We start from the raw sequence: 72,089 nt of genomic DNA on the forward strand, positions 1-72,089 counted from the left end.
CAGCAGTGTCTGCAGAGGCTGGCACCAACGATCACAGTGCAGAGCGCTCAGTGCATGAGACGCCACAGGAACACACGTGGGGGAGAATCTCTCCATTTCTAGGGCTGATGCTCAAAACCAGCACCAGAGCTCCTTTCTGAGCCCCCTGACTCCCCCTCCCACCACAGTCCCCACCCCCCAAAAAACCCCTCACACCCCGGCCAGGTCCCTCCCCCACTCCCCCCCACCTAGCCCCTCCCACCAGGGACCTCACACTGACCTTCTCCAGGAGGCCAGCCACCGCCTCTGTCTGAAGCGCTTCTCTGCTCCTGAAGCACCATCAGGGATGCCCTCCCCCCTCACTCTGCTTCGAGGTTCCTTCCTCCTGCCTCCCCTAAGGGGCAGGGACCCTCAGGTTCTCATCAGCTGGGAATTCTCGTCCCGGCTCCCACATATTCAATTGCCGTAATGTCTTGCTCATCTCGCCTCCTGGACTCCCAGGTCACATGAACAACGCTCTCGGTGTCCTGCACTAGGACCTTCAGTGGCCGAGCACTGTGCCTGGCTGGGCCGCCCTAAAACCACAGGCCCCTCCCCTCCCTGCAGAACGGCTCCCCCGCAGACATCCGAGACAACCTGAAGCTCATGTAATCAAATTACTCTCTCTCCATGGCTGTGGTCCTGGTGACCCCGCGTTCAGTTGCTGATGACTTTAGCATCTGGCGCAGTTTCCTCTCGCTCCTGCGTCCAGCTCCGTGGTCCCTTCCGTGCGCGTCTCTCAGTGCCTTGTCTTATTTCCACCGACCACGCTCTCCAGCTCGCTGACTCCATGTCACTGCCAACTGCAATGCCTCGGTCACCCAGCTTCAGTGTCCCTCTCTCCTGCCTCCTCAGCTCATCCTTCAGTCTCATCCCTCCCGTCTAACAGCTGCCCCCTCACTGCGGACTCCAGTCCCTCGGTCATCTCCATTATCCACCACACGTCTATGAGGAAATATGACACTCATTCACTGGCAAACGTTATTGCTTTCTTCATCCTCTTCTCACCCCTTAATCCTGGCATAACAAAATCCCACACAGGGACAAATCCAACCACATGTCCTAGCTGCCCCTCCCCCCTTCCACAAACCCCCAAACTCCCGCCTTCACCCGGCTCCTCCATCAACATTGTGCCTCATGCTGCTTTGAGGGAATAATGGGAACAAGAACGAAACAGCCTCATCTAATCGCGGCTGTGCCTGCCAATCCACCTTCCTGCCTGACCAGGCCCTGTCACCCCGTGTCCTGCTGTCTGGTCCCCTTATGATCAATCCACGTTCTGCACGGCAGCCAAGGAGAAGTCAGCGCATGTCACCTGCCTACTTACAGCCCCTCATTGTCCTCCATTCCTGTCACAATAAAATGGAAATTCCTCACTGATGCCTGCGAGTCCCTGCGAGCTGGGATCCCGGCCCGCCTGTGCCGTCTCGCTCCCTGCCCCTCCCGCCCTAACCACACGGCTCTCCTGTTTCGGGAACATGTCAGGTCCCGTCCCAGCTCAGGGCTCTGGCCTCGCTGGTCCCCCTGCCTGGGAGGCCATGCTCCCGGGGCTGCACGAGGCTAGTTTACCGCACCGCCCGGCCAAGGGCGCATCTCCTGGGGGAAGATGTCCTGCGTCCAGTCTTGATGCTGCCCTTCCTGCGATCTCTCCATCACACCCTGCTCTCCCTCCTTCTTATCCACCCCCCACTGGTCACTCCAACGCCGCTCCAGCAGGTGGCTGTTCTCTTGCTTCTGCTGCTGGAGGTCCGCGTCCTGTCTTGCTGCTCTTCCCGGTATCTCCGATGCCTAGAGGAGGTCAGGGCCCGGGCTCTCACTCAGCATCCTCCCAGGCCTGGGTTCTCGGGGCTCCTCCTCTCTGGGAGGAGGGCCCTCGCCGCACACCCGCCCGTTTTGGAAATCTCAGCAGGAACCTTTGCTCTCACTCAGTCCATGTACCCAAAGCCAAGCCCCATCAAGTCTGCCTCCACAATGTGCCTCCCACCCGCTCACCTGCTGCATCCCATTGGTTCCACCTGGGTTTAAGCCCCAGCAGCTCATCACTGTGTTACATGGTGGTAACAGCTGCTCACAGGTCTCTATCTTGTCCGACTTCCCCTCCAGGCACCACAAGGAAATAAGCTCTTCGTCAGGCAAACTCCTCCCGTCTCAAGCCCCGGGCCCTCAGGAGATGACAGAGAAGATATCTAACACGAAAACAGAATCTTGCATGGTTTGCCCTCTGCTCTGCTTGCTAGCATCATCTCAGGCCACTTTCCTCTGTGTGGAAGTCTCAGCTTGCTCTGAACGCTCTACAAACAGGGAATGCCGTCTCCAGGCTTTAGCCAAGCTGCTCTCCCACAGCCCCTCACCCTAGACCCGCAGCCCGGCCGCTGCAGGGCCGCTCCAGCTCCCGAGGCCAGGGCTGTACTCGCTCTTCACTGCGCACCTGGCACAGCGCATGCCTGGCACAGCACACGCCTGGCACAGCGCACGCCTGGCACAGCTCACGCCTGGCACAGCGCACGCCTGGCAGGGAAACGCGTGCTTGACCAGTCAGTGAGCAGCCATCACAAACGATGCAAGTAAGTCACCAGTGTGGACACTTGAGAGGAAAATGATGCTCGTTTTTATCTTGTGCCTGAAAGTGATGCGATGGCCAGCTCTCTAATAAAGAACTCTGAGCTGTGCGGATGGAGCGTGGGAAAGGGGCCCGTGAGGGCTGGACAGCTGCTGAGGCCAGTGGAAGCCACGGCCCTCACACGCTCACCTCCCTCGCACGCTCACCTCCCTCGCACGCTCACCCCCTCACACGCTCACCTCCCTCGCACGCTCACCCCCTCACACGCTCACCTCCCTCGCACGCTCACCCCCTCGCACGCTCACCCCCTTACACACTCAACCCCTCACACGCTCACCTCTGGGTCACTTCATTTCTGCAAGTGGAACACTTCCCCTTCCTTTTCTAAGAACAACTGACTTGAAGCCCGGCTTGCAGGAGGCCCTGGGTACCCCTGTCCTGGCAGGGGGCTTTCACTGCCGGTCAGAGATGCTGGTACTCCTGCACGTGTCGCTCTGTCCCCCTCCGAGTGGGTCCCCAGTGCCGCCTGCGTCAGGTACACCTGCCATCACCCAAAGGATGCGGCCAGGACGGCAGTGCAGCCCCTCTCCTTCAGCAGCTCTCAGGAAGAAGGACTTACTGGAGGACTACATTGCAAACGACATCATGAACTTTACCTTAAATGCTGGTCTAAAATATCTGCCTGACGCTGACAAAGGAGCTGAATTGCCAAGTGCGACCTGGTGTGGGGCCCTGACAGCTGCCGCCCAGGTCCGGTTCTCTGAGTAACCGGGACGCTGAGTCAGACCCCAGCAACGAGGCCGGCACTCAGAGCAAGAAGGTTGAATGGGATCACCATCATCAAGCATCTAAGAACTGAGTGAAGGAGGGAAAGAAAAGTAAAAAATGAGAAAATGCTATTTGCTGATCAAATTAGCTGCAGAGCTTTGAAAACAATGATTTCTAAAAGCATTTTCATATTTTAAATCCTATGAAACCATCTCCGGGCTTTGGTGGGAGATGAGACCATGGCTGCGATGAGCTCACCTTGCACTGTCCGGGCCAGTGCACCCACCTGGGAGCTGCAAGGTCGGGGACTTTGAAAATGGACAGAATTGGGATAAGCAGGGATTTACGTAAACTAGCAATCCCCGTTTAGTCTGTTTCTCCCATTCAAGTTCCCCATGTGCTGCCATCATGTTCACTGGTAAAGGCCCTGCACCCAATTCCAGAGTGTGTGCATGTGTGTGCACATGTGTGTGTGTGTGTGTGTGTGTGTGTGTACGGGTGGCAGATGTGCATGCATATGTGTGTGTATGTGTGCGTGCGGGTGGCAGGTGTGCGTGTGTATGCGTGTGTGTGTGTGTGTGTGTGTGTGTGTGTGTGGCGCAGGGCTCTCTCACACTACCAGCAAGCGGCTCTCAGCACCAGTTGGTGTCACACATGAACTCAATTCTGACACCACCTGCCTGAGGACAGATCAGACTCCACAGGGTGAGAGCTCAGCCCAACGAGCTGCCCCCACGCCCCTTCCACTCCCACCTCCGCTGCCCCCCAGCCCAGGTGCTCTGTGCTTCTGATTGACAGCTACAGCCTGGAGGTTCCAGGCCCCCACCTTGGGTATGATCAATTTGCTAGATTGGCCAGGTACAGCGCTGTGTCCAAATCCCCCCAAATCTCCACGTGTTCACAGCCTGGACGCACTCTGCACCCTGTCCTTTTGGGGTCCATGGAGGTTGTTACATGGGCGTGACTGACCTCCCTGAGGTCAGGGGGTGGGGCTGAGAAGTCCTGCCCTCTCTCAGGTTGGTTGTCCTGGTGACCAGCCCACATGCTTAGGCACTTTCCACAAGTCACCTCACTCACATAAAAAGACACCTTTGTTGCTCTCCTCACTTAAGAAAGTCCAAGGATTTTCTAAGCTCAGTGCCAGAAATGGGACAAAAATCAGATATAATTTTCTTATCACTGTAACCCACACAACCAGCTGACGAGATACTGAGCTGTTTCTCCAGAGGCAAAGACCAAACCGCAAAGAGCATGGAGACCTCGGGCCTTCAGCTGCCCCGAGCCAGGTGGCCCCTCCTGGTCCCAGAGGACCAGGACAGAGAGGACCTCAAAGGCCCACACCCTTCCGAAGCCCAGGCCTGCCCCCCAGCCCCCCCCCCCCCCCCCGTGACTCTGCGTGGTTCCAATGGGACCTCACCCACTGCACTGTGCTGGGGCCTCACAATGGAGACACTCAGGGACCAGGCCTGGGACACACTCCCGAGCCCTCCCCAGCCCGTTCTGTCACCGCCACTTACACAGGTCACCAAGGAGATTCTGATCGGACACATCTCATTCGTTAAGTCAGAGAGAAGCCACAGGCCCAGATGGCCTCCCTCGTGCTCAAGCCCATGACACCGAACCAGGATTTAACGCTGACCTGACAGCTGCACCCTCTCCCAGAAACACCCTCTCAGTCAGCGCACCCGAACTCGCTGGTCAGCCACCAGGACGGCCGTGTCACCTGTCCCTCCCTCGCCCTAGAGCAAACAGAGGCAATTCCCATGTCCAAACCCTTCTCGGTGTCCGAGCCCCCAGGCAATCCTGCCTTCATTTCCTCAGCAGCTCCCTCACCCCAACCTGCTTCCTACAAAGCCTCCCCTGTGTGCAGCCCTCGGAGTGCGAGGAGCTCACGGGGCCGCAGAAATGATGGCGTGGGCACCACCCGTGCGTCTCACCCCAAGTGAGAAGCCTGTTCTGGTTCCCCTGTTGCCACAAATCTGTTTAAAAAACACCAACAGCTAATGCCAGAGAGCAAATCAATCAATAAAACAAACGATGGGTTTAAGTCATCCATCCTTTGCACTGAACCTTCTGAGCTGCTGAATTTCTGTTTACATTTTCAAAGATGAAGAGAGAGATGCCTTCCCCCTGACGCAGCACCGTCCCAGGAGCAGAGGCCTTCCCGGCTTGGACACGCTCGGCCCCTCCAAAGGCCCCTCGGCCGCAGCGGGAAATGGCAGCGTGTCTTCCTGGGACTGAAGTCACGGCAGCCAGTGCCGTGTGCCGGTGACTGCTCACGGAGACCAGGCGTCCTCCTGAGCCATGGCCACTCCATCGCAGCAGAAGCAGTGAGAGGAGCTGCTGGCCAGCTCCGTTGCTGCTCCAGGTTCCAGCTGTGTCTATGCTGCTCTCCCATCCATCTGACGTCGGCCTAGTACCAGGTGGCTTCCGTCCCAGTTCCCACGCCTCTCAGAGGCCTGTGACTGGCTTATTGGTCAGCTATCCCAGCTCCTGCCCCCCAGCAGCAGATCTTAGGGGCCCCCATCCTTAGACAGGCTCTCAGGGAGGAAGGAAAGTGCCTGAGGTGCTCTGTTCCCCATTAATGAGTCCGGTCAGCCCTGGCCACTGTGGCTCAGTGGGTTGGACCATTGACCCGTATACCAAAAAGTTGCAGGTTCGATTCCCGGTCAGGGCACATACCTAGGTTGTGGATTTGGTCCTGGTTGGGGTATGTATGAAGGCAATCAATTTATGTTTCTCTCTCACATCAATGTTTCTCTCCTTCCTCTCTCTAAAATCAGTAAACATATGCTTCAGTGAGGACAAAAAAAATGATAACAACCAGGTCAGAAAACCTGGTGCACAGATTGTTTATTAGTAGAACCTCTTTGCTTATGACATAAACCCAAACTGTGTGTAGAAGGAAAACTTATCTGCATGTCTGATACCAGGTCATCAGAAGACTGAACAATAGAAGAAGACTCTACAGTTGGAACCACCTCATTCGTGAGCCTCACATGGAAATAACTGCAAACTGTTCTGAGATCTACAACAGCGTGAACGAGAAGTCACTACATGGACAATCTCCTGACCAAAGGGAGGACCCTTCCTATGGCAGCTTTTATTCCTCAGGTCTTTCTCTTCCTGGCCAGCAGTGGGCAGCATTTAAGGGCTACTTTTCACAGCAGGTGGACAAAAGTACATGGCCCCAGGCTCCAGGTGAGGCACGTCTAACAAGTCTCTGCAGAGGAGAACGGAAAGCTGGCCCACGCTCTGGGGAGCAGCGTTGTAAATCGGAATAAACTCCCTGCATGTGCAGACATGTAGCTCAGGAAGACTTTGGACCTTGGACACTGAACTCTGGCCAATGGCGGACACAGGAAAGAGGATCCGGGTCCTCAGACCACGCCCAGGACAGCGCGTGACGTGTCTAAGAGGCATGAGATGGAGACAAGGAGACCCGAGTGGACTGGCAAACAGCCGAGAAGCAGTCCACAGAGGGAAAAAGAAAGGGCGAGGACGTTTGTAAAATGACACTAGAGCCACATCATAGGCACACGAGTAAGTCAGTGACGGTTGGTTAAATACTCACTTTTATACTCTCCGTGTGAGAAACGATATCCAGCTCATTGAATGCTAGGCCTCCAATTCTCTTCAACTATTTTTCTGTGATCTGTGTATACAGTGTCCCCAGAAAGGCACACACTTGGGAATTGTGGAAGTTTTATGTCTTTGAAACAAGCAGACAAAACGGTCCACCAGGAGAGTCTGCAGCCCAGGTGGGGAGGCCCGAGAACCGTGTGGTGGCGAAGGAGCCGGAGCCGCCCTTGCTCGGGCCTCCTGAGTGTCACAGCAGGATCTGGAAGACGGAGACGCTCGGGGTGACAGCCAAAGCCCGCCTTTGCGCCTGAGTGGGGACGACTTGGTTCCCTGCCTCCCCTCCCCCACCTCAGCCATCCACCCTGTTTTCATCTCCCTTGCTTTGTTCAGAGTGCGCTGGAAATAGCCCATCTCAAGATACTTCCCTAAAAACCAGAAGCTATTGGACCAGTGACCAGGAGTCCATGATGCCCCATTCAGCTGACAAACATCCTGATCCAAATAGGATGATTCTACGGGAGAGCAGTCTTCCCTGGATAATATCAACTGGGAAGCTTTGGAGCGGGCCTCGGAGCTTCGCAAGGTCAGAATTTAGGGCTGGAAGACAATTAGAGCGGTCGGGTCCAAGCCCACATTGGTTACTTTCGGGAAAAAGAGGGTCTGGGTGGGTTCCGGCTCTCATCTTCAGCTCAGCCGCCTGCACGGGACCACACCTGCCAGACTCAGGCAGAGCCATGCCCAAACGGCCTGGCGTGTCTGTCCATCTCTCTCAATTTCTCTTTCATTTTCTTTTCCAGCAACTTTGCGTGTATTGATAACAAGAATGGGCTCAGGGTTCGAATTGTGACTCCATGGTTCATCCACCCTGGAGTGTTAACAGGTTTCTTCAAGCTGCAGTCCCTAAGGTATGGGTGTCCTGAGCAGTAAGTGGCATCATCCAGCTAAGACTCCAGCACAGCACCGCGCGAGCAGTGCTCACAAAGGGGCCGTCTTCACAGCCATTTTAAGTTGCACACTCACCATCAAGAATGTGAACCGGCCAGGAAAGATAAGGTAGACTATGAAAATGACCAAGAACCACTCAATTGAAAGGTAACCATTGTTAATACATACACCCACGCATATGCAGAGAACTGTATTCATCTACTCAAACATATATTTTATATAAACTAGTGTATTGCTATTTTATATCATTTAATTCACAAAACAGAACAAAATTTATCTGCTAATCACACATTTGTTTGCAAGTGGTTACCAGCTTGTTTCTAGTGCCACCTTCATCCCAAAGCATCTGAAACTGAGTCGGGAAGCTCAGTGTTGGGGGAGCTGTGACCAGCTAAAGGGGGACAATAAGGCAGGAGTAACACAGTGAGTAACCGTTCTTCCCTTTGAAGCTGTACTTCCTATAAAGATCCTGAGCTTCTATTAATGACAATGTCTCAGCGACCTTGGTCCAGTGAGGTGAATCTGATGTAATGCAAAGTCAGGCCAATCCCAGGAACCACAGAGAGTCAATGCGCCCCTAAATCCACCCTGCCCAAAGCGCAGCAAGCACCTGGGGCTTCACCACCCGGGGGTTTATGCAACCTCCAGTGGGTCTGGCTCCTTAATACAGTGACCTTGTCTTATTAATCTTTGCTCTACTCATTCATTTACTCATGCACTCATTCATTCACTCACTCATGCACCTACTTATTCATTCACTCATGCACCCACTCATTCATTCACTCATGCACTCATTCGTTCACTCATGCACCCACTCATTCATTCACTCATGCACTCACTCATTCATTCACTCATGCACACACTCATTCATTCACTCATGCACACACTCATTCATTCACTCATACACCCACTCATTCATTCACTCATGCTCTTATGCAGTGTTTGCTATGCTCCTACTAGAAGCCCAGCATTATGCTAAAGGGTCCGGGGCTACAAACATTAATAAGAGAAGCTCAGCACGGCTGGTGTGGCTCAGTGGTTGAGCACTGACCTATGAACCAGGCATCACTGTTCAATTCCTGGTCAAGGCATTGACCAGGAATTGAAGGCTTGATCCCCAGTGGGGGGCGTGCAGGAGGCAACAATTCTCTCTCATCATTAATGTTTCTCTCCCTCTCCCTTCCTCTCTGAAATCAATATATATATATATGTGTGTGTATATATATATATACACACACACACATATATATATATATATATATATATATATATATATATATATATATATTAATAAGAGAAGCTCATTATTTTAAGGGTTAGAATTCAACCAAGGACATGAAGTGCAGAGAAAGTCTGGGTTCACGGTGACCAGCGTGGGACTCCAGGGTAATGGGCAGGTGGATCCATGTTCAGTCTGGAAGGGGTCACAGAAGGGCCTTTTAGACGTGACATCAAACCTGAGTGAACCCTGTCACAGGCGCAGGACGGGTCCTTGGGCCGGCCTCGGTGGGTTACTCAAACCCTCTGAGCCTCCATGGGCGCCTGTGCGGGTGGAGTTACCAAGGTTGCCGCGCGCAGGCCCAGCACGTCGCTGCCAGCGGCAGCCATTCAGGAAAAGCTTGTTCTTCTGCTCTGCTGCCCCCGTCAAGGCCATGCCCACCGCCTGTTCCCTCCCTAGCCCGCGGTCACATCCCTTTCCGGAAACAAGTTGTCACTCAGGGCTGGAGCCTATCTTCAGATAAGACACAGATTTAATTATCCCCGAAAAAGACTGCCCTCCTTCGGGACAGCAGGAGACTCGTAAACACCCCGGAGAGCTGACAGGAAAGCAGACAGGAGCCTAGCGTGTCCCACCCACGACCCAGATGCTCGCGGTGGCTGCACAGTTGGCTGTCATTGGTCACCTCCTCAGCGTAACTCATCCCTAATTTAAGAGACAATTCTATGCAGAGTTATTTTTTAAAGGCCTTTCAGGCAGTTTGGTGTTTGAGAGCGGCGTGTCCACTAAAATAGAAATACTACCCGCATGGCTGGAAGAGTGAGCTGAGAAAGCCGCCCGGACTTAAGAGCCACAGGCTCCGTGGTATTCCAAACAGGAGAGCGTTTTAAGGTGAACAGTGCAGGGGAGGATGGGCGAGGCTCAGCTGCTCTCCGTCTTTGCAAATGGCTGCTCCACATCCCCTCGCCAATGGTGTCAGCTTCCCCCGCCGTCATCAGTCGCCATCGGCTGTGCCCTTAACTGACACAACCACTGATTGTTACAATTAGTGCCCATTAGGACGGACGGAAATTAGAGTCTCAGTCATAGAGAATTGCCCATTACGCCCACGGAATACAGAGTTCATCAGTTATGATTAACACAAGCAGAGGAATCTGAAAGGCGTTAGGGAAGGCAGTGTGGCCGGGGCGGATGGCAGAGGGGGTGTAGGAGCGGCAGAACACAGCGTCCTGCTGTGCTCCCTGGTTTGGGGGGTGAAAGCTGGGGAGCTGGGGGAACAGTGTTGGTGGACAAGAACGTCGAGGGGCCAGCAGACACGGCGACGCTTGCAGGAGAGCCACGTGTCTGAGCGGCCTCTAATGTGCTTGGGTTCCCTGTCAGCTCCTCTTCCCGCCCCTTTTTTGTTATTGTTGCCTTGTTTTTATTTCACTTTTATAAGCCAAAAAAGGTGTCTGAGCAACAGTGAGGAGTGACAATGTGAATGTAGATTTTAACCCCTGACATTATTTATGACAACAGCAAGTGGCCAGTGTGATTTCCTTGTGATAGTGACAATTGCACTCAAGTGTCAAGGTGCGCATTTTAAATCAGGGGCGGAGGCATTGCGGACAGACTGAGTGATGCCAGCAGCTCCAACCTCCAGCGGTCCAGGCAGTCGCCCAAGGCAGGATCTGCCAGGAGGCAGCCGGGCCAGCTGCCACCGGGGAGCTAGCACCAGCCTGGCACTGCCTGCCCACACTGCGTACTGTCCAGACACCTTAAGTGGGAAGAGAATAGGCAGACATCGACAGCTACGGCACATTGCTTGTTTAGACTACAGGGCACCAACCATTATGCATTTCAAACATTCGTATTAAATCTTTGCTAGAAAGGCTGCAAGCCTCTATGTACATGGAGTAACAAGGTGCCCATCCAGAGGCACTGTGAGCTGATCTGTGTGGTGCATGTGCTATGCAGATAGAAGCATTTGTATGCTCTTGCATATACTGTATTCAATGTATATTTCAAATGGCATTATACCATCCTATTGCAACTTGATTTTCTCACCATTTTTACATCATATTTTATATCTTTGCAGATCTTTCAATATATAATGGCTGCATATTTCAGTATAATTAATTCTATGAAAACATTAAGTATTTAGACTATACATTATTCATCAATATTTACAGGATGACACGCTGTCTATTTTTTTCACTATACCAAACAATAGAAAATCAATATCTTTGCATATGTACCTATTTGTAGGTATTTAGGATAAAGTTCAAGAAACAGAATTGCTGGGTTCATATATGTATGCATTTTCAAATGTTGAGATATTTTAATATCTAAACCTGTATCTATATCTTATTTATCTATGAAAATGGTATTCCAAAATGTTTGTTCCAATTTAAGTTCCTACTATTATATAACAGAACATTACCAAACTTTTAAATCCTTGAAAAAAATCAATTGAAAAAGGCACTTTATTTTCATTTTTAAAGTCATGAAGAGTTCATCATCTCTAGTACAGTTACTAGCAATTTCTCTCCGTCTGTGTCCATAGGATTTGACAAAAATGGTCCCTGTTGAGTTGATGGCACTTTTCATTTTCTAACAGCGTTATGGATCTTTGTTTTCCATACAGAAACTCCTCCCGTTAAACACACAGCCCAGTGGCTTTTGCTATCCTCAGAGCTGTGTCAGCTTCACAGAGCAATTTTAGGATATTGTCAGCACCCCCAGGAGATTGGCAGCCCAGTGCTCTCGCTCCCTGCTCCCCCTCCCCTGCCTGCCCCAGGCACAGGCTCACAGGAAGCTCCTTCCCGCATCCGAGGGTCGCCTGTTCTGCACCATTCACGGGAATGGAGTCACGCCACAGGCAGCCTGTGACTGCCTTTTTCACTCTGCGTGACATGTATCAGCAGGACTTCACTTCCTCTTCATGGCTGAGTAATAGTCCACTGTAGGGATTTCACTGCGTTTGGGTACCCATCCATCATGGGCATCCTTTGACAGGCATTTAGATTGCTGCCACTTGGGGGCTATTATGAATAATGTTGCTGTGAGCATTTGTTGCCAGTGTTTGTATGGACATACGTTTTCATTTCTCTTGACGATACCCACTAAGAATTCCTGGGTCACCTGGTGACACTGCTCGCAGCACTGTGGGGAGCTGCCAGCAGTTCTCCCAGGTGCCTGCACCTTTTTGCGAAGTGGAGGGCCTCCAGTTTCCTCCATTCACACCGAGACTTAACTGTCTGCTGTCATTGTGGCTGCTGTGGTGGCGTGGGGCGGTGTCTCTGCGGTTTCATCCCGTTTCCATGAAGATTCATGAGGGCGAGCACCTTTTCCTGTGCTTATTGGCCGCTTGCACCTTCAGTAGATAAACCTGTGCTCAAACCCTCAGCTGCTTCAGAGGGGATTGTCTTTTTAATGGTGAATTGTGTTTATATATTCTGGACACAAGTTCTTTGTCACATTCACGATTTGCAAATGTTTCCTCCCCCTCTGTGGGTGGTCTTTCACATTCTGATGGCATCCTTCAACAGGCAAGCGTTTTTAATTCCGTGGAAGGCCAACTTGCCTAAGTTCCCTTTTGCCAATTATGCGCGTGGTGTCCTGTCTGTGAGAACATCACCCCCCAAATGTCAGAGGTTTGCCCCTATGTTGTCCTTAAGGAGCTTGATCATTAAATCTGTGATCCAGTTGAGTTAAATACTGTGAGTGGTACGACACCCAATCTTTACCTACAGGTTCCCAGTTGTCTGAACACCATTTGTTATGAAGAATGTACTTCCCCATTCGAATTGTCTTGACACCCTTGTTGAAAGTCAATTGATATTAAATGTGAGGGCTGATTTCTACACTAGTTCTACACCATTGTTCATTACCGTTAATATGAGAGGGCCACACTGTATCGGTTACTCTGGCTTAAACTGGGCAAGCTCTGTAGTATGCTTGAAATGAAGAAACACAAATCTGAAGTGTCTCAGGATTGTTTTTGCTATACTCGGTCATTTGCATTTCCATATAAATTTTAGCATCAGCCTATTAATTTCTGCAAACAAACAAACAAAACCCACCAAAAACAAGCAGCTAGGATTTGGGGAAGAATTTTATTGAATTTGTAAATCAATTTTGGGAGTAGTGACACTTTAACAAAATCTGATAAACACGAGTTGCCTTTCCATTTATTTAAGTCCTTTTTAATTTATTTCAAAATGTTTTGTAGTTTTCAGTGTCCACATTGTATACTTTTGCTACATTTATTACTAATCATCTTATAGTTTCTGGTGCTGTTGCAAATGAAATTATTTCCTTGGTTTAACTCTGTACTGTTTACTACTCATGTTTAGAAATACAGTTTATTTTTGTGTATTGCTCTTCTATCCCACCATGTTGATGAACTCATTTATTAATTTTAATAGAGTTTTTTGAGGCATCCTTAATCCTTATCCTGTCATCTGCACATAACGATATCTTACTTCTTCTTTCCCAATATGCATGCCATGTAGACAGTTAGTCGTTAGTTAGCCTGTGCCCTGGAACCACCAGTACAATGCTGAGAAGTTTCAAAACAAACATCTTTTTGGGTCCTTAATTGTGAGGGAAAGTATTCAACCTTTTTCCATTAATTTTGTTAGTTGTGAGGTTTCCATAGACGTTGCACATCAGGTTCCTTCCTATTCCTGTTTTATTTTGCTTTTTTCATGAAAGTGAGTAGGATTTTGTCAGAAGCAAATTTTTCTGCATCTATTGAGATGCTGGTGTAAAATTTGACCTTTATTAATATGATGTTCTGTGGATTGATTTTTGGGTGTGAAACCAATCTGCATTCCTGATACACAGCCCACATTGTGTGTGTTGCCATGTTTGGCTTGTCAATAACCTGTGGAAGGCCGTGGCAATGCACAGTCACGCGTGGCAATGGCCTGTAGTTCTCTTGCTGAGAGACGCATTTGCTGGGTTTGTTTTCTGGATAACCCTGCTCACCGGGAATGAATTGAGAATTGCGTCATCCTCTCATATTTCCTGACAGAGTTTGTGAAGGGTTGGCATTAGTTCTTCTTTATATATTTGGTAAATAGAATTCACAATGAAAGCCACCTTGCCCAGGGCTCCTTGTTGGAAATTGTGAAACTACTAATTCGGTCTCTTTGCTTGTTGTGGGTCTCTAATCACATGATTCATTTGCTCCTAAGTTTTGGTAGTTTGTCTTTCTAGGAGAGTGCCCACTTCTTCGTTGTCTGATCGGTTAGCGTGGCGCTGCTCCTAGAATCCTCTCCCTGACTTCTTACTTCTGAGAGGTCGCGGTGATGGGCCCGCTGCCATTTCTGAATCCAGTAACTTGAGCTTCTCCCTTTGACTTTTGATCAGTTGAGTTAAAGCCTAGCCAGTTATCCCACTTTAAAGAACAAGCAGATGTATCACATTTTTTCCCCATTAATTTCAAAAGTCATGTCTTATCTCATACTGCCTTCTCATACGAACGTATATTATTTTTGTCCCAATTATCTGTCTTTTTTTCACTGGAGGTGTACTGCTTTGACTATCGGGCCTAAAAGGGATCTTTAATGTCTGTTAGGATTAGGCTTCCCTTTATAATCCTTATTTTCCTATTTTTTAAAACTATTCTAGCATCCCTCCCCCCAAGATGAACATTAGGATTACTCTGAAAAGTTGTTAAAATATACTCTTTCCATTTTCATTTAGATCATTCGGAATTCCTAGGTAAACTCTGGGAAAACCCACACCATTCACTAGTGGTTGTTCCTACCCATGGGTAAGACATCGTCCCTTCCTACGAGCCTCTCCCATTCGTCAAGGACTCGGCTGTACTGTCCCTTTTGCGAATGGCGTCTTCTGTCTCATGACCTTCCTATGCTGTTATTTTTATAGCTACACCCTTCCCATATTCTTCAGTCTCCGTGGGTTTCCCGCTCCTTTACAGTTTAAAGTAAACGGCTTGAACCCTCTGGTGCATGGGACAATGCCCAACCAATTGTGCCACACGGGCCAGGGCAGTACATTGTTTTATTGTTTTGTTTTTTTCTTGTTTCTTTTCTAATATATTTTAATCCTCACCTAAAGATATGTGTTTTTTTACGGAGAGAACGGAAGGGAGAGAGAGAAACATTGATTGGTTGTCTCCCAAACTCACCTCCAACTGGGCAATCGAGCCGGCACTTAGCTGTGTGCCCTGACTGGGAATTCAACCCCAGACGTTTTGGTGTGCGGGGCGACACGTCCACCAACTGAGCCACCTGGCCAAGGCCGGCAGTATATTGTTTGGATGGTAAATTCTTAGAGGTTAGAACTGGCTTATTTTCTTTTACGTCAGAATTAAGACTATGTTGCTCTTAAATGACCAGCAATACATACTGAAATATTTCTTTGGAGGAATTACACATAAAAAAGTATTTGATGGCCCTGGCTGGTTTGGCTCAGTGGATAGAGCATCGGCCTGTGGACTGAAAGGTCCCAGGTTCGATTCCAGTCAAGGGCACATGACCAGGTTGGGGGCTTGATCCCCAGTGGTGGGCATGCAGGAGGCAGCCGATTGATGAATCTCTCTCATCATTGATGTTTTTATCTCTCTCTCTCTCTCTCTCCTTCTCCCTTCCTCTCTAAAATCAATAAAAGTATATTTTTTTAAAATAAATTAAATTGCTTGAACATTCGTGTCGGGTACCAACAGTGAGCCGGCTGTCGCTGCCCCGTGTGCACACACTTTGTAGGGCACCGGAGGAGCGGCCGTCCCCACGCCAGCCCCTGCGGGGGGCCTGCCGTGCCTCCCGCTCTCCCCGCAACCAGGGAGCCCTGCCCTTCTCATGCTTTTCTGCTGGGAATTCTCCTCCTGGAAGCCTTGGGTACCTTTTTTATACACTAATCAATGCTGCTAATTACAGAGGTTTATTGAAGAATGGCAGTGAACTGCAGGCCATTACAGTTCAGGCATAAAATAGCTTCAACTTGAATTTCAGAGAGAATGCCCCTGGGCCTGGAAATCGGGGTATCCGAGCTCCGAGCCTGGCGCCTCGCCTGCTTCGTGTGGAGAGGTCTGGCATCATGTTGGGGAGACCCTTGTTTGTCAGTGTTCTCGGGGGCGCTGCTTCGGTGCCACCGCTAACGTTAGCTCCTGCCCCTTTTATCTGCAGTTTCAGGTCTTCAGTCCAGGGAGATTGCTCTATGGTTTCTGTGCATCTGTTCCTCCCACCCGCCCTGTCCCTCAGGAAACCTGACTATGCCGGCGGTGGGTCTCCGGGTCCCTCGTCAGATCGGTCCTTTCGCCGCCTGGCCTTTCGCTCTTCTCTCCTTTGCTTTGCGTTACGTCACCAAGCCACGTTTCATGCACAGCATCTACTCCAGTTCTCAGTACTTTTAATGTGGCTTTCATTTCCATAATATAAATATATATATTTCTTGAGCTCAGCCATGTCAGTTTTTAACAAATTCTATTTTTTTTTTGAGTGCTCACATTTTTTCCTTGAACGAGGCAATATTCTCTGTAATTCATTTGTCTACAAATTGTTATTTTCCTATATATTTCTTCTTGTAAAACGTGTGTCCAAGTCACTTGGTATGTTTTTCCTTGTTAAAGCTATTGCTTTGCATAGGAAAATACTGGGTACTTTTTTTTCCTGCTTATTAATCCTCTTTAGAAGGGAGAACCCTAAGCCTAAGATCAGTTGAGAACATGAGCAGGGGAAGTGGCCTCTGCTCCGTGCCAGGGAAATGCCCTCCCATCGAGTCTGCCACGTCCTCCCACGGGGCCTCCCAGGGTGGCCCGGTCCCCTTGAGAAGTCGGCTCGCCACGCTGAGAATGCTGTCCGCTTTACCAAGTATTTTTACTCATCTCTGTTCAGTTGACTTTGCCAGCAACTTCAGAGTTGTTTTCTGTGCAATCCTCTCTTTTTAAATGTTTACCCATTATTATTATTATTATTGGTGGGGGAGATGAAGTTGGCAAAGATGGGCAAACCCTACCTTAACACCCGTCTACCCTACCCTTGCCTGGTGGCGCTGGGCTGCCCTCAGAGCACTTCCCCGCGTCTGGGCCACCTTCCTCACCCACCCTCCCCTGTTCCTCATCGATCCTGGGAAATCATGTCACGTGGATCTTTCAAAACCCCAACTTCCTGCAAAACAGCATGTGCTCCGAGGCCCGCAGTCCGTGTGGGCTCACACGGGTCTTCACTCTCCTGGGCCGAGACTCTTACCTTCTTAGGAAGCGGGCTTTTCTCCTCTTTGGAAAGGAGTCTTTTTGCTTCTGTGGAGCAAGCACCGAGGAGGGGTGTGGAGGGACATTTCCCGCCACTGCCTCTTAGCAGCGGTCCTAGAGCAGGTTACTCTAACATAATGTGACACGGGAGTGAGACCGTCGCCCATCAGAGGCCGCCAAGTGGAGGTGGAGGTGATGTGGAGCGTTATCAATGGGAAACGGGTGCGTCTCCAGGTCCATTTGAGAGAAGGGGTTTCTCCGAGGAGAGTCCTCCCTGGAGGGTCTTGTTTTTCTCCTTCTGTTAGAAACAGTGCGAGAGCAGGACGAGGCTCAGCCTGCAAACTGGCTGTGACGAGGGGCCAGGGCCATTGCACGCGGGCGCGCACACACACACACACACACACACACACACACACACGCCTGCCTCCGACCCTCTGAGTTCCAGCCGCATCCCAGCAGCCCCGTGTCCCTGAGAAGAGGCCTGCGTGGTGTTCAGTAGTCCAGTTTGCTTTGTGATGGGCCTTCCTCGGCTCTCATTTTGTGCGGTTTGGCCACTGCTGAGTCCCTGGGCTTTCCCGGGGACGTCCAGCCTTCCTTCCTCCGGGCCTTCTGACCCCTGGCAGCGAGACCCTCACTCGGGACGCGGCTGGACTTCGACGGCAGGGTCAGCATCCAAGCGTCACCTGTTTGGCGGGGTCGGCGAGCTGTGGGCTCCGAGGCCGCGGCCCCGTCCCGGCCGCGGCTCTGGTTTATGGTTCAGGCTGCTCTGCGCAGGGATCACCGCCAGCGCCGGTTCCCGGCCGGGAGCCTGCAGCGCGCTGAGGGTCGGGAAGCAGCCGCCCTCTCTGCTCGCCTGGGACTCAGGCGCTGGGACAGCGGGAATTCAGACTCGCTTGGGGTGTGGTGTCCTGGCGGAAACCGTGTGTTTCCCAGGTCCATTCTATTTTCCTTTTCCTTTAATATATTTTTATTGGTTTCACAGAGGAAGGAGGAGAGAGAGAGAAACATCAATGATGAGGGAGAACCATGGATCGGCTGCCGCCTGCATGCCTCCTACCGGGGATCGAGCCCATAACCAGGCATGTCCCCTTGACCAGAATCAAACCCGGGACCCTTTAGGCTGACACTCTATCCACTGAGCCACACCAGCGTGGGCCGTTCTGTTTTTCGAGCTGAATAACGGAGCAGTTTTTACCACCCACTGCGTGGTATTTGGCGTCACTGAGAGCTGCCTGGGGGCTTATTCCCTTCTTGGACACACTGCTTTTTCTTGGAGCTGCTGCGATGGTGGCTGCGGTGACGCCGGTCCCTGTAGACGTGATGGGAGATGAAGGCACAACTACCGTCCCTCCTCCCACGGCAGGTCTACTTTTACTCCCGCCCCTTCCGCCCCCTTCAGAGGGTCCGGCTTGAGTGCCTGGGCTCAGCCCGTCCTGACAAACGTCCCGAAGCACAGCTCAGACACAGCAAAGCTTTGAGGCTACATTTCCTGTCGGAGCCACAGAAGCCACGCAAGTGGAGCAGATGACCCAGCCTTGTGCAGCCCTGAGTCCGGCCCGCGCCACCCGGCCTGGTGGCCGTGGCCCTCAGAAGCCACGCCTGCTGCCTGGACAAGCTGAAAACGCATGGCCACCGTCTCCGCCCTTAGATCTGAAGCCGGGCTCAGTTTAAAGCAGAAGTGCATGGAAATAGAAGATGTAGAAACTCCGCTGTGTGATCCTCCGTGGACACCAAGCCTTGCCTGAATCCCGGTCTCCCCATAGCCTTGGGGAGTAGCCATCCGTCGCTCACGTCACAGTGCTGATGTGGAGGGCACTTACGGGACCCCACAGAGGGCTCTTTGAATGTCCGTGTAAAAGCCCCACAGTGAATCCCAGTTTACAGTTTCAGGTCTAGAGGTTTTCCCTTTCCGTGTACTCTCAATACGGATTCTTTTGTTAGTTGATAATATGGAGCAATTGGCTATCTATATGTATAAAAGCCTAAGTGAGCACTATGACCAGACAACCAGACGACCAGATGACCCACCGGTAGCTATGACATGCACTGACCACCAGGGGGCAGTGTGCAGGAGCTGCCCCTGGTGGTCCGTGCGCTCCCACAGCCAACCTCCCATGGCTGGCCAGCCCCGATGGATCCCGATTGGGATTGGGCGAGACGGCCCCAATCGGCCCTGATCGCCGGCCAGGCCGAGGGACCTCATCCATGCACGAATTCATGCACTGGGCCTCTAGTTCTCATAATCAACAAAGCCAGAGAAGCAGAGAAACACCATGAACAGAGAATCAAACTTCTTTAAGTGCTTGATGATGCTATAAGACATGCCGATTTTTCAGGAAAAAATACTACCGAGTGTTTACATATGCTGCTGCTATTGTTTTATTTACGTTGTTTGTGCTAAATTTGTTAATTTGATTTCTTCAAGTGTGTATTCTTCAGATTAAGAAGCAATTTTTGGAGTTCTATTTAGTTTGAAATCTAAAAATCCTATTTGTTCTGCAATCTTAGTTTTTATTAATACCTGAATAAATTAAAGTCACATTTTGTATTTCAGGAATCATTCTCACCAGGAATTTATAATCAAATGAAAATATGATCATTTCTTTGTTTCTTTTAATTATTACAAACAACCTTAAAAGCCACTTGGGAGACTGGCCTTCGGTGCCTTAGATTCAATGAATTTTAAAGAATGTGGGGGTCACGCCCATTTTTGGTGATTTTGATTTCATTCACTGAGGGTTGGCCCGTGCACACAGGTCTGCAATGTGTATCCAGGAACCATGACTACATACCACCTTCACTGATAAAACAAGATAGAGAAGTTCAAGTTCACGGAGGTCACGTGACTCCCCCCTCCCCCCCCCCCCCCAGCAGGCAATGACAAGCTGGCTCAGAACCCGGCTTTCCCGTCCCTCTTTCTGTGTGTCCCCACGACAATGTCACGTTTCTCGTGATGTCCCAGAGCCCGGAGCAGCAGGAACATCGGAGGGGTCATGGCCACGTGCTGGACGCTGAGCGGGCACAGGCTTGAGCGAAGGTCAGGCTGCTCCCTGCTCTCGTCCGCCCTGTGACTGGGCTGAAGTGACAGCCACACGTGCTGCTGGGCGCCCAGGCCCCATGTCCTCTCTGAGATGCTAGGAACGTGCCTCCTTCTGAGGTCACAGGAGATTGGCGGTGAGCTTGGGAGAAGGGAGGCAGATGTGCAGTGGGTGAGGCCCCGACACTGGGTTCGCTCAAAGGGCAGCAGTGGGTCTGGGAACGGTTTGGATCCCGGGAGAGATGCTGTACCGTTTCATAACAAACACACAAATGCAGGACGTTCGCCACCTGAACATCAAGAATTCAGCAAGGAGGGCACTGGACTCCAGGGGCCACAGCTGGGCAGCCGGGACCGCCAGTGGCTGGGAGCGTGGGCTGAAAGGGGTTAACAGCCTCGGCTGTAACACATGATTGGTCTTTATGAGGTGGAAGCTCTTGTCTGTCTGAGGCCTACAGATGATGCTAAAGAGCCAATAATGACAGCAATTCAAAGCAATCTAATTATGCAAACGGGAGGCTAAACAATTTCATCATCCTTAAATTAGATTGTCCTAATGAGATAAAGACACCAATTAATCCTGAATTAATTTCAATAGCCTATTTCAGGCAAACACTTTAATATGCAAATGTCAATGAGAAACAAAGCCTGCTGCAGAGCCCGGGTTCAGGACCTCTCTCCACAGCTGCAGCGTCAGTGGCGCCTAATGAGTGCCGAGGCGAACCAGCGAGCGTCCCGGCTTCCCAGGCACAGCTGGGCTCAGGTGGCTGGATGGGGGCCAGCAGGAGGGGGCGTCTGGGGGGGTGCTGGTGGAGAAGGTGCGCACTCTCTCCAAGCCAGGACTGGGCAGCCCTTCGACGCAGCACTCAACCGTGTGTGTGTGTGTGTGTGTGTGTGTGTGTGTGAGTGTGGCTGTGCATACATGCATGCACCGGTGTAAGCATGTATGCATGTGTCCATGTGTGTGCCTGTGTGCACACATGTGTACACATCTGCCTATCTATACTTTTTGTACAAGTGTGTACCTGTGTAAGTGTGTGTCTGTGTGTACATATGCTTGTGTGCACCTGTGTGCTCGTGTGCATATCTGTGTGAGTGTGTTTGTGTGCACATGTGTGAATATCCATGTGTGCCTGTTTGTGTCCAGGTCTGTGTGTGCGCATGCGTGTTGTGTGTACATGCATGTGTACATGCCTGTGTGAATGGACAGGAAAGGCGGAGGCGGAGATGGGAGGCACGCAGAGCCGCGTGGAGACACTTTAGCGAGCTGGTACTTGGAGCACCAAGCTGTCACAGCGCACACCTGGACAGAGGTCTCTCCTGGACATGAAGCTGACTTTAATTAGTGGCCACTTAATCCTTTTAAATTAGGCATTCTCAACCCATTTCATCTTTCTAAACAATTCACTTCCTTAATAAGACATGGGACCAGATTCGAACCCGGAGGTGCCTCGGTGGAGCCCAGGCCGATTTTACGATGGCGGCTGCAGGGCTGGCTCTCCATGGCTCCTTCCTTCTATAAGAACCGAACACCCCACGGACGGCAGCCTGGGCCACGGCTCTTCTCTCCAGAAGGGAAAGTGACAGCTGATATTGGGATTTGGGATGCAAACTGAAACAGAGAGAAAACAATACTTTGGAAGGCTTTTACGTTAAGTTAAACTATCTGGGTTCCGTTAAAAAATGACTCAGGAAGAACGATGGCCTGTTTCCTTATCCTTCCTGACACGATCGCCTTCAGGCATGCCCAGGCTTGCCACGTAAAATCCAGGTGCCATGCAATATTTGGGACGCACTTGTGCTTAAACAAGTGGCTATCATTTATCTAAAATTTAAACTTAGCTGGGTGTCCTGTGTCTTGCTAAATTGGGCAACCCTAACAATGCCATAGGTACTAGTATAATAACTGTTCAATAAATGTCAGTTAAAAACAGGACACTTGTCAGTGGACGAGGCTCAGTGGTTGTACATCAACCTGTGAACCAGGAGGTCACGGTTCGATTCCCGGTCAGGGCACATGCCTGGGTTACAGCCTTGAACCCCAGTGTGGGGTGTGCAGGAGGCAGCCGATCAATAATTCTCTCTCATCAGTGATGCTTTTATCTCTCTCTCCCCCTCTCCCTTCCTCTCTGGAATCAATAAAAATATATTTAAAAAATAAAAACATGACACTAATCTGTACTCGGAGACCCGGAAGCCACTTGGAAAGGACAGTATAACAGATACATTCCGAGTGTGCGTTTCCCTTGTCGGGAAGTGGGCCACTTCTCGGAAGCATCTCCAGCTGGGATGTTACAGAACAGCGTCCCTGTCAACGGTGCCCTCTCCTCAACCTTGGCCAGGCAGATGCCGTCTTTAAGGACTTAGATTCGGCCGAGAAATTAGAGTTACAGCCTTCCAGTACCTTGACCGCTAACGTGTCCATTTTTTAACAATGGTTAATGTTTAAATGTATCTTCATTGTTGCCAGGCAGCAGGAGTGCTCCCCAGTGCTGCCTGGAGTCCCACTCAGCGAGATGGGAGATGCCTCGGCCCAGTGGAAGGCCGGCTGCCTGTCCAAGCAGGAGGCGCCGCTTCCAGATCATCCTCTGAGGGTTCTAAACATGACTGACAGGTCGTCAGAAACACCCCTAACCACCAGCTTTTCCTGAGCTGCTGGACTATTTCTTTCCTTATTTCTTTTAAGATCCTCAGATACAAATCCGGAAATCTTAAAATCTCTGAGTGTGTCTTTAGATGGAGTGACTTTAGACAGAGAGAAAGTGGGCAGTATCTGACATCACGCCTCCACTGCAGGGACAGCTGGACATCACGCCTCCTCTGCAGGGACAGCTGGACACCATGCCTCTGCTGCAGGGACAACTGGACAGGCCGGAGGATGCAGAGCTGGGGCCTGGGGCATGCCTCCTCGCTGCCACGTCCTCGCTGGCCACTCTCACTGCGGTTAACCTCCTCCTTATGCACTGGTGTTTAGGTGGAAGGCATAGCACTCTCCAGCATATCCCAATCTTTTAAAAAAATGTAATTGCTTTTTAGAGAGAGAGAGAGGAAGGGAACAGGAGAGAGAAACATCGATGTGAGAGGGAAACACCAATTGGCTGTCTCCTGTATGGCGCCTAACAGGGATCAAGCCGGCAACCGAGGCATGTGCCCTGACCAGGAATCGAACCCACAACCTTCTGGTGCAGAGGATGATGCCCGCTCAACTGAACCGCACTGGTCCGGGCCCACGTGGCGATCTTTCGGGAGACAAGGTTGTGGGCCCAGAAGAACTCCTGCAGTGTCTCCGCCCCAGTCCCAGAGTATTTTTGATGTGATGAAGGGTAAGGACTTGCAGATCGCTGTAAATGCCATGTGGGGTGCAGGGCAGGTGAGCACTCTTCTCCCGATCTCTTCACACTCGTCCCTGTCCTGCTGGGCGGGGGCAGAGCTGCGTGAGGAGCGCGGTCTTCACCCCCAGGACTTCAGCACACCCGCTGCTGCATGCGGAAGCAGCGCAGGGCCAGAGCCAGGCTCGGTGTCCAGGAGGCAGAGATAAATGCAGTGTCCCCAGGACTGAGTCTGGGGGAGGGGAATCCTCCTCACAATCACATGTTGCAGAACATGTGATGTGCGTGCTGGGCAGGCGTGCGGAGGGCGCTGGGACACAGCAGAGAGGTGACCCCCTGCCTGGAAGGGGCGTGGGGCGCTCCTTCAGGAAAAGCTTTCGTTTCTCTGGCCCGAGTGGACAGAATAGTCTACGCGTTCCAGGTAGGAAGGGAGGCCACGCATGGCAACCTTGCATGGAAGACGTGTCACAACGGGCAGGTGGCTGACTGCTGCTCACATGACCCCACAGAGGAGGCAGCTGGAGGGAGAGGGGAGGCGGGCAGCACGGCTCCTCTCCTCGGGGCGTGGGAGAGCGGCCTTCGCCTGGGATCTGAAGGCCTGTGGGGCGGCTGTGAGTAGGGCGTGAATGGCCTCCACAATAGCCTTTACACACGCAGGAAAGCACGCCCGCATGGAAAACAGGCAGGTGTGTGAACAACACGCCCCGTTGGGTGCTGTGTGTCAAACCCTCAGGGTTGCACCCCGACTGCTCCATTTTAGCAAGAAATTACAGTACAGATGTGAGCTGTGGGTGAAAGCCGGTGGTTTGTAACCCATGAAACACAGCCCGGTACCGGTCGCTTCTTTGCTCACACCCGCACAGGCCACTGCAGCGGCTGTTTCTTTAGAAAAGAATTAATTGCGTCACAGCCAAGAGAGTCAGACCCCAACGTGTTTCCTTTCCTGTGGTCGCCTCACCCATGCCGGCTGTGCACGGCCCCTGAGCTGTAACGGGATGCCAGGTGCAGCTTCACACAAATGTGTGGGGACCCCTGCCCCGCAGGAGAGGGGAGCCATGGGAACCCACTGAGAGGGCTAAAAAGGCTAATCCCAATGTAACCCCGATATTTGGGGGGCTAGCAACCTGAATCTGTGCCAGCAAGCCCAGTGTACATTCTTGATAACTTATAATTAAGTCACTGCCTCTTTCCCAGAAACTGGTCTTGCAGGACCTGCTACCTAAATGCTCACATTTCACAGAGGCAATGAAACTATTAACAGTGCACAGCCCCGGAGGGGGGGGTTATTAGTGCTGGTGCCAGGCCAGACCATCAGATATGGTCTCAAGACCCCCAACACCTGGGGCCTTTTTGCAAAGCCCGTGAAAAAGATAGGAAGCATAATCCATATTTGAGGGACAAAGACCCCAGAAAGATATAAAAGAGAAGCTCCCTGCATGTACTTTGCTCAGACTTGGGAAGTTATTCTGCTGAATCCGCTGGCGTAATAAACAGTGTAACTCCTTTTCTCAACCTGTGGGTCGCCAACCTGTGGGTCGCAAACCCTTTGGGGGTTGAATGACCCTTTCACAGGGGTCGCCTAAGACCATCAGAAAACACATATATAATTACATATTGTTTTGTGATTAATCACTATGCTTTAATTATGTTCAATTTGTAACAATGAAAATACATCCTGCATATCAGATATTTACATTCCGATTCATAACAGTAGCAACGAAAATCATTTTATGGTTGGGGGTCACCACAACATGAGGAACTGTATGAAAGGGTCGCGGCATTAGGAAGGTTGAGAACCGCTGCTCTAAGGCGTTGCTTGGTTTTTCTCTGGTCTTCTGCAACACCACGGCCTCCGGCCGCCGGCCACATGGACGCTGTGTGATAACCTGGTGAAACGGCAGTGCTCACTATCTGCCCTGCTGGGCCATGCACCTGGAGCAGCCTGTCCTCTGGCCCCGATGCCCAGGGGACTGGGGGTTCAGGGGGCAGCGGCAGCCCTATCTTGGTGGGAGGGTCCCACGCCTGGAGGATCCCACCTCCTTACATTTTGCTGGGGACTGTGGAGATGAGGGCGGTTTCCTGAGAAAGTCTGTGGTGATGGAGCAGGTCTGGGCTCCACACCTCTCTGCCCGTTGTGCTGGGCTGGGTAGGACAGTATGGGGCCATGGGAGGGGTGGAAGGGGGGCGTGACTGAGGCTCCCGCCCACTGAGGCACCGCCACCAGGAAGCAGGAGCGTCACAGAGGTGTCTACGCCAGCGCTGTCCACTAGTCGGTCCGTTTGTCTGGCTGCAAACAGCAAGTAATGTTTGAACAAAGGTCAGATGACCAGAACTCAGTGGTTTGTGACCAGACAGAACCTTTTATTTCCCCAGCTCAGCCCTGACTCTCTCTCCAGGCCACTCAGCACCTGGCCTGGGTCACTTTCTCCAGCCCAAGCCCAGGCTCACCTGCTGTCATCCCCGGCCCAGCAAGCCCCCTGCACTCTGCTTCCGAAACATCGCCCCCGACCTAGTGAAGCGGTGCGAGGAGGCGGGTCCCCACGGGTTAGCCATTTCCACTGCTGCTTCCAGTGGTGATACGGTCTCCTACTTGGCCCTGCTCAGTGCCCCTCAGGTTGCTGCCATCGCACCCACAGCATCTTCTTAAACACGCTGATCAGGTGTTTCAAACCCTCCAAATAGCCCCTGGAATACAGCCCCGTGGACTCCTGCCCTGGCGCGGGGCGGCTTCAGTACTGGAGGGGGAGGGAGCCCTGGAAGCCTCTGTTCGCAGTGCTGGGTCATGTGAGCAAAGGAGGAGGTGGCCTGACCCCTAGGGCGGGACAGTTTTCAAATCAGGGTGCCAGTTAAACGCCCCACCTCACAATGGCTGCACCAAAGACCCCGAGTCTAAGTCCTACTTCCCCGGAGCACGGCTTGCATGAATCTGCCCAACCTTCACGAACTATATTTTCTATTAAACAATGTGCATTCTTTCCAGCCATGTTTATGCCTGGGTGGGTGTATACGTCTTTGTTGATTAATAAAAAAATCCAAAGCAGAAATCGTTCTACTTTGGATCCTATTGAGGGTGAGTATTTTATAGACACTCTGCTGCTTGTTTAAACCAGTCAGATGTCAGAGTGGGAGCTAGCAAACGAGGGCATTCTACGTCTTATGGGGATGAGAGAGAGGAGACGCCTTTTGGACCCACTGCATTGGAAGTCCATTTAGCTCGGTCAAAAAATGGCAGCATGACATAGAACGACCCAGAAGAAAAAAGGCAAAATCACACACCCCGTCATGTGAGGGACGCTGGAAAGGAGATAATTGTCCCTGAGTTGCTCTCTGGTGCAGGTAGTTGTTAAAAAGTAAAGGGTAAGAATGGGGTTGGGAGGAGAGAAGCCACACCGCGAGGATCCGAGTTAGTGAGGCCTTAGTGTATGCCAGGCGATGCTTTCAGATCCTCCTGGCAGCCCTATTACATAGGTGCTCGCACTTCCCCTATTTCATGGATTAAGCAACAGCAACAAAAACGTAAGTGGCCACACCAGATGGCGGCGCTAGAGCCCTCGCTCGTACCCATGGCCCCATCCGCCTCCCCCACAGACGATTGACAGAGCATACACGGGAGCAGAAGACGGGTGTCAAGAGGGTGATCTGAGCGGGGAAACAGGAACGAACAACCAAGGGCCATCGGCTCAGTAATACAACATGTTGGCCCCATCGGTGGCCTATCTTGTCCACGTTACTGTACATTTTGAGATATTTTTGTTGTTAAGAAACCTTCTTACCCTCTGGACATCCATTACATCTTTATCAGAACAAGTACAATTTTCAGAAATCACATAAGGCAACTTTTTGTTAAATGCCAATATTTAGCAGTGGTTTGGTTAGCCCGAGTGCTATTTCAATTATTTGGATAATTTCAAACTTTGAGGAAAATAGTGAAGTAGCAAAATTGGTACAAAGAATTTCCGTATACCCTTTAAATAGATTCCCACTTACAGACAGTTTGCTTTATATCTCGCTATCGTCTGTTGTCTTTCTGTCTGATCTCTTTCTGAACCGTTTAAGAATGCATTGGAAACGACATGCCTCTTTGTCCCTAACCACTGCAGTGCACACCTCCTAACAACATGGACATTGTCGCGGAGAGCCACGGAATAATTGCCAAGATCAGGACATTTTGCACTGATAACCACATTATGTTCTCATCCACTGTTCATGCGCCAATCTCACCAGTTGTCATCGAGAGAGCTATTTTTTCTGGCCCAGGATCTAGGATCCAGTGTGAGCCGTCTCCTTCCTTGTGGAACGGCCCCTCCGGCTTTTGTTGTTATTCATCTTTACCAGCCGAGCAGAGGCTCGCGGCTTGCAGAGTGGCCCACAGCACCTGCAGGCTCCGCATGTCCTGCAGGGACGCCGGGGACTGTCTGTCCTCAGTGCACCAGGCAAGAGCACCTGATGCCAGTCTGTCCGACACGGATGCTGCAAACTCACTACCTGCCCCCACAGCTCCTACTGTACGACCTGTGTGCTCTTTGTGCTGGTAAGTACATTACTGAGAGGCCGTTTGAGACTATGTAACGTCCTGTCTCTCCTTAAACTTCACCTGTTAGTTTCAGGTACGGTGCATTTCATGCCTGTTATACCAGCTGATATTCTACTGTAAGAAAAGTCTTTCCCTTTCTTCTTCTCCTCCCTTCCCTCCCTTCTCCTCCCTCCCATCACTTCTTGCTTTAATGTGCTGTCTCATGTTTGCCTGGCTGTATAGATCTGCTTGAACTCAATGTTTTAGGTTTCCCAATATTGTGTCAAAGCCAGCCATGGCTAAGCCTGAGGGTGGGCAATGATAACACGACAGGGAGCTACTCACAGAACAAACAAAATCACTGCATGAGGTTTTACAGGAAGAAAGAGGAAACTACGACCCCAGCTTAGACAATCCCAGTCTCAGCTGGGGAGGAACAAGAGGCCCTGTAACAAAGGCACGTGCCGGCGGCCAAGAAGCAAATGAGGAGCCCTCTCCCGGGCCAAGGGCAGCAGGACAGGGCTCCTTGGACAAGGGCCCTGGTGTCTCAGCAGCTGCGGGGAGGCAGGAACCGAGAAAACGGAGAAGTCACAGAGTTTTGTAACCAGAGCGTTAGCGATGACCTTCAAAGGAGCATCTTGTCCTTCCCAGTTTGGTGATTGAGCTTGATCGCCAGCCCCTCAGGTGGTCATATAAGATTGTATGTGACCCAAGGTATCCCCAGGATCAATTGGAGAAGAACGCTGCCACACAGCCTCCCACAAAAGGTCAATTTCTCAACGCCCTTGTCCATTTTAGTGTCAGGATGAAATACAGTAACTGTTGCCTAATGGGCATTTGGTTAGAGCCTTCGTTTCTGAACGCATTAATCCATAACTCCTAACTTCTTTCTCGAGCAGCCTCCTTTTATCAAAGCAGATATTTGATTTGATAAAATCTTATGCCAATAACTTTTTTGTGATATAAGTTGTACAGATTCCAATGTTCTGACTATAACAGATTTTATCACTGGTATATAAATATTTTGCCCAAATTAGCATACAGCTTTTCTTCTCAGATTCAAGGGGAACTGCACACATGTACACACACAGGCACACCATATGAGCATGCACACAGGTGTACACGATACACACATGTGCACACAGATATGTACACATGCATACACATCCACACACGAACACATGCACCCACAGACACAAATGTATGCCACATGCCCGCACATGTGCGCATATATGTCATGCACATGCACACATGTACATACCCACCCACAAATATGTACACATGCACACATCCACACAATGCACATATGTGCACATAGTATACATTAGGGCTTTTAACTCAGTACGTGTCATGAGCCACTGTTTCATCCACAAACACTGCACAGCTTTAAGGCTTCTCTGAAACTCGCCTGTGCTCACAGGGGGTGCCTAGGTTTGATTACAAGCTTCCAAATCCCGGCACCTAGCTGAACTGAATGACTCGAAGGTCCCAATCTCGTTAAAGAAGTCACGCTCCAGCTCAGGAAGTGACCGGAAGGGTCACCTTCCTCGTTTCATCCCAGACGCCTCCCACATGGACTAACTCCCTCCTCCCAAGCCCGTCATACACAAAATGCTGCAGAGGATGCACTTTCCCCTTTGAAAATGTCAGGGGCACCCAGCAAATCTCTTTTAGTTTTGTCTTGGCAAACGAATGTCCACTAATCATTATAAACAAGGACCAGCACACTGATGCCAATCGGAAATGACTTTGAGGGCCGATGTGAGTCACGGCCCTTCCCAGGTTCAGTACCATGGGTGGCTCGGCAGGAGCAGGTGCTGTGAAGGGACTTCCCGCTGGCTGTCATTGCCAAGTGGGGGGCCCGCGCCGAGACCTGCGCCTCCGAGAGGAGCAGTTGGCTTCCCCAGGCTGCCCTGAGGAAGGGAGCTGCCCTCACAGACACGGGTACCGCCTCGAAACTCGAGAGAGCCAGCATTTAGAGACAATTTTCTGTCCTTATCAACTGATGCTCTCTATTCCCTTCGCAGGTTTTTATCTCCTGCTGGCAGGCGTGTCCAAGTGAGGCCCTGAGGTCTGGGCACTCTTGCGTGACCCTTGGAGACTCAGGGCGTGGAGAGCGCAGTCTCAGACTCAGTGGAGGTAGCAGACGTGCGTGTCCCCGGGGCGACGCCCCAGTCTCTATGGGGCAGTGGGCTGAGATGATCAATTATCCAACCATCACCAGACAACACTGGGTTTTCTTCACAGTATTTCAACAGTGAGAGACTGAATGCCTCCTCCGATGTACGATCGCTGGCGGATTGCTTAGAATATTTGACCTCATAACAACAAGTATTTCATGGAATCCAGTCCAGGGAGTTGGAAAAGTAGTTACTGGCTTCAGCAGTTGTCATGGGGACCAGAATAACTTTCAGTTCCTTTTAGAAGCAGAACAGAAGACAGCTGACCCTGGACCCTGAGGCGGGTGGGCGGCAGTTAACCTCCCAGGCGGAGCCTACCCAGCTGTGTGACCTGCGCAGGCCCTGGCCCTCTGTGCCCCGTCGCCCGTGTGCAGGGAGGACATGGAGGACCTGCTGTGGCTGCCGATGAGTCTTTCTTCTCCCTCTCCTTCCCCTCCTCTCCCTCCTCACTACCCTGGACAGCCCAGGCACACTGTATTTTTAAATGGACGTTCAAGTAAGCGGGCTAAACCCTAAGTTCTAAACGGTGACCGGTTTGCACGTCCCGAGAGCACTTCCACAACACGGGCTCTATGCCACTGTCCGTGGGCAGAGCGGGCACTGCCAGAGACCCACCCGAACCCGACACCCTGAGCCGCGCCCATGCTGGCGCTGGCTCCCATTCCCCTCGTCCCAGCCCCGTCCCCGCCCCGCTCAGCTATGGGAAGCCTGACCTTAGAAATGACCTGAGGTTTGCAGGCTTCTGTTGTTGCTGTTTTCAAACCCGGAACTTCCTACTGACGGCCAGGTTCCGGGGATTTCCTTTACACTGCGGCTGCGTACAAGGCATCGCCAGCTTCCAGGTGACTTTGTGAAAACGAGGCAAAGGTGCTTCCCGTGGGTTATGTCTACATGTTTCTGAAACACACAAAAAGTAATCCCCCTTACTTTGTGGAACGCATTCTAGAATTTTCTACCCTTTTACATGCAAGTCATGACCCCTGGACTATTCCACAACTCATTACAGAGTCGCTATTTGGAGTTTGGAAACTGCATCAAGGATTTTAAAAGCAGGTGCTAAGACCAGGAAGCCTGGCCTGGTCCTGGTTCTGCGTTTACTCCCCGGGCCCCTTGGCCGCCGGGGCCAGTTACTGGGCCTCCCTCCACTTACTTTCCTTCTCCACCCGAATGGATAGGTAAGAGCATCGCTTTACAAGGCTGTGCGAGTGGATGAGAGAATGCAGGAGCAGCAGCATCGACGCTGCCTCTCCGACCCCAGTTCTTCCTCAGCCACTGCTGCCTGTGCAGAGTGCACCCGGCTCCAGGCGCTCATCTCTAACGCAGTCAGCATGGCGTGCTGCTCCAGCGGGACCACCTGCCTTGCCTGGACTCAGATGTATGTGCATAAGGTTGTACAAAGTAGACTTACCATTTTTTTCAAATTTCTCCTATGTCAAAAGTTATTCCTCTTTTTTCATTTCGTATTTTCTGCATTTGTGCTCTCTCCCTTATACCTTAACTAGAGGCCCGGTGCAGGAAATTCGTGCGGGGGAGAGGGTCCCTCAGCCTAACCTGCGCCCTTCACAATCTGGGACATCCCTCTCACAATCTGGGATCGCTGGCTCCTAACCACTTGCCTGCCTGATCACCCGTAAACACTCTGCATGTTTGCCTGACACCCCTAACTGCTCACCTGCCTGCCTGATTGCCCCTAACCCCTCTAGCTGCCTGCCTGATCACTCCAAACCACCCGCCTGCCTGCCTGATCACCCCTAAGTGCTCACCTGTCTGCCTGATTGCCCCTAACCACTTCTGCCTCAGCCCCCACCACCACAGCTTCATCCAGAATGAAGTCCAGAAGGCCGTTTGGCTATCTGGTCTAATTAGCATATTATGCTTTTATTATTATAGATTACATTGATGGAGGTTTATCTAATTTGTTCATATTTTTTTCAAATGACTAAAGTTTTGATTTAATTTATTCTACTCTTTTCCTATTTCTTAGCTCATAATTCGGTTTGTTATTATTTTATGTTTTTCTGCTTTGTTACACTTTCTTGATTCTTTTTCTTGATTTATAAGTTGACAAGTTCATTTTTAATTTCTATTATTATATTTCTACTGATACAGGTGCTACGTCTATATATTTTCCTCTTATCAGGTTTTGCATATCAGAAATTATAACTTACAGTGTTTTCATCTTCACTCTTAAAAAATTTCCTGACATCCAGAGACCCTGCAACCATGGCATCCAGGAATCAGCTACTGACCCAGAAACACTGGATCTAGAGCAGCACAAATACATGGACTCAGAGGAGCCCTTCTCCTCCTCACAGAAAGAAAAAGAACTACATAACCAAACACCTAGAAAAGAGAGATCATGGGGAGACAAAGAAAAAACCTGCATATGAAAGAAAAACAGGCATCACCAGAAAAGGAAGTAAATGAAATGGAGGCAATGGAGACAAGCAACCTGTCAGAGAAAGAATTCAGAGAAATGGTCATAAGGTGGATGAAAAGAATGGAAGACAAATTCAACAATATGTGTAAGAACCAAGAGGAAATGAAGAAGAACCATGAAGAAATGAAAAATGACATCACTGCTATAAAGAACTCAATAGAAAGCATCAACAGTAGACTAGAAGAAGCAGAGGACTGCATCAGTGAACTAGAAGACGACAAGATAGGAAAAAATACCCAAGCAGAGCAGCTTCTAGAAAAAAAAATTCAAAAGCAGGAGGAGAGCCTAAGAGAAATTTGGAACAACACAAAATGAAACAGCATCCACATAATAGGGATGCCAGAAGGAGAGGAAACTGAGCAAGGAATAGAAAACCTGTTTGAAAAAATAATGACAGAAAACTTCCGTGATATAGGGAAGAAAAAAGCTCACACTAATCCAAGAAGCTCACAGAGTCCCAAACAAAATGAACCCCAAAAGACCGACACCAAGGCACATTATAATTAAATTGGCAAACACTAACGACAAAGCAAGAATCTTAAAAGCAGCCAGAGAGAGACAAAAAGTTACCTACAAAGGATCCCCCATCATGCTAGGGACTGATTTCTCAACAGAAAGGCATCAGGGAAGAAGGGAATGGAATGAAATATACAAAGTCATGCAAAGGAAGGGTCTGAATCCAAGAATACTGTACCCAGCAAGGCTATCAATCAAAATTGAGGGTGAAATCAGGAGCTTCACGGACAAAAAAGGACTACGGGAATTTATCACCACCAAACCAGCAATGTAAAAAAATGCTAAAGGGTCTGCTGTTAAAAGAAAAAATTTCCTGATTTCTGTTCTTTTTCTTTTAGCCAAGAGTTTTTACCATGTATTTAACTGTTCACCTAGAGATCCTCTCCTGCAATTGAATAGTTTTAATTTTTAGTTTTGTTGCATATGATTAGAAATTCTCATTTATAATGTTTATATTTCATGAGAATTACTATTGTCCTCGTGATCAATTTTTCCCTTAACCTCATGCAGTTTTTGCTGTAGGTCATTTGTGCAGGAATTTTCATGATCACTGCATCTTCATTGACAAACATGGCTTTAGCATGTAAAGTGTCCTATTTCATCTCAGGTCATGCTTTCAGGGCAGGAGTTATCTTTCCTGGTAATATGACTAGGAAACCTGCTTTCATTTTTCCCCCCATTTGCCTGACATACCATTGCATCCATTTAAATTTAGACTTTTTGAATCACTTTATTTTAGGCTTTACTCTGTGTGTCAATTTGGAAACCTTTTTATTTTTACTATGCCTCTTGAGCTAATTTCCTTTTATTGATTAAATTAATATGTTTGTCCTCAATTCTCATATAACGAGACTGGGGCTTACATCATTGGATCCCTTAGTTCTCAGGCCTTCAACTCAGGAGGAGTTACAGCCTTGGCTGTCCTGGGTACCCAGCTTGCATCATGGCACTTCTCAGCCTCTCTCATTGCTCCTGCCACTTCTGCCCAATCAATCAATCTCTTCTCTTCTCCCTCTCCCTCTCCCTCTCCCTCCTCTTCCCCCTCTCCCTCCCCCTACTCCTCTCCCTCCCCCTCTCCCCCTTCCTCCCTATCCCCCTTTCCCTTCCCCTCCCCCTTCCCCTCCCCCTCTCCCTCTCCCTCTCTCCCTTTCCCTCTCTCCCTCTCCCTCTCCCGCTCCCTCTCCCTCTCCCTCTCCCTCTCCCTCTCCCTCTCCCTCTCCCTCCCAGTGACTGCAGGATGACCCTGGTTCTAGTTTTGTCCACTGCTCATGGCTATTCCTTGTAGCTTCTGCTTCACTGCTTCAAAACTGTGGCTGTTCTGGGCCTCGAGAGTTCCTTTATGGCACAAAAGTCAAGAAAGGCGCCACAGGAGCTGTGCTGGGATCTGTGTAGAGTCTAGTGTGGGTGCAATCGGACGCCCTCCTGTGCCCCTAACCCAAGTCCCTGTAACTCTTCTGGACCCTCTTCAGAAGGAAGACCCTCCTCCCCTGCACAGCAGCAGTGACCTGAGGCCGATGCCAGGTGGCCAGTCCCACCCCGCCCACATTTTCTCCCCAGAATCCCGGGCATCCGTGAGGGCCGTTCCATATCACACAGGCCTGGCTCCGTGTTCACGCAAGACCTGTGGCCCACTGCGCAGTCACCCGGCCATGGCCATAGGAGCTGCCCTGCTCAGCACGTCCTGTTCCCTCAGTGAGAATGCACCTGCTCCCTGATTCCCCGAAGCAGCACCCTGGCCGGGCTTTCCTACGTTCCTCAAAACTCAAAACCTGACTCACAGCTTGGGCAACAGTGAGAAATGAAAATTCAGGAAAAAACACTCAACAAAAAGACTTGATGTGAAATACGCCTCCTTGTAAACATGGTTTCCTGGTATCAACAGAAGGGACACATCTCAGTGTCCTTGTCCCTCCAGGTCTACGTCTGCTGCCTGGTGTGGTGCTGCAGGGACACCCTCTGCAGCCAAGGCCCCACCTTGCTCTCATGGGAAGCTTGAGGTCTTCAAGGCCCGCCCCTGGCCATCCCAGAGCAGTGCCACCTTCATTTTTGTCCACCCAAAATGGGTAAGGATATTTCTCCAAAGTGCAAGAGGGTCCTTTGAAGGAGAAAACCAAATACCCTCCCCACAGAAGCAGGAGAGCTGCCACTGGAACATGGGTCCATCCTTTTGAATGTAAAGGCTGAACAAGAAAGGATCCCATCCCTAACCTACTGCCACATTGGTCCCTCCCGAGCGCAGCACTGGGCAGTCCTTCAAAGACAACTGAGCCATCATCTGTCCTGACTTTCCCCCAGGCAGTAGGCAGGGCAGCTGTGCAGGGCCTGCCTGCCCACCCTCAAGGGCACTGCTCCATGGACGCTGGGCAGACGCACTTCCCACTAACTATTGAAGAAGTTCAGTCGGGAAACTATAACTCATTCTTACAAAATGTCTCACAAGACGAGGAGAGACAGGGCATGGATGGGACAGCAGGTTTGAATGCTGATGAACCTCAGATCAACTGTGTGCAGACTTGCAACCACCAGGAGTGCCTGAGTCAGCGGCCACAGAAGACCCTCTGGGCCCCATAGGGGTTGGGGGGGGCACAAGTAGCATGAACTGACATGAATATTGTTCAATGCAAAGGAAACAGCCATTGAGAATGTGTCCCTGCTCGACGGGGCGGCTGGGAGGCTAGGGGCCCAGCCACAGGAAGGAGGGCACGCATAAATATTGGAGCTGAGCATGGGCAGCAGTTCCAGACCAGGTACACAACCAAGCTGACACCAGGAAGGAAGTCTCTAACCTTCATGAAATTGAAGGACAGGAAGAAATGAAATGAACGACACTGTCATGGGAATGACACCTCTGTGATTTGGGGACACTCCTCTGCAGGATCTGGGAACCGGCGCTGGAGGGAGGGGTGGCCACTCAGACCTGCCTGGATTGCAGACTCTTCTTGGGGTGGTATGAAATGTGGCTAAAGTTCTCTCTGGGAAATAATACCACTTAAAGTTCAACTCATCTATTTTTTTAAATATATTTTTTATTGATTTCAGAGAGGAAAGGAGAGGGAAAAAGAGATAGAAACATCCTATATAATAAAGAGGTGATATGCAAATTGACCATCACTCCAACACACAAGATGGCCACCACAAGATGGCCTGCAGGGGAGGGCAGTTGGGAGGGACCAGGACTGCAGGGGAGGGCAGTTGGGGGTGACCAGGCCTGCAGGGGAGGGCAGATGGGGGCAACCAGGCCTGCAGGGGAGGGCAGTTGGGGGGGAACCAGGCCTGCAAGGGAGGGCGGTTGGGGTGACCAGGCCTGCAGAGAAGGGCAGTTGGGGGCAATCGGGCCAGCACAGGAGCAGTTAGGCATTGATTAGGCTGGCAGGGGAGTGGTTAGCGGCAGGCAGTTGGGAACCAGCAGTCCTGGATTGTGAGAGGGATGTCCGACAGCCCATTGTGAGAGGGATGTTCTACTGCCCATCGGGATTGGGCCTAAACGAGCAGTCGGACATCCCTCCAGGGGTCCCAGATTAGACAGAATGCAAGCTGGGCTGAGGGACAACCCCCCCCCCCGTGCACAAATTTCATGCACCGGGCCTCTAGTCAATGATGAGAGAGAATAACCAATCGGCTGCCTCCTGCATGCCCTCCACCGGGGACAGAGCCTGCAACCATGCAACCAGGGCATGTACCCTTGACTGGAATCGAACCCAGGACTTTTCAGTCTGCAAGCCAACCCTCTCTCTATCCACTGAGCCAATCCAGCCAGGGCTTCACCTTTTGAACTTACATGGCTGACAGGACTTATTTAAGCAATTGCTAAATGCCCCAAAATCACAAGACCAAACATGGGAAAGGAATTGCTTTGAAGAGAAGAAACATGGGCACATCAGGAAATGGAAATACACAAATCGCTAGCCACCCCATGGGGAACCCACCCTGTGAGTCCTCTGTGCAGACACCTCACTAGGCACCCAGAGAGGAAGGTGCCAGAGGAGATTCATGCTCTGGATGATCTGTTTGGGAGACAGGACACACCTGGTGCAGACAAATCAATAAACACAGCTCATCTCTAACTGCAGGACAGGGCTCATGGTGACCAGCACACACTGGGCCTGGGAAAGCCTCCTGAGAGAAGTAGTCCCACAACAGGACTTAAAGGGGATACCTGAAAGGTGTATTAAACGATTGATATTAAATCTTCAGGTATGAATGTGATCAGAGAGAGAGAGAGGGAAGCTGTGTTTAGCTTCCTAGTTAAAGGGGTTTTGAAAGAGCCTGGGAGGGAAAAACAAAATGATGTTAGAATTTGTTCAGAATAATCCACCAGAAAAAATAGACATTTTCATAAAAATCAGCTTCACAAATCTGGGAGAGCTCATCCTGCGAGACTGGGCCATGTACATTAACATACAGTTGTTAAAATTAGGCTGTTGGCTCCTAGAACTCAGTTTGGTTACCGAGCAGGCCCAGACAGCCCCTGCTAACCAACAGGTGGTCAGGTAGCATTTCACATCCACAAGAAAGCTGTTGTCAGTCAGGGTGTTGGAGACACATACCAGACATGGCCAAAGTGAGACCAGTTTCCACTTACCCAGAGCAGCTGCCAGGGACCCAGTTCACAAAGGATGTAGATATAGCAATTCTGAGTGCCCCCTGTTGGGAAAAATACAACACAAAATTAGTTATGAAAGTGAATATTAACTTAGGAGGGGAGAAATCACAAAAAACACACAACAAAATACAAACTTCAAATAAGCTAACACATCTCACCAATAAGAAATCTGGAAAAAAACATTTTTTCATTCTCACCCCAGGGTATGTTTATTGATGAGAGAGAGAGAGAGAGAGAGAGAGAGAGAGAGAGAGAGAGAGAGAGAGAGAGGAGAGAAGCATCGATTAATCTGTTGCCTCCCATACTCACCCCAACTGGAGATGGAACTCACAAAGGTTGTGGTGCACAGACAAGGCTCCAACTCACAGAGCCCCTGGCCAGGGCTGGCAAAAACTTTTAATAACTCTTAATGAAATGATTGTCTGACACTTGTATCAAATGTTCATTCTTCTGCACGTGTTTTGGTTGCATGCTCTTTAATGACTTTTTCCCCAAAATAGCAATCTTCCTTTTTATTACCGATTATTTAAAGACATTTCTTCAGATTCTCAACTCATTATATATATATATATATATATATATATATATATATATATACACACACACACACACACACACACACACACACACACACACACTCACACACAACATACACACTAGAGGCCCAATGCATGAAATTCATGCAATAGTAGGCCTTTCTTCCCCCGGTTGCTGCACCGGCTTCCCTCTGGCACCTGGGACCCAGGCTTCCCTCGCAGCGCCAACTTTGTCTGGAAGGTTGTCTGGTCTAATTAGTATATTATGTTTTTATTATTATAAACTAGAGGCCTGGTGCATGAATTTGTGCATACTGAAAGGAAATTAATTAGAAGAAATATTTTAATATCGCTATTCACCCTTTCTCCATAATAGAAGTGTCAACCAAATTCACGATCGACAATTACAGATGGAAACACATGTGTGTGATTGGCGCCAGAGAGAGCTTTATATGTATCTGCATGTGCAAGTCAACTTAGCCTTTTATATATATAGAATAAACTTGCTTAATAATCTGGTGGATTATTCTGATCTTGCTAAACTTTCTGATTTAGCTAAACCTTTTCCAGCCCAGTGAAATACCCCAACTTCTCTTTAAGGTCATTGTCAGCAACACAGCAGATTATATAAATATCAACACGAAGCAGATTATTATTGTAGATCATGCAGGGAGAACAAAGGGTAAAATATTTAACTGCAGCAGTGTTTGACTATATTCTGTGCAGTGAGAAAACCTGAAGTCGTTTTCAAGGTGCACCATTTCTTACTTCCTTTCAGTTGGGTCAAGTTTCTGAGCTTTCTAAATCTCTGTTTTCTGGCTAATGAAAAGAAAATAGGATTCTACTGAGTCTCCTATCTACCTACTCCAGGACTTCTGTGAGGATCAAATGAGATGAGGCACAGGAAAACACTTCACAGACATTTGGTTAAAGTGAAAAATGTTTCCTCCTGGCTATAAAGCAAGTTGTGTTCCTGGGCTGAAGAAACTGCAAGGAGGCTAGTCGCTAGGGAGAGGAAGCCAGGCGTTGCTACATGACATCATTACCCGGATGGACACTTAGCATATTAGCCTTTTATATAGATAGACTTTTTATTGTTGATAGTATTACAGATATCTCCCAATTCCGCTCCCCCTTAACCCCCCCTCCCATACCTTATTCCCCACCCAGGTCTTCATCACCCTATTGCCTGTGTCCATAGGCTATGCATATCTATATCTATATATATAAAAGCCTAAGTGACTGGCCAACCGGCCAGTTGCTATGATGTGCATTGACCACCAGGGGGCAGATGTTCAATGCAGGAGCTGCCAAGCTGGGGTCACTTGTCAGCAGTGGTTCTTGGCTGATGAACCTGGAACCAGAGAGGAGGGAGCTTGAAGGGCGCATCACTTGAGAACCACCCTCTCTCAATCTGGGACCCCTCAGGGGAGGTCGAAGAGCTGGTTTCAGTCCGATCTCCAACAGGCCAGGCTGAGGGACCCCAACAGTGCACGAATTCGTGCACTGGGCCTCTAGTAAGTATATAAGTTCTTTGGTTTATCTCTTCTTATCCCCCCCCAACTCCCCATCAAGGTATGTCAGTCTGTTCCATGCCTCTCTGCTTTGGGTCTTATTTTGTTGGTCAATTCATCTTGTTCATTAGATTCCACAGATAAGAGATCATGTGATATTTGTCTTTCTCAGTTTGACTTACTTCACATAGCATCATACTCTCCAGGCCTGTCCATGCTGCCCCCAAGGGTAAGAGCTCCCTCTTTTTCACGGCTGCATAGGTTGTCATGCCATGTGAAGGCTTGGATCACTGTCAACAGTGGGGAAACCTCTATCACATTTCTTTGACATGTGAGCTGCAAGATTTGAGACTTATTCCAGATGACCTCTGGCTTTGCACAAATCCTGGCACTCCCACTCACAGCACTCAGCTCTGAGCACCACTCCTGCCCAGCAGCAACCCCAGGAGGCTGGCACCATGGGTAGATTCCAGGAACCCTTCCCCCTCCTGATGGTTAGCTGAACATGGAAGTGGTGAGCCACGTAGAAACATCCGCCAAATCCAGACAAAATGCTGCTACTCTGGTGCTCTCTGCCATGGGGCGGACAGAACAACCAGTGTGTGGCTAGGACCAGTTGCAAAGTGGAGACTGGGAGTGGAAAGAGATAGTGGTCTGAGTGTGGTTAAAAGGTTTTACTTTTGCAAATTGTTCAAAACTGTACAACAGAGTGAACACAATTCCAGGGCTTTCCCTGGCGTCATGGTGACCCTCCCTGACCAGCCCATCTTTGAGGGAACTGAATGGGGGGAGGACACCATATCTTTGACCACACAGCTTGTGACCTGGGAGCGAGTGTGGAAGTCAAGGCTGAAGGACTCCCAGGTGCCAAGCTGCCCCTGATCAAAGGGAAGAGTCAACCTCCTTCACACAGCCTGCATGGCCAAGGTCACCATGCTCCAGCAGCACAATGAGCAAAGTCCTACCGTGAACACAGGGTTGATTTTAATAGAAGTGACTCAACTTTAAAAGTGGTGTATGTTTTATCAAATTTTAAAATAATTTTTAAATGGTCACGCACAACATTGATGGACTAAGCTAAGCACACGTTGCTTCTGAGACTGCGCAGCTGTAGACGTTTCAGGAGATTCGTCAACATGGCCATGGGTGTTAACAGCCCTAAAAATGCTCATCTAATTCATGCAGGCATTCGACTCCCAGGAAAATAATCTGAAATAAATGCTGATGGAGTCTTATGCACAAATTCATCACACTATTTGTCAGTGAATTGTGGGACTCAGATATAGAAAATGACATACAGCCCCTGCCATTACATTATATTCATGGTATCCCATGTACAGAAACACTCAGACTGCCGAGTGAAGAGGAGTCTTTTAGGTTTAATATGAGGTAACCTAACCCCGTAAACACCCACATGAATATGTAGGCGCAGAACTGAGCTGCCGCTACCTGGACAGATTAGGAGCCATAGTTTCAGCAGCGACGTTATACCCTTTTCACTTAAGTTGAAAACGCAGTTTTGAAAATAATGGCCTTATTTTATAACCTGCCAAATAGGACATCTGTACCCAAGCCTCTCCATCCGGTTGGCGAGTCTGAGAAGTGATAAGGCGTGTGCGCCCTGCGGTGCTGGGAGCCACGTCCTTGCGATTCGGGTTCTCCGGTGTGGGCGGCCTCAGCCCGCACCCCCTCCCCGTGACCTGCGCAGTGGTGGCCTGCGCAGTGGTGGCCTCCCTGGTGGCTCTGCCCACTGCAGGGCTGGAGTCATGAAGCTCCGGGCTCTGGACTGAGGAGAGACACCGTGTAAACACACACTAGTCTGATTTACTTGCGCTGCCATGCAAATAGAGACCCCTCCATGCCCACGGATTTTCAAGGAAACCAGCTCGTCTCCACCTCAGCTTCTGGCCTCGGGGCTCCGAGAACACCTGGGAAGCATGACTCCCACCAAGGCCACGACCGTCTCCCGTGTGGACGCCTTAGAAGCCGCACCTGGGCCAGCGCTGGGCACAGAGGACAGAGGCTCGTCTGCGGTCCAGAGAGGAGCTGCTTCGCACTGACGAACGTCACAGATGTCCAGCTTTCTCCTGGCCCAGCCGTGACCTTGCCCAGCACCGAGACCCTGGGACAGGATGGGAGGGGCACAGAAAATGAGGCATCAGGAGAGCCCGTGAACACACGCCAGGTACCCAGGTACTCTGTGCTCCATGGGTGTCCCCCCACGTCAGGAGTCACCCCTCGCCGCCTCCTTGAGGAAGGTGTAGGCCACTGTGCTGGGGTGGGGGCCCAGCTTGGCCGCAGGCGCTCCTGGCCCGGGGTCTGCCCCTCCAGGAGTCTGCAGGCTCCACACCTGGAGAGGAAAGAACCAGAAGATGTAGGAGCTGCATGGTCCCTCCCTCACGGTTTAAATAAGAGCTGATCAAACCAGCGGTGTGCTCCCCGCGCCCTCTGACATTCGGGGAGCCTCAACACGAGTCTCATACCCTTGACCCGTGCATGTGGCTCGAGATCATTTGAGTGACACACCCCTCTTTTCTTTTTTCTTTTGATTAATTTAATCTTTATTGTTCAGATTATTACAGTTGTTTCTCTTTTTTTCTCCCCATAACTCCCCTCCACCCAGTTCCCACTCCACCCTCCTCCCTCACTCCTCACCCACTGTCCTCATCCATAGGTGCAAGATTTTTGTCCAGTCTCTTCCCGCATCCCCCTCACTCTTTCCCCCCCCAAGAATAGTCAGTCCACTCCCTTTCTATGCCCCTGATTCTATTATAATCACCAGTTCATTCTGTTCATTAGATTATTCACTTGATTTTCAGATTCACCTGTTGATAGATGTGTATTTGTTGTTCATAATTTGTATCTTTACATTTTCTTCTTCTTCCTCTTCTTAAAGGATACCTTTCAGCATTTCATATAATACTGGTTTGGTGGTGATGAACTCCTTTAGCTTTTTCTTATCTGAAGCTCTTTATCTGACCTTCACTTCTGAATGATAGCTTTGCTGGATAAAGTAATCTTGGTTGTAGGTTCTTGGCATTCATCACTTTGAATATTTCTTGCCACTCCCTTCTGGCCTGCAAAGTTTCTGTTGAGAAATCAGCTGACAGTCATATGGGTATTCCCTTGTAGGTAACTGAGTTTCTTTCTCTTGCTGCTTTTAAGATTCTCTCTTTGTCTTTTGCTCTTGGCATTTTAATTATGATGTGTCTTGGTGTGGTCCTCTTTGGATTCCTTTTGTTTGGGGTTCTCTGCGCTTCCTGGACTTGTAAGTCTATTTCTTTCACCAGGTAGGGGAAGTTTTCTGTCATTATTTCTTCAAATAGGTTTTCAATATCTTGCTCTCTCTCATCTTCTGGCACCCCTATAATTTGCTTGAAGCTGTCCCAGAGGCTCCTTAGGCTATTTTTGTATTTTTGGATTCTTTTTTCATTTTGCTTTTCTGGTTGGGTGTTTTTTGCTTCTTCGTATTTCAAATTGTTGACTTGATTCTTGCGATCCTCTAGTCTGCTGTTGGGATTCTATATAATATTCTTTATTTCAGTGTATGCTTAATTTCTAGTTGGTCCTTTATCACAACCTTGAGGGTTTCATTAGATTTCTTGAGGGTCTCATTAAGTTTATCGGCTGTTTCTAGAAAATTCTTGAAAAACCTTAAAAGTGTGGTTTTGAACTCTATATCCAGTAGTTTGCTTTCCTCCATTTCTGTCATTTGTGTCCTTTTCCTTTGTCTCCACATTTTTTATGCTTCCCTGTGTTGATAAAGTGGTTTTCTGTGCTAAGTGTCCTCTAGGGCCCAGTGGTTCAGCCTCCCCAATTACCTGAGGAGGACACTCTTGGTGCACCCCCTTGTGGTCTTTGTGCACAGTCTTGTTGTAGTTAAGCCTTGATTGTTGTAGGTATCACTGGGAGGAATTGACCTCCAGGCCAATTGGCTGTGAGAATCAGCTGTGTCTACAGTGGGAGAACTTCTGTGCTGGAGACACCCCTCTGGGGCAAGACTTGCTTCCATGGGGCTTTGGTGCTCACTGAGTCTGCCCCCTGAGTGTGTCCTTTATGGTTCCACGGAGCTGCAAACTGGATGGTCCCACTCTGACCTCTAGGTATACTGGCTCCTGGATCTCTGGGAGGTGCTAATCTAGCCTCTGCCTTAGGCTATCCTGCAAAAGCCTCACTGCAGGGCTTGGGTGGGGCGGGTCCCACGGGATCAACAGGGTGGGGCTAGCAGTTATGGCTTCTCTCAGAGGCTCCACTTCTCAGTGTCTCGGCAATTGCTGCAAGCCCCTCCAAGAGAAAGCTGCCCTTGAGTTACGACCGATGCCAGACAGTCCTGCATCTCCTGTATGAGTCTGGGTCCCCAGAGACTCGCCCAGAACTGGAGCTCAGAGCCTGAGACTCCCTCCCCAATTGAAAACGACAACTGCGCCCTCAGCCGCCAGCCCGCTCCACATGTGCCTCTGTACCTTGGTATTTTACTTCCGCACTGCGCCTCCTCTGAGTCTCGGTATGCTTTTCTCTTTCCTTCTAGTTGTGGAACTTCCACTCAGCCAGCCTTCCTGTGGATCTGGATGATGTCCGTTCCATCTTTTAGTTGTATTTTTGAAGTGGTTGTTTGAGGCAGCAAACTCCGGTGTTTACCTTTGCCACCATCCCAATCTCTTTTTTTTCGCACCCCTCTTTTCTGTTTTGCTTCCTCCTCCCACCTTTAAAATGCTAAAGCAGTTGGCCCCTGGGGGACTCATGTTCATTTCATAACTGCCACCTTTGGCCCCACCTGCCATCCAGCGCAATCCCCCTGTTACCTTGGCCGGCCTGGGATGCTCCATTAGCCTCCTGCAAGCAAGCTGCCTGCTGCCAGCAAGGGTTTGCTACCCACGCCTCCCAGCCTGTCTCGTCTCACTTTGCTATACTTTGAAACTCTTCAGAATGGAGGTACGTTGAGGAGGGGGCTCAGCCTGCCTGCCACGCCGTCTCCGCCACACCTTGCCCCACTGCCCACTTCTGGTGGCAGCGATCACTCCTGTCTAAAACAGGCAGCTCCGTTGTTAACAGTGGCAGTGACTAGAAGCCTCATCGGTAAAGACCTGAAACGTGTAGCCTGCACTCTACCAACACTGAGCAGTGATGTGCTCCACCCTCTGCATCCCAGCTGGACATTTCCCCTCAGCCAGAGCAACGCACACTTCACCCAGTTTCAAAAGCAAACCCTTGGAAAACATTAAGGCACATGCAGAGGCAAAGCAGGAACTATTTATAATCCAAAAGCCAGGCTTCCCCTGTGTCATGTATTTCCATAGAATATATTTGTACACACATGCATATTGCTACAAAAGTGGGACTACCCTACACAGGGTGTGCAGTTTCCCTTATCCCTAACAATGGAGTGAGAATATTTCCATGTACCATTCCCCCACCATCTGACCAACCAGCTGTCCACAGCCATTTATTGGAAAATTCATCTGTTTCACCAATGATTTGAAATGCCACCATTTTCATGTATTAAATGGCTGTCTGATTGGATTTATTCCCACATGCTCTGGTTCTCTTGGTTGCCTGTTTATACACTGGTATGAAAGATTTTTGACATCTATAGCTTCTAATAATTAATAGGTTTAGTCCACACCATCTCTTCTTTTTCAGTAATTTCCCATACAAGCCTGAGACTCAACTTGCTTTCTCCATCCATATGCAATAATCTTAAAGCATTTCTTTTGAAATTGCAGTAAAATTTCAGATTATTGAAGAGACAGTTGACATATTTACAATAATAGTATCTCTATATATAAAAGCCTAAGTGTCCGTTGCAACCAAACGGATGACTGAACAGGCTGTGTGGGGCAACCAGGCCAGCAGGGGGGTTAGTGAGGGACGACCAAATGACTGAGTAGCAGGCTACAAAGATGGTGGTGCTCATAGGCAATAAGGAGGGAATATGCTAATTGACTGTCCCTCCCTCAAAGATGGTGGAGTCTATAGCCACAAGATGGAGGTGCACAGTCCCCTCAGCCCTGCAGGGGCAGCAGGTGTGTGGCAAGGCCAGGCCTGCCCCCAGGCAGGCCCAGGCAGGCCCATCCATTCCGCACGCCTGCCTCCAGAGTCCCCCAGTCCGCTCAGCCCCCCAGCCTCCCAGGGCCACCCGAGGTACAGGCAAGCCTCAGATGTCAGCTGCCCAGCTGCCCAGGGCCCCCCAAGGCACAGGTAACCAGGGCCGCCTGAGGCTTGCACTGCCAGCAGTGGCAGCAGCAGAGGTGTGATGGGGCATTGCCTTCCCCTAATCGCCAGGTTGCCTCCCGCCCCTGAGGGCTGTTGGACTGTGAGAGGGGACAGGCCGGGCTGAGGGACCCCCCTCCAGTGTGTGAATTTTCATGCACCAGGCCTCTAATTTCTATATGAAAGAGGACCTCTCTATTTATGCAAGATTTATTTATATCCTAGAAGGGGGAGTTAAGAGTTCTCTTAATTCATGCTCTGAGTATTCCTTAATAAGCCTAACTTGCAATATATTGCCATCTTTGTTATTACTCTCAATGACGTCTTTTCCTCCAAGTGGTTTAGTGTGCGAGTAGGTTTTTAATTTTGAGTGTTAATTTTGTACTTGGCCACTTCTTTTGAGGCTTTTAGTATAGAACCATATCTTTATGCCAACATAATTTTCCTTTTCAAGGTTTATACCTTTTATTTCTCTTGTCTAATTTATTGGCAACCACACCTGGATTCTAGGACCTTGCTTAACAATAGCAAGCATAATCAGCACAGAAAACCATGACTGGCACATTTTCATTGAACCTAGTGCTGGCTCTTAACTAAGAAATATGAATGGAAAGAGAGAGAGAGAGAGAGAGAGAGAGAGAGAGAGAGAGAGAGAGAGAGAGAGCCTTTTTTAAAGTTATTGTCTTCATCAACATTTAATGACATATGTCACCAAATGCTTTTTTGCCACTTATAAAGATTAATTGTATATTTTCAAAAAATATCTTTTTTTTTATTGTGAGAGTTGCTAGCAATGTACCCACCCTGTGTCCCTAGCAGTAGCTTGCCTTGGTCGCGGCCACTGTCTTAGACGCATCTCTTTCACGCAGCACACAGCTGCCATTTTTATTAGTCTCTAGAGTAACTTATTTTAAGCCTGGATGTCCTATAGCACTATGTATGGGACACGGATGCTTGGTCTGACTCCCGCCGGCTCTCACTGCCCACAGATGGCCTGTCCTTGCTATGACTTTACTCCCCGTCACCTGAGGGGTGGTTGTTTCTTAGTCTAGTGATGAGCCTCAGACCTCTGTGTCTCGAGTTACAGTCTTCAGACACAGAAGACAAGGGGGTGCACTCCCCCCCCACCCCGGCCCGAGCTCGCCCTGCTGCGCCTTTGCTAGCGGTCCTATGGTAAACCCTGGGGTCCGCTCCTCCCCTTGAAGAGTCTGTTCGCACCTCTGCTCTGAATGGCGAGGAAACCTACTTATTTCTGAGGTCTTCATCCCTCTCCCCACCATGACTTCAAATGGTGGATACTTTCTCATACGTTCATTTCTACATTATGAGCCCGTCAGCATGAATTGACGACTACTTTCACTGTCTCCTATTTCCAGGAACTCTCCTATTGTCCAAGTGTCTGAAACACATTCAACTTCACTTTAAAAGTCTCACGCTGCCAATATCTAGACTTTTTCATGTACAATGTGTCTTTCTTGACAAAGTTGAAATGGCTTCCACCTTTTTATCAAATCCTTAGGGAAGCCTTCCTTAGCGGGAGCTCTGCAGGCACCGCCGTGGCCCCCGTGGGAGCTGCGAGGTGAGCCCACAGGGGCTGTCCTTCCTCTCCTTGTTGCCAGAGTTCAGTGACTTCCCGGGCTGTGTCTTTGTGTTCATATTGTGTATCTTGAGACGCACGGTAAACCCAGTGTTTCGTCTACTTCGTGTTTTCTCTATCATAACTCTGAATTTTTAATGTTTCTTTATCCTTTTATCTTCCCAGGACACACCAGTGATGTGCCCATTAGACAGCCACACGAATCCCATATCTGCTGTCTCTTCTGCTCCCGTCCAGGCCCCGGGCTTCTGTTCTGTTTCAGGCCCTTTCGTGGCACAGGAGTCGCTCCTGCCCATTTTGGCTGCAGAGCGTGACCTTCATTTATGAACCTTCCCCTCCTGTTGACTCCTGAGCTCGGTCAGCTCAGTCTCCATCACATTCTATTGTCTTGTTTCTCCTGCAAGCCCTGCATCCATTTCCTGAACTCCTGTGTCAGGGGTCATTTCTACTTTATTTCTTTGATTCCCTGGGGTTGTGCTAACCCATAATTGTCACCCACTTCATGATGTAACGTGTATAGCTTCCACTTTGGTTTTCATTCTCAGTTTTTGCAGTGTCTAGCAGGGACTCTGGTTCATTTTGTCTTGTCATGACTTTAAACGTTGGCCACTTCTTCATACGGTCACTTATTTCATGATATGTCATCTAAGGGAGGGACAGCCAGCGGGAGGCACAGAGACGCCACCTCCAGACTCAGTCCCCACATAGCCAGTGGGACAACAAATCTCTCTCTCTCTCTCTCTCTCTCTCTCTCTCTCTCTCTCTCTCTCTCTCAAATTAATACATTTAAAAAAATTTAAAGAAATTCAATATCAGATTCAAGAGATTGGATATCAAAACTCTCCATTCCACTTTATCTAGACTCTGTCTATCAAATGCATATTTCATAAGCTGTGATCACATTTTTAATATATAAATAATTTTAATATATTTTCTGTTTCTGGATGCTTTTATTTTTGGAGAGAAGTGGCAGTTTATTTTGGTTCTATGTGACATTGATTTTGTAAGTGACCTTAACCGCTGGGGAACTGGTGGGCTGGTGCCGGTTTCGAGTGCTGGAATTGGGGAGGACTTTGGTGGCTGGTTTCGGGTGCTGGAATTGGGGAGGACTTTGGTGGCCAGTTTCAGGTGCTGGAATTGGGGAGGACTTTGGTGGCCGGTTTCGGGTGCTGGAATTGGGGAGGACTTTGGTGGCCGGTTTCGGGTGCTGGAATTGGGGAGGACTTTGGTGGCCGGTTTCGGGTGCTGGAATTGGGGAGAACTTTGGTGGCCGGTTTCGGGTGCTGGAATTGGGGAGGACTTTGGTGGCCAGTTTTGGGTGCTAGAGTTGGGGAGGACTTTGGAAACGGGGCCCCACATCTATGGTCATTGGTGGCACCCAGACCTGCTCACAGGAGTGGCCTTGGTGTTAAACAGCTTGTGCTCAACAACTGAAAACACCCACAGCTAAGTTAGTGTGGGAAGCAAACGACCCTCACTTGGTGACCCCGTGCCTCATGAACTCACTGTGCCCCTCACTTATCAATGCGCATCATTTCCAAGCAGCCAAGATGTATTGAGCTGGGAGTCCCTCCATGCGAGAGGGTCCAGAAATAGCTTTGACTTTTCCTTTTTTAATTTACCTTGTGGGGCTGTGGGGAATGAGCGATCCTTTAGTCTGTCAGCATCTCTCGCTCCAGCACTGCTTGAAGTGAGGCTGGGGAGGGGGGTGAGGCCTGGGGAGGCTCAGCGGAGAAGATGGAATATCTCTTTGACACAGAAGAGGGTCCGCGGAGCTCCGCAGGGCTGAAGTGTCAGAGGCAGCCGCGGAGAAACAACTGAGTCAGCAGAATTTTGACATTGACAAGACTGCAGCACAGGCTGCACTGTGACTTCCATCAGCTTCCAACTGCTGCCTGGCCTGGGACAGTCCCTTCAGCAGCATTAATGCCGCTGTCCCTTTCATGTGACAAATACATGTGAGTTTGCATTATGCTTTTATGTTTTATTTTTGCTGCTTTCCTATTTCTTTCTTTATTTTTCCCCTCATCATTTATCCCCTATGTGCTTCAATATTCTCATAGTCATTTTTTAATTTTAATCTTTTTTTAATTCTCACCTGAGGATATTTTTCCATTGATTTTTAAGAGAGAGTGGAAGGGAAGAAGGGGGGAGGGAGAGAGAGAGAGAGAAACATAGATGTGACAGAGACACAGTGAATGGTGGCCTCCCAAATGTGTCCTGACAAGCCAGGGATTGAAGCTGCAACCCAGGTACATGCCCTTGACCAGGATCCAACCCACGACCCTTCTGTGAATGGGCCGATGCTCTAACCATGGATCCACCAACCATGGCTAAACTCATTATTTTTTATCCAATTTGAAGCACTGTTCAGGAGAGCAAATACAATAATTCATTAAAACTACTGCCTGCGGACTGAGGCTCCCGGGTTCGATTCGGGCCAGGAGCACGTGCCTGGGTTGCAGGCTCCATTCCTAGTGCAGGGTTGGTGGGGGGGGGGGAGGCATGCAGGAGGCAGCAGATCAATGATTCTCTCTCATCATTGATGTTTCTGTCTCTCTCTCCCTCTCCCTTCCTCTCTGAAATCAACAAAAATATTTTTTAAAAAAAGTGCTGTGAAAGGTAGGAAATAAACAAGCGTGTCACTTCTGAGCCCGAGTCACGGAATTGGTGGGATCCACGGGCAGATGCTGGCAGCGCACGGGTTCCTGTCCTTGGAGCACAGCCCGCACGTTCTGTGCACACGCGTGCCCCGTGCTGTTCTGCAGTTTCTCCCCATGTCCCCGGCACCATCGTCCTGTGGCAGAGCTCGGGCCGCTGCTCTCGGGCCGCATCGCCTGAGCCGTGTTTGGGGCAGAATTCAACCCCCGGCAAGGCTGTTCCTAAAACAAGCGTGAACTTCTAATGGGAGGACGTTCTCCGGCCCCAGTGTGAAACCTGCCGTGAGCGGAGCAGCAGGAGCCGCTGCCGGGGAAACCGGCTCCCTTCAAGGAGCAGCCACCGTGAGGACCGCGGGCGCTGTCAGCCAGGTGTCTCACATCCGCTTACTCTTTTGTAAAAATGAAGAAGAAAAGAAGCTCCCACTGAGGCGGTGGAGAGGCTCGGGTAAGTGACTCGTGGTAGAATGCTACCACCTTTTCTGCTTATCTCATCAGGGTCTGACTTACTGTTCCTGCGCTCGGCTTGCCTGTGGTTGACCAGAAGTCCCATTGTATGGCTTCTGATTCCACCCCTGCCCCCTGCCACCCCCTCCACCGAGATAGCACCTTTTAGCTTCTCTTACTCCAGGGTATTAAGCCTAGCACCCCTGGGCATTGTTGGAGGTAAGGTCAGGAAGAAGGTGTGTGGTGTTGGCTTATTAGCTCATCCATCCATCCATCCACCCATCCATCCATCCACCCATCCATCCATCCATCAACCCAACCATCCATCCATCCATCCATCCATCCATCCATCCATCAACCCAACCATCATCCATCCATCCATCCATCCATCCATCCATCAACCCAACCATCCATCCATCCATCAACCCAACCATCCATCCATCCATCCATCCATCCACCCATCCATCCATCCATCAACCCATCCATCCATCAACCCATCCATCCATCCATCCATCCATCCATCCATCCATCCATCTATCCATCCATCCACCCATCCTTCCATCCATCCATCCATCCATCCATCCATCCATCCATCCATCCATCCACCCATCCTTCCATCCATCCATCCATCCATCCATCCATCCATCCATCCATCCATCCATCTATCCATCCATTCAACATGTGTTGATCGTCCATGGTGCTCTCACCACTCGGCTTAGTAACCGATAGTCACATATTTTGCCTCATTTTACTCTGCACTGAACATGCCTATACCTATATCTGTATCTAACCTAGTTACCATCTATCTCTCTCCATCTAATCTTCTTGGCTTGAGGAAAGAGAAGGAAGGACAGGGACCTTCTAGACCTGTGGTCCTTTGGGTGCCAGTATCCACCTGTGGCCATGGAGCAGCTGACATGCAGCAGGTGTGACTGAGAAATCAAAGTTTGATTTAAATTTAAACACCCGAACCAGTGTAAGGTTTTTCTGTGAAACAGAATTTCCTTGGCAAGGCAGGACCACATGGCGTTTAAGCCACCTTGGACTTAGCATCCGCATGGAGAGGCGCTAAAAGCGGGGATATGCAGGAGGGCTCAAAAGCACGGCAGAAGTGAGGGGCAGCTGGAGAGTAATCTTTCTGTCGCTTACACTCCGTGGCAGTCTGAGCAGCACCCAAAGGTCCCGCGTCCTAAAGCCGGACTGGTTCCCGCTGTGGTATCTGGGAAGGGTCTTTCCAGATGCGCACGAAGATTCTGAGCCGCGGAGGATCGGACTACCCGGCGGGCTGTACATGCCCCCGGGGCCCGGACAAGGGCGAGGGGGAGGGAGGTTTGGGCACAAACAAAGAGGAGGCACTTGCCCTGGGCAGGGGCTGAGCCACTGACTGCGGCCACCAGAGCTGGACGCTGGCATGGGGCCCGCTGCTGCAGAGTGGCCTGCTGACACCGCCATTCGGCCGAGTGACATGGGTCAGGCTCTGCCCCGGGCCTGGGGGAAAGCGCCTTCTGTGGTATCGACTTGCCACAGCGATGCATTGGAATTGTATATAGAAACGATATCATTTTGGTCACATGAACTGTAATACATCCAAGGTCATGTCACCTGTGTCTTCTGGTCCCATTTTTAGTGAAAACCTGAGTCTACGCCTGGGCTCTGGCTGCGCTGACCGCACTCAGGGTCGGCCTGTCCCCTCCTCATGGCGGCAGGCCCCTGGGTGTCCCGAAAGGGGTCCCGAGACAGGGCACAGTGATCACCGGCAGCTCCCGGTGACCGGGGAACTGGGGGCCAACAATCCCCACCGCTCCTCCGTGACCGAGACCCACAGCAGTCTGCAGGCACACGGGGGGCGAGGGCCGGCTGGGGTGTTCGCTCTCAGCGTGACTGAGAGGTGGGGTCTGTGACCGAGACCCACAGCAGTCTGCAGGTGCACGGGGGCGGGGGGCCAGCTGGGGTGTCCGCTCTCAGAGTGACTGACAGGCGGGGTCCTCCGAGGCAGCCTGTGAGCATTCGTTCTGGAAGAGACGAGGGTAGACCCGCTTGCTGGCAGTCAGCTGCAGCTTGGCCTTCACGAGGGGTTGGAATCTTTGCTGAGGGCCTGCTGGCTCCATGGGGTGTCTGCCCCTCAGCAATCCAGGGCCACCTTGATGACACGTGACACTGCCCCTCCGATCGCCCCTCCTCCAGGTGGCTCTCCCATCTCAAAGCTGCTCAGGGCACCCACTGCTCCTCAGCCTGGGGTCTGGGCTCCTTGCTCCTTGCAGCTGGGAAGACGCCACCAGAGGGCCTTCCTGGGAGAGGGCTGTGTGTGCCCGACACCCTCCCCTGCGAGAGGTTGGGAGGTTGGCGCTGGCTTTCGGATCTACTCTGTGTGCCACACACTGACCGGCAGCTGCCTGTGAACACTCGTCACACGGCCATGTCCCGTGGGCTCCACCGGATCCCAGTCGGTGATTGTGTGGCACTAAGAAGGTCTAGGTCACTCACAGCTCAGGGCAGGACCCTTCCCACCTGTGGAAACTCGAGTGGGAGGGTGCTGCTCGGGGCAGGAAGTGGGTGCGGGCTGTGCAGTCTGGAGGGAGCGTCCCCTCCCCACCCTGGGGACAGTGGGGACACCTGAACCCTGGACCTCCTTGTTGCCCAAATCTGGGTGGATTCATCCCATCCAGAAGTGGGCAGCGGGTGCCTACCTGGTGTCTCTGAAGAAGAGAGCGGAGAACTCCAGCGAAATACAGCAAAGCAGCGGCGTGGAAGCAAGACCTCAAGGACGGCATCAGCACGGCCCCGGCCCTTCTCACTGAGCTTCCCCTTCTCACCCCGGGTTGGCATCCTCCAGCACCTGAAATGGGACTTTTCCATGTAAGACGCCCAAGACATGACTAAAAAATAAATAAATAAAGGGTGAAGCAAAGTAAAACGGGGGGGGGGGGGCGGGCAAAGGGAGGAAGGAAGGAAGGAAGGAAGGAAGGAAGGAAGGAAGGAAGGAAGGAAGGGAGGGAGGGAAAGAAAGAGGGAGGGAGGGAGAGAAGGAGGGAAGAAGGGGAGGGAAAGGGAGGGAAGGAGGGAGGGAAGAAGGGGGAGGGAGGGAGAGAGGGAGGGAGGGAAGGAGGGGAGGGGGAGGGCGGGAGGGAGGGGCGGGGGAGGAAGGGAGGGAGAAAGGAGGAAAGGGAGGAAGGAGGGAGGGAGGCCAATGGGGAGGGAAGAACAAGGAAGAAAAGGGAGGAGGAGGGAGGCAGCTGAAGAAGCAAGGGTCTGGGGAAGATCGATGCCTGTTTTCCGTCCACGGCTTCGCCTTATGGTAAGAAGAGCCACCTGCCAACGTGAAGGGCACACTGAGGGAGCTGAAGTCAGACCAAGACCACGGGTTGAAATAGAGATGTCCGCGAGAAAATGCAGAACTCTTTTGGGTAGAGAAGAATTAGATTTCAAGCTTGGCAGCCTTCAGGACTCAGGGAATGAAAGGAAGGCTGCTTTTTATTTGAGGAGAAATAAATAAAAATGACTTCAGCCTAGGTCCCTAGCTCAGTGGTGAGGATGCGAGATCCCAGCAGGAAGGTGGAGAGGTATGCAAGGAGCAGCGAATTCTTCGGGAAGACGGTGGGACTAGAGACACGGGCTCAGGGTCATCTACTCGGGATGATGCAGAGGCCCAGGAAGGCTCTGAGTTTCCCGAGGGTAAAGGGTGTGAAAGAGAGAAGATGGGATTTGGGTACAAACTAGACACTGGGAATAACCAAACTAGGGCAGAGGCTGGCTTCGCTCAGCATTGCACCTCAGCACCGGCAAGAAGGCGATACATGCGTTTCATGCACAGAAAGATGCTCCGGGCTCCGGAGGGGAGGGGCCAGCTCTGAGGGTGGAGGAGCGAGCGGTCCTAGGAGGACGGCTCTGCCATTGTCCCGGCTCTCGTGATGCTTCTTAAAAGCAGGTTCCTGGTTTGCGTCCGGGGGATCCTGAGTCATCCCACCGAGGTGGGGGCCAGGAATCTGACTCTGAAACAAGGCCCTGGCTGGTTGTGTCACAAAAGATCCACGGATCCTGAGCGGGACACCACGTGAGTTTCCCGTCCCCAGCTCCAGGTGGCTTCCCTCGCGAGCGCTGGGTGGGAGAGCTCAAAGACACAAAGCCTGAATGAGGGGCTGTGAAGGAGCCCACAACATTACAGGAGGCATGCATCATGGGCCTCAGCGGGGACCTACACCCCCAGTGTCCGAGCCCTTTCTCCAGTCCTCCCAGACTCGAGCACTGCGGGGCTCAGACAGCCCTGCGCCCGGGTCTGCACGGAGCATCCTTGTCCCCCGGTGACCAGCGTGGGCAAGTCTCATGCCCCGCGGACATATCCATCAGCCAGCCAGCCTCAGCGGCCAGGGAAGCGGGAAGCAAAATGAGTGGCACGGAGGTGGAAGACACACAGATTTCCAGCGTTGCTGGGCTTTGTAGCGGGTGGCTGCACTCCTGCGCTTCAGTCATTGCTCGTTTTTACATCCCAGACTGTGGCTGCAACCTGGCCTCCCATCAGTGCGGAAACTTCTTGTTAGACGTGAGACTGGACACGCTCCCTACGGGCTCAGCGGCTCCTCAGCCACTCACTGTGCTGGGAGGGGACTGGCTGATGGAGAGAGGCGACAGGACAGGCCGGTGTGGCTAGAGCTCAGGCTCCCGATGTCGATGCCACGATTTGTCCCATATTTCATTTATTTCATTTTGTTAATCGTCACCTGAGGATATTTTTCCCATTGATTTTTAGAGAGAGTGGAAAGGAGGGAGGGAGTGAGGGAGAGAGAAACAGCGATGTGAGAAACACATCAATTGGTTGCCTCCCACACACGACCCGACTGGGGCCGAGGAATCAAACCTGCAACCCAGGTATGTGCATGACTGGAAATCGAACCCTTGACCCTTCAGTGCTTGGGGCAATGCTCCACCAGCCAGGGCCTGTCCTGTATTTAACTGAAGGATATAACAGCTATGGATTGAATTTCAAACCCTAAGGATGTAGTGCCTCGTCCTGTGTCTGTAAGGACACAGCCGACCTGCAGGAAGAGGAGGAGAGGGGCCCGGCCTGCGCTCCCAGGAGGGGGCGCTGTGCTCAGTGTGCTCAGCTTTCCTGTGAAGCTGCTCTGCACTGGGAGTGGTGGCGCTGGGAGGGGTCCGCGGGGGCTGTGGAGGCTCCTGGGATTGAGAGCAGCACAACGTTGGGCTGGGACGGATCCCAGAACTGCCCTAAGGACTCCCTGTCAGCGGCGAGATAACGGCAAACACATCACGTGACGAGGAGGGTGAGAAAGTGGCTCCCCACACCCCGACGGCTAGGACTCAGGCGTCTCGGGGACAGGAGCTCCAGGGCTGAAGCAGAGCATCTGTCAGCGGGTCAGCGGGTCAGCGGGTCAGCAGACCGCCCGGGGCAACGGAGACATGGGAGGGGGCGTTCTCTCCCCAGGCCACACAGCAAGCACGGGACGGCCTGGCCAGAGCCCTGAGCGGCGGGCCACCAGTTCCGGGCCTTTCCATCGCCCGTGAGGGCTGGATTGGGAAACACAGAACGTGACCCATCCTGGGATCTCATGAGCTCGAGGCGAAGGAGAGAGGAGCCCTGTGTCCGCTCCCTCCCCTGTCTGCGGACTCCCTCTCACCGCTGCCCTCCTGCCATCACCACCACAGGTGGCCGCCGCATGCCCCCGGTCTTTGTCTCCCCGCCCGCTGTCCGCGGGTAAACACGCACCCACGCAAGTTCCCACACAAAGGCGTCTTCAGAGTAACATTTGTCTTGCACGTGTTCCATTTATCTTTGGCAAAAAGCTTCAGACCCAAACTCTCTTAAGTGATCTCAGGAAGACAGTGATAAGTACCTTCCCCGCCATTACGGCCGCGCGTTATCACAGTGGTGACGGCCATAATGGTGGCGTAACCCCCATCAAGCCACTTAACGCGGCTCGTTTTCCAAAGCCCCGCGAAGCCCGTGACAGTGCGGCGGGCGGGCTGAAAAGATCACTTAACCCCGGTGACCCCAGGAGGACGCGGAGGGGAGAGCCGCCCGGAGGGGCGGGAAGAAGACACCATTGACTTCCTGACAGGGGCAGAGCCACTGTCAACAGCGAGCCGCGCAAATGGAAGGAACGTTCAATTAGCTGCTGGGAGTGGAAGCCGCAGACGTCCAGATGGCGCCTCGGCCCTCCTCCGTTACGTTTATTCTTTGTTCTTAAATGTGTGTGTTTCCTCAAGGAACCTAAATTTAGTCTGTGCAGCAACTAAGTCACAAAAGGAGACTCAGAACAAGATGCCAAGCGGCCGTGGACCCCTGTCACTCATACACTGACACAAGGCCACCTGCCCTTCCCTGTGATGCCACCTGCCCCTCCCTGTGATGCCACCTGCCCTCCCCTGTGATGCCACACCTGCCCTCCCCTGTGATGCCACACCTGTACCTCCCTGTGATGCCACCTGCCCTTCCCTGTGATGCCACCTGCCCTTCCCTGTGATGCCAACTGCCCTTCCCTGTGATGCCACCTGTCCTTCCCTGCGATGCCACACCTGCCCTTCCCTGCCATGCCACCTGCCCCTCCCTGCCATGCCACCTGCCCCTCCCTGCCATGCCACCTGCCCTTCCCTGTGATGCCACACCTGCCCCTCCCTGCCATGCCACCTGCCCCTTGCTGCCAGGCCACAGCTGTCTGTGGTTACTCAGCAGGAGTTGAAATTGTCAGCAGAGCACAGGGCTGGGAGGCGATGGTGTGGCTGTGCTGGGGATGAGCAGATGGGGACGGGAGACAATCGGTCTTGCCGCTAGCTCACTCAGAGCAAGACTAGGAGCCAGTGTTGCCCGACAACTCAGGCTGCACGCACGGAGAGTCAGTGAGAACACGCAGGCTCCAGCTCAACACCACGCCTGCCCTTCCAACCATGTGACGGTGACAGTGTTCTCGCTACGCACCAACTTGTTTGTACGCAAACTGGAGCAACAGGCCCGACCCGCCAGGCGCTGTGCCATGCAGTGAGATCATGCCCGTGGCGGGTTCACGGTGTGCCCAGTGTTCAGGGCATCCCCTACTCGGGTGACTGCAATTATAATTACTCCATACACACAGGTGGGCAAAGCAGCCGTACTATTGTTCAAATGGAAAATAATACAATGGTTAACAGGTAATAATACAACAATAAGCTGTGTTTTTAGCCTATTTGTGACCGTAAACCTACATTTGCCTATCCCTGTATTTTTAGCCTGATTTTCTGAGCATAGTTCTTAATGACTTCGTTCTCTTCATGTTCATCTCAAAATAGAAGTCTTGCCGATGAGGAATGGGCTGGAATGTTGGGGACAGGAATCCCAGGTAGAAACCCTGCATGAGTAGAATGTGACCATTTCACATGCACTCCAAGAGCAGCCGCAGACACACCAGCTAACCGCAGGCACACCAGCTAACCGCAGGCACACCAGCTAACCATAGACACACCAGCTAACCGCAGGCACACCAGCTAACCGCAGGCACACCAGCTAACCAAAGGCACACCAGCTAACCAAAGGCACACCAGCTAACCAAAGGCACACCAGCTAACCGCAGACACACCAGCTAACCGCAGGCACACCAGCTAACCGCAGGCACACCAGCTAACCAAAGACACACCAGCTAACCATAGACATACCAGCTAACCAAAGGCACACCAGCTAACCATAGACACACCAGCTAACCGCAGGCACACCAGCTAACCATAGACACACCAGCTAACCGCAGGCACACCAGCTAACCTCAGGCACACCAGCTAACCACAGGCACACCAGCTAACCATAGACACACCAGCTAACCATAGACACACCAGCTAACCATAGACACACCAGCTAACCGCAGGCACACCGGGTAACCACAGACACACCAGCTAACCGCAGACATACCAGCTAACCATAGACACACCAGCTAACCGAAGGCACACCAGCTAACCGCAGGCACACCAGCTAACCATAGACACACCAGCTAACCGCAGGCACACCAGCTAACCGCAGACACACCAGCTAACCATAGACACACCAGCTAACCGCAGGCACACCAGCTAACCGCAGGCACACCAGCTAACCATAGACACACCAGCTAACCGGAGGCACACCAGCTAACCATAGACACACCAGCTAACCGCAGGCACACCAGCTAACCGCAGGCACACCAGCTAACCATAGACACACCAGCTAACTGGAGGCACACCAGCTAACCATAGACACACCAGCTAACCGCAGGCACACCAGCTAACCGCAGGCACACCAGCTAACCATAGACACACCAGCTAACCGCAGGCACACCAGCTAACCAAAGGCACACCAGCTAACCATAGACACACCAGCTAACTGGAGGCACACCAGCTAACCATAGACACACCAGCTAACCGCAGGCACACCAGCTAACCTCAGTCACACCAGCTAACCATAGACACACCAGCTAACCGCAGGCACACCAGCTAACCGCAGGCACACCAGCTAACCATAGGCACACCAGCTAACCGCAGGCACACCAGCTAACCGCAGGCACACCAGCTAACCATAGACACACCAGCTAACCATAGACATACCAGCTAAGCACAGACACACCAGCTAACCACAGACACACCAGCTAACCATAGACACACCAGCTAACCGCAGGCACACCAGCTAACCGCAGGCACACCAGCTAACCGCAGGCACACCAGCTAACCGCAGGCACACCAGCTAACCATAGACACACCAGCTAAACATAGACACCCAGCTAACCGAAGACATAGTAGCTAACCATAGACACACCAGCTAACCATAGACACACCACCTAACCATAGACACACCAGCTAACTGCAGGCACACCGGGTAACCACAGACACACCAGCTAACCGCAGACATACCAGCTAACCACAGACACACCAGCTAACCATAGACACACCAGCTAACCATAGACACACCAGCTAACCATAGACACACCAGCTAGTCACAGACACATAAGCTTACCACAGATACACAAGCTAACCGCAGACACACCAGCTAAGCATAGACACACCAGCTAACCGCAGACACACCGGGTAACCACAGGCACACCAGCTAACCACAGACACACCAGCTAACCACAGACACACTAGGTAACCACAGACACACCAGGTAAGCAAAGACACACCAGCTAAGCACAGACACACAAGCTAACTGCAGACGCACCAGCTAACTGCAGACACACTGGGTAACCACAGACACACCAACTAACCACAGACACCATGCGTTGGAGAGGGGGTAGATGTCCGGGGCCGGCCTGGGGCAGCCGCAGGAATTCTTCTCACAAAGGTTGAACCCGCTGAAGGTCCCCAGGGACAGTGACTGAGACCAATGCAAGCCTGGGTGACAGGGTCTCTGTGATGCCACCTGGCCATTTGCTGACTGGTCGGCTGCTCTGGGTCCTGAGAGCCAGCGACACCTCTCAGGGACTCATTCCTGCACTGTTTGCCTTTCCGCTCACAGAGGCCCAATTAGGCCCTGGCCAAGCACGTGGGCCCTGAGTATGGACGCCACAGTGGTGCCACAGGCCACGCTGCCAAGCAGCTGCACTGGCCACAGGAAGCAAGGCCCACTGGGAGGGCGCTGGCCCCAGCTCAGCGGAGAGGCTGTGACTGAGCGGGGTTGGCACTCCCGCTCCACCACCTGCTTCTGTAATAAGGGTTTGATGGACCAGGGTCCTCACCGCTCACACATCGCCAGGGCTGATCTGAGTTGTTGTCACTGGAACCATATGACTCACAAATTCTACAGTAATTACCACCTGGCTCTTTACAGAAAAAGGTGGCCCCCTCTGCTCTCAGGGGTGTGCGGCCACGGCCCAGGACCCAGTGCACGTGGTGTCCCTGACCGGCAGACTGTGGGGCTGCAGGAACCGGAGAGGGAGGCCCAGTGGTCGCCCTGTCACACCCAGGAACGTCCTGACCCGTGGTCAGGTCCCTGCACCTGGGTTATGGCTCTGGTCCTCCACGCGGCACGCTTCTACAGGGGACACAGGTCCCGCTGAGCTGTGAGTCACCGCATGGAGACGTGCGCCTGAGGGGTAGGAACCGAATGTCACGGAGAGATGAGTAATTTAAATTTCCACGGGGAAGGACCTGCTCCCCGGGAATGAATACCGCCCACAGCTCCCTCCGGTTCTGCTTCGGTTGTAGGAAGTGGGCTCCCTCAAGGTCAGGACCTTCACAGAGCAGCCCACACCCAGCGATGGACCAGAGAGAGTCTGACAGGCAGGCTCTGCCCGAGGCGGCGGGGACCCAGGGCACCAGCCTGCACCTCTGCCTGTTCCCCGTGGAGCGACATCAGCGACATCGGAGAATTTATGCGATGGAAATTCACAAATACTACAAAGCAGGACTTTTTTCCAGAGAGCTTGCTTTTAAACATTTATCACAGCAACACTGGGACACGTGGGTACCCGCCGCCAGGGGTGGGGCTGGCTGGGCCCATCAGTTTTCCCTTCCACTCAACCTGCTCCTCCCCCCCTCACAGGTATCGATTCCCAGGGAATGTGCTCAGTTCCACCCGCTGTCTGCTCCCAGGTCCCACGTCCCAGCCCGCCAGCGAGATTTCAGTGTAAAGAGTAGCATTACAACCTTGGTGTGCATTCAGCACTGATGTGAAAATGTCGTACGCCTTAACCGGTTTGGCTCAGTGGATAGAGCGTCGGCCTGCCGACTCAAGGGTCCCAGGTTCGATTCCGGTCAAGGGCATGTACCTTGGTTGTGGGCACATCCCCAGTAGGGGGTGTGCAGGAGGCAGCTGATCCATGTCTCTAACTCTCTATCCCTCTCCCTTCCTCTCTGTAAAAAATCAATAAAAAATATTAAAACAACAAAACAAAACAAAAAAATCGTATGTATTTTACTAGTAAATGACATTATACACAGCGAGGCTTTGGAGCACCTCAGTGACAGAATTTTAATCCTTGACCCTGGAGAAAAGCCAGGAGCAGGCTAAGGTAAAGGTAGAAACTCCTGCGTCATTTCCGAAGGCCACGTCCACACGGGAACAGGGTCTGGGACGGACTGTCATGGGGAGACGGGTGTGGTGGAACTGAAGGCCCATGGCTGACATTTTCACGTCAAATAGTCTGATGGGAATCCTCCTCGTATTAGTCCATCGCCTCACACACAAAATTGCTGCAACGAGCCTTCCCAACCACATCTTGGGGTCTTAAAATATCACATCATCACTTGCTCACATGACCGGCCCCATATTCAATAAAATATTGGATGTCTCGCGGCTCTTAAGCCTGGAAAGTGTCCTCTAAAAGTGTCATAACTCTTGGTGATTGGGTGGGGTAACAGGGGCATATAATGCCAAAAGGAGCCAGCCCCCCATCTAGAAATGGCCCAGCGAGGTAAGGGGGGAAAGCCAGGGCCAGAACACTAGGCCCGAAACCTGCTAAATGTCTGCCCTAAGTCCTAGATGAATGTTGTCCATGGTAGTAGCATGCTACCAACACACACACACACACACACACACTGGAAAGCTGCTGCAAGGACCCTCTGACAGCCGGAATTATGTAGGTGATATGGAGAGAGCTCCTTCCCCATTGTCAGTGCACAATGAGCTACATCAGCTGCAGAGAAAAGCCAAGTAAATGGAGATTCAGCGCACACACCCAGAGGACGCTCAGGTTCAAGATCTCTGCACTTTGATGAGATAGTACATTGTCCAAGCTTGCACCTGACCTGGAGTTAGGGCCCAATAAAGGTGGGTGTCCTTTTCCTACCCACACCTCTCTTCAAACAATGAATATTAGATATGACTCTCTTCAACAAACAGCTCACCAAAATATCTTAGTTAGAGAAACTAGAAATTATGCAGAAAAAGAGAACAAAAGGCTCAGATGTGAGTCCTCCCAGCCCAGAAAGGGGTCAGTGTGTCCAAAGACTCAAAGCCCTTTGATTATGCCTATCCTGGGAGACATTTTACAGGTGTTGCCATTAATTTCTCTACAGTGAGCTCAGTCCCTTCCTCTCTGTTTATTACTTTGCATCATGTTCTCATTTGTCTCTTCCAACTCCCCCACTCTCACCTCCAGGGGAATCACAGGCACTATGATTATTTATTTACATCTCATTATAGGGATGACGACTAGGGGTCATCCTGTTTTTCAACCGTAATCCATTCACATGGCGGCTGCTTTAAGGCAGCCTCAGAATCTTCCTCAGCACAGTCCTGGGCAAAGTCCTGGGTTAGAGTGCTGGCCTGGGCATGTGGGCAGCATGCTGTGGTCAGTCAGCTCATTGGTGATTTTGTGACAGACCTGTGGGCTCATTTGTCCAATCTGCCTTTATGTCAATATTTAGCCTGATCCCAACTCCACCAGAACACCTGCATTTTTCAAAAATGTTTTTATAAAATATTTTAAATGTCTGCAAATGTCAAAGCAATAGAATAATGAACCTGATTTGTCCACAGTCCAGACCCTTCAAGCATCACTACATGGACAGTCTTCTTTCAGCCATGCCTGACCGCCACCTCCCCACCTCAGGTTTATTTCAAAACAAATCCCAGAAGCAGAGCATTTCAATGAAAAATACTTCAGGATATATCTCTAAGAGACAAGGACACTTCGTATTCGGCTCGTTCGTTTCTTCCTAATAAAGGAATAAGGGTGTTCTCTGAGGAAGGGTTCTTAGATTTCCTCCTCCGATGGCCAAACTAACATGGCATCGCTTCCTGCTCATGCTAAGACAGGCGCTGGCCCCATGCACCATCAGTACAAGTTTGATCCCTGGTCAGGGCGCATACAAACCAACCAATGAATGCATGAATAAGTGGAACAACAAGTCTCTCTCTCTCTCTCTCTCTCTCTCTCTCTCTCTCTCTCTCTCTCTCTCTCCCTCTTTCTCCCCCCTTTCATGGCTCTCCTCCCTCCTTCCCTCCCTCTCCCTCTCTCTCTGTAACCTCAATAAATAAATAAAAAGAGTAAATAAAAAGACCGGTTATTTGAAAACTGCAGAGGACTGCGTTTGTTTGGAAAGGAGATGGCTGCCGGGTTTTCTGAGGGGCAGACCCCAAGGCAGGAGGTGACCGTAAGGACGGGCAATGGGAGGCGACATGGGCAGAGCCTCCCAGCACAGCTGAGGGCCAGCCTAGCTCCGAGCTCATGAAGATGAAAACCACACTGGCTACTGGCCAGCGACAGCGATGCCGCCGAGGAGACGTGTCTAGCGAGGCGGTGGCTGGGCCTGAGGCAATTGCTGACCATGGGCCTTTGGTTCTGGCTGCAGCTCTGCAGGCGGAGGGCGAGGAGAGGCCGGAGGAGAGCCACGTGGTGTGTCCTGAGAGGAGCCAGCCTGGAGGGTGGACGTGGTACGAGGGCTAGAGTCAGGTGTGTGTGCAGCAGGACAAGAAAGCAAACACCACCTGGCAGGCCCCGCGACCTCAGTGACCTGCGAGGGCCTTTCAACAAGCCCGGCCACAGGACCCCGCTGCCCACCCACGGCCTGCTCCTCCTGAAGCCACAGCCTGCACGTGGACCTCGGCCCCCATCGAACCACACGCTCCCACGGCCGTGCTCTGCTTCCTCGCGGCAGCCTCAAAGGCCCGCACACAGCAGGGCCCGGAGCAGGGGAGCCAGGCTGTGGCGCTCAGCCCTGCACGGCTGGGACCCTTGGCTGCCTGCAGGGCCTCATTCCCAGTGTGTGCCCACGTCCTCAGGCTGCCCGTCCGCCTCAGGCCCAGATGTGCGCCCGCCATGCAACGCCATGAGGAATAGCCGCCTCAGTTTGCATCCCTTGGCCCCAGCCCTAGGCTGTGGGTTACCGAGCCAGCTGCTGCCTGTTCACCAAGAGCAGGGGCGGCCTGCGTCCTGGTTCGGCCTGAGCACCGCGGACACAGGGTGGATGGCGCTATGGCGGTGTCTTACACATTCTCCGTCCGCACTGGCGGAACCAGCACCAGAGCCTGGGTGATGGGCAAACCGCAGAAACGTACGTCTCACAGCTCTGGAGGCTGCAAGTCGGAGAGCGAGGTGCGGCAGGCCCAGCACGGGCGGGGCCTCGCTTTCCAACCCATGGTCTGTCTGCTCTCTGTCCTCACACAGGGGAGGGGAGGGCGCTCTGATGCCATCGCACTGCGGGGTGGATTTCAGCGCAGGACTGTGGGGAGCACAGAAAGTCTACAGCACACATGTGACCGCGGGCCACCATGCTTCACACCCAATGTGCCCGTTTCCACATTGTTGCTGACGGCAGGCACAGCACAGGCGGAAGTTCCCACCATTGCTCGCATCGCACTTTGCTACGATCACTTTGCCAGAAGAATCATCGCACCGCACCTTTCCATCAGCAGGTGCAATGCAGACATTCTCTCCCGGCACAGCACGCCCTGGGCTCACAGCTCTGACGCTGTGGTTTCACGTCACTTTACATTCCCCCTGTGCTCTGTCTCCGTTTCAGGCCTAGGAACGTTCCCTCCTACGTAAGTGGAGCCACTATACTTCACTTTTTGTCCCAAACTTAATCCTGCAAAGAGCCGCCATTACCGCGTGGTGTAGCTTCCTGAGCATGTGGAGGCAGCGACGCCCAGCTTCCCAGTTCGCATTGCCAGGCCCCACATCCCAGCCCAGCCCAGCCCATCGCCATCTTGGAAGAGTGATTCCCAGAAAGATGTACTTTCAAATAGTCCCGGGTGAGTCTGGTGGTGACAGGCACCTGACAGTTCCTGGTTAGGTGTGCTAAGATCTGGCCTTGCCTTCCAGACTAATGCATCTGGGGAGAGCTGGATGCCCAAGGACCTAGTTAAGTTTGATGATTCACAACAGAACCAAGATGGTAACAGACAAAAGATTTGGATAGAGCCGTAAAAATTCCTGCAGACACGGCACCTGCTGTGCCTCTCGGGAGGCGAGTAGAGTCCGTAAATATGCACACAAGCTTATTGAAGTGTGTAAACAACTGGAGGGCAGGCCCGCTGGCCATTGGATCAGTGATCCTGTTAAGAATGAATTATGTACGCTCACTTTTTCACCCCCTTTTTTTTGTCCCTCTTTTGCCATTTTCTAGGCTTCGCCTCCCACAGTTTGGTGGCGATACAATGTGGCTGCTTGGGAAGCGCATCTGCAAGCAGCTGCCATGTCCGCCCAGGGCGCTCCCTCCTCCCGGCCTCCCTCACCGCCCCTGCCCAGCGCAGCGCTGATGAGATGTGACAACAGCAAACACAAGTGCGTTTCCTGGAGATTGACCGCGTCCAGGAGGAAGGCTCTGAGGAGAAGGAGCCGTCGGAAGTCAGAGGGGTCTGTGAAGGAAAGTGTGCCTAAGCCTATCATTTGCAAATGTCAGCTCCGCACTCGGAGACTCCAGAGACTGCTCAGCAAACTGGTTTCTAATGAACACAGCAGGCGCCATTTGAATCCCTAGCCTGGAGCTGGTGCATAATGGATCACCCAGGCACCATCCCTGAGACTCCCAGGAAGCCCGGCCTCCCAGTGCCTTGTCCATCTCAGCGGTAAATGACCTGAGCCAGGGGCACCAGTAGGATTCAGTAGGTAAATAATGACAGAGGGTTCATATATTTTCCCTTTATATTACAGAACTGCTATGTATTTTATAATATACTAGAGGCCCAGTGCATGAATTGGTGCACTGTTGGGGTCCAGCTGGCCCACCCCAATCAGGGCAAATTGGGCCGGGCCAGCTGGGGGGAAGGGATTTGGGAGGTTGGCCAGCCAGCCCCACCCCTGATTGGGGTGGGGAGAGCAATCAGGGGTGGGGCCGGCCAGGGGGAGGGGGTGCAGGCAGTTGGCCGGCTGGTCCCGCCCCTGGTCAAACTCCTGGTTGAACTTCTGGTGGGGGGGACAATTTGCATATTAGCCTTTTATTATATAGGACTAGAGGCCCAGTGCACAAATTCATGCACAGGCGGGGTCCCTCAGCCTGGTCAGCAAACAGGGATGATGGGGGCTTGCTGGTGGGGGGGGGGGGCGGAGAGGGGGGAAGGACTGTGGGAGGTTGGCCGGCTGCAGAGTTTGGCTGATGGCGAAGGTTGGCTATGGGAGCTCACTGACCACCAGGGGGCAACTCTTGCGTTGAGCGTCTGCCCCCGATGGTCAGTGCATGTCACAGCTACCAGTGGTCGTCTAGTCATCAGAGTCGCTTAGGCTTTTATATATATATATAGATATATTGTATCATAGAACTGCTACATACTCTATAACATTATATGCGATAATATTACATAACTGCTATGTACCTTAAAATATATATATACTATCCTATCTAATAATAGACAAATATGGTAATTAACCATAACTCCGATACGCTTCCCATTGACTAATCAGGGGAATATGAAAATTAACTGCCAACCAAGATGGCGGCCGGCAGCCAGGCAGCTGAAGCGAATAGGAGGCTTGCTTGCTCCAGTGATGGAGGAAGCCAAGGTTCCCCACCTGCCATGCCAGCCTCTGAGCTTGCACTCTAAGAAACAATGTTGCAATTATAGAACCCAAACAAACCCTAGATTCCTGCTTTCAGCAGCCGAGGTCTCAAGCTGGAGCCGAGCCTCAGAGCTAAAGCCAGATCTCAGCTCCAGTGACAGCCATAGAGGGTAAATAAATCCCAGAATAAAAGAAAAAAAGGAGAGGTTGGGAGCTTCAGTCACCCACCAGCCTGAAAACAGCCCTCAGCCCCTCACCCAGACTGGCCCGGCACTCCAGTGAGGACCCCCACCCTGAAGGGGGTGTGACCAGCTGCAAACAGCCATCATCCCCTCATCCAGGCTGGCCAGGCACCCAAGTGGGACCCCCACCCTGAATAGGGTGTGACCAGCTGCAAACAGCCAGCATCCCCTCACCCAGGCTGGCCAGGCACCCAAGCAGGACCCCCACCCTGATCCGGGACACCCTTCAGGGCAAACCAGATAGCCCCCACCCGTGTACCAGGCCTCTATCTTATATAGTAAAAGGGTAATATGCCTCCCAGCACTGGGATCAGTGGAGCCACGAGGCTTCCCGAACCCAGGATCAGTGGAGCCACAAGGCCTCCCGGCACTGGGATCAGCAGAGCAGCAAGGCCTCCCGGCACCTGGATCAGTGGAGCAGCGAGGCCTCACTACCCCGGTGTCAAGCGGAGCCACGAGGCCTCCCAGCACTGGGATCAGTGGAGCCGCGAGGCCTCCTGGCCCCTGGAGCAGTGTGAAACGGGGCAGCGCCCAAACCCCCTGATCACCCTGCGGCTCTGTGTGTGACAGGGGGCGGGGCCACAACCTCCCTATCCACCCTGCTCTATTAGTGACAGGGGAAGGAGCCCCAACCCCCTGATCGGCCCTGCTCTGTGCCTGATGGGGGGAGCTCCCCAAACCCCTAATCAGCCCTGCTCTGTGTGTGACAGGGTGGAGCCGCAACCTCCCCATTGGCCCTGCCCTGAGTGTGATAGGGAGGAGTGCCCCAACCCCCTGATAGGCCTTGCTCTGTGTGTGACAGGGGGTGGTGCCCCAACACCCCTATCGGCCCTACTCTGTGTGTGACGGGGGGAGCTCCCCAACCCCCTGATCGGGCCTGCTCTGTGTGTGACAGGGTACGGAGCCCCAACCCCCCTGATGGACCCTGCTCTGTGCATGACTGGGGGTGGCATCGCAACCTCCCGATTCACCCTGCTCTGTGCGTGACAGGGGGCAATTCCCCAACTCCCCAATTGGCCCTGCTCTGAGCCCGACCAGGGGCTGCACCTAGGGATTGGGCCTGCCCTCTACCACCCAGGAGTGGGCCTAAGCCAGCAGGCCATTATCTCCCGAGGGGTCCCAGACTGTGAGAGGGCACAAGTGGGGCTGAGGGACACCCCCCCCCCCGTGCCAGTGCACAAATTTTTGTGCACCAGGCCTCTAGTCCTATCTAATAATAGACAAACATGGTTATTAACCATTCCTCCAACACGTTTTCCATTGGCTAATCAGCAAGATATGCAAATTAACTGCCAACCAAGATGGCAGCCAGCAGCCAGGCAGCTGAAGCGAACAGGAAGCTTGCTTGCTCCAGTGATGGAGGAAGCCAAGGTTCCCCACCTGCCGCTGCCGGCCTCTGAGCTGCAGTCTAAGAAACAATGTTGCAATTATAGAAGTTAAACAAGCTCCAGAAACCTGCTTTCAGCCGTCAGAGCTGGAGCAAGCAGGACTGCAACAGTGTTACAATTATAGAACCCAAACAAACCAGATACCTGCTTTCAGCAGCCAAGGTCTCAGAGCTGGAGCCGCGCCTCAGAGCTAAAACCAGTTTTCAGCTCCAGGGACAGCCATAGAAGGTAAATAAATCCCAGAATAAAAAAAGAAAGAAAAAAAGGAGAGGTTGGGAGCTTCAGCCACCCGCCAGCCTGAAAACGGCCCTCAGCCCCTCACCCAGACTGGTCAGGCATCCCAGTGGGGACCCCCACCCTGAAGGGGGTGTGACCAGCTGCAAACAGCCATCATCCCCTCATCCAGGCTGGCCAGGCACCCAAGCGGGACCCCCACCCTGAAGTGGGTGTGACCAGATGCAAACAGCCATTATCCCCTCATACAGGCTGGCCAGGTGCCCAAGAGGGACCCCCACCCTGATCCGAGAAACCCTTCAGGGCAAACCAGCCAGCCCCCACCCGTGCACCAGGCCTCTATCCTGTATAGTAAAAGGGTAATATGAAAACTGACCCTAACAGCAGAATGACTGGGAATGACTGGTCACTATGACACACACTGACCACTAGGGGGCAGACTCTCAATGCAGGAGCTGCCCTCTGATGGTCAGTGCACTCTCACATGGGAGGAGCTCTGCTCAGCCACAAACCAGGCTGATGGCTGCCAGTACAGCGGTGGTGGTGGGAGCCTCTCCTGCATCCTCAGCAGCGCTAAGGATGTCCGACTGCAGTTTAGGCCTGCTCCCCGTTGGCAAGTGGACATCCCCCGAGGGCTGCCAGGCTGCCAGAGGGATGTCTGATTGCCATCTTAGGCCCAATCCCCCTGGGAGCAAGCCTAAGCCAGCAGATGGTCATCCCCTGAGGAGTCCCAGACTGCAAGAGGGCACAGGCTGGGCTGAGGGATGCCCCCTCCCCCCGAGTGCAAAAATTTTTGTGCACTGGGCCTCTAGTATTATATAATTGCTGTGTACTTTATAACATATATTATAATACTAGAGGCCCAGTGCATGGAATCGTGCACCAGTGAGGTCCCTTGGCCTGGCCTGCAGCCTATTCCAATCTGGGACCCCTCAAGGGATGTCAGATTGCCAGTTTCGGCCTGATCCTCACAGGCCAGGCCAAGAGACCCCACTGGTGCATGAATCCATGCACCGGGTCTCTAGTATGCATATAAAATCTTTGGTTAATCACTTCCTGCCCACCTCCTCCCCCTTTCCCACTGAGATTCATCAGTCTGTTCCATGTTTCCATGCCTGTGCATTGAATGTCTGCCTCCTGGTGGTCAGTGAGCATCATAGTTACCGGTCGAATGGTCAGATGGTCTCTTAGGCTTTCATATATAGACTAGAGGCCCGGCGCACAAAAATTTGTGCACTCGGGGGGGAGGGGGGATCCCTCAGCCTGGCCTGTGCCCTCTCGCAGTCTGGGACCCCTCAGGGGATGACCACTTGCTGGCTTAGGCCCGCTCTACGGGAGATTGGGCCTAAGATGGCAATCAGACATCTCTCTGGCAGCCTGGCAGCCCCCGGCAGATGCCCACTTGCCAGCAGGGAGCAGGCCTAAACTGCAGTCGGACATCCTTAGTGCTGCTGAGGATGCAGGAGAGGCTCCCATCACCACCGCTGTACTGGCAGCCATCAGCCTGGCTTGTGGCTGAGCCGAGCTCCTCCCATGTGAGAGCTCCCAGACCACCAGAGGGCAGGTCCTGCATTGAGCGTCTGCCCCCTGGTGGTCAGTGTGTGTCATAGTGACCAGTCATTCCCAGTCATTCTGCTGTTAGGGTCAGTTTGCATATTACCTTTTACTATATAGGATAGAGGCCTGGTGCATGGGTGGGGGCCGGTTGGTTTGCCCTGAAGGGTTTCCCGGATCAGGGTGGGGGTCCCGCTTGGGTGCCTGGCCAGCCTGGATGAGAGGATAATGGCTGTTTGCATCTGGTCGCACCCCCTTCAGGGTGGGGGTCCCCACTGGGATGCCTGACCAGTCTGGGTGAGGGGCTGAGGGCCGTTTTCAGGCTGGCGGGTGACTGAAGCTCCCAACCTCTCCTTTTTTTCTTTCTTTTTTTTTTTTATTCTGGGATTTATTTACCTTCTATGGCTGTCACTGGAGCTGAGAGCCAGCTTTAGCTCTGAGGCTCGGCTCCAGCTCTGAGACCTTGGCTGCTGAAAGCAGGTATCTGGTTTGTTTGGGTTCTATAATTGAAACACTGTTTTAGCTCCAGCTCCAAGGCCGGCTGGCTGAAAACAGGTTTCTGGGGATTGTTTAACTTCTATAATTGCAACATTGTTTCTTAGACTGCAGCTCAGAGCCCAGCAGTGGCAGGTGGGGAACGTTGGCTTCCTCCATCACTGGAGCAAGCAAGCCTCCTGTTCACTTCAGCTGCCTGGCTGCCGGCCGCCATCTTCGTTGGCAGTTAATTTGCGTATCTCACTGATTAGCCAATGGGAAGGGTAGCGAAGTTATGGCTAATTACCATGTTTCTCTATTATTAGATAGGATTAGTGTCCAGGTGCACAAAATTTGTGCACGGGTGGGGCGGTTCCCTCAGCCCTGCCTGCACCCTCTCTAATTGGGGACATCCCTCTCGCAACTGGGACCGCTGCCTTCTAACCGTTCACCTGCATGCTTGCCTGATCACCCTTAACTGCCTCTGCCTGATTGCCCCTAAACCCTCTGCCTGCCTGCCTGATCACCCCTAACTGCCCTCCCCTGCTGGCCTGATCTCTCCCCCAACGGCTCTCCCCGGCCTGCCTGATCTCAGCCCCACGGGTGGGTCTGTGGGTTGGTCTCATTATTCACCTCCCTGGGCAGAGCGTGCAGCTCACAAACCAGTCCTGCCATCCTGCTCTCTGCTTTTTACCTCGTATCGGATCCCGAGGGTCCACTGAGCAGGGCTATGAAACAGCACCTGCTCATCAGCTACTCCATCACCTTCTCCAAGGCCATGGCCTCCACGGGTCCAGTTCATGGCACTTCCTGCTGCACTAATGCTAGTCCCACTACGATATCCCCCAAATACAGAAATCACAGCAATTCCCCGAGACCAGAAACCCAGGACAGAAAGGGTGACTTTTTGATGAATGAGGTGCGAGCCCTGTGTGAGGAGCTGT

Source organism: Myotis myotis, unplaced genomic scaffold (genome assembly GCF_014108235.1).
Source record: "Myotis myotis isolate mMyoMyo1 unplaced genomic scaffold, mMyoMyo1.p scaffold_m19_p_18, whole genome shotgun sequence".
Lineage (NCBI taxonomy): Eukaryota > Metazoa > Chordata > Mammalia > Chiroptera > Vespertilionidae > Myotis > Myotis myotis.